The sequence below is a fragment of the Miscanthus floridulus genome, chromosome 6 (assembly GCF_019320115.1).
Source record: "Miscanthus floridulus cultivar M001 chromosome 6, ASM1932011v1, whole genome shotgun sequence".
NCBI classification, from domain to species: Eukaryota; Viridiplantae; Streptophyta; class Magnoliopsida; order Poales; family Poaceae; genus Miscanthus; species Miscanthus floridulus.
Genome location: NC_089585.1, coordinates 145,018,636 through 145,076,212, shown reverse-complemented (window position 1 = coordinate 145,076,212; position 57,577 = coordinate 145,018,636). Strand labels below are relative to the sequence as shown.

The 57,577-nt window shown below is 45.6% G+C and overlaps 2 protein-coding genes across 4 annotated transcripts; one reads left to right on the top strand and one right to left on the bottom strand.

The window, feature by feature from the left end:
• The first annotated feature begins 40,312 nt into the window (after positions 1 to 40,312).
• Positions 40,313 to 49,805, top strand: LOC136457250 (probable LRR receptor-like serine/threonine-protein kinase At1g06840). Of its 3 annotated transcripts, XM_066457312.1 has the most exons (21): positions 40,313 to 40,807; positions 41,486 to 41,638; positions 42,194 to 42,341; positions 42,499 to 42,570; positions 42,899 to 42,970; positions 43,052 to 43,195; positions 43,287 to 43,358; positions 43,451 to 43,522; positions 43,802 to 43,876; positions 44,546 to 44,614; positions 44,852 to 44,920; positions 44,986 to 45,057; positions 45,237 to 45,323; positions 45,404 to 45,472; positions 45,821 to 46,314; positions 46,512 to 46,664; positions 47,060 to 47,346; positions 47,523 to 47,574; positions 47,930 to 48,180; positions 48,330 to 48,464; positions 49,107 to 49,805. In XM_066457312.1, exons 2-21 carry the CDS (start codon positions 41,539 to 41,541, stop codon positions 49,455 to 49,457), a joined length of 2,844 nt encoding a protein of 947 aa, XP_066313409.1. In that variant the 5' UTR covers positions 40,313 to 40,807; positions 41,486 to 41,538; the 3' UTR covers positions 49,458 to 49,805. The 3 variants fall into 3 exon arrangements, with proteins under 3 accessions (XP_066313409.1, XP_066313411.1, XP_066313410.1); XM_066457314.1 differs by lacking the exon at positions 43,802 to 43,876; XM_066457313.1 differs by lacking the exon at positions 44,546 to 44,614.
• A 593-nt stretch (positions 49,806 to 50,398) lies between these two features.
• On the bottom strand, positions 50,399 to 55,645 carry LOC136457251 (WUSCHEL-related homeobox 8-like). Its single transcript, XM_066457315.1, has 3 exons — positions 54,882 to 55,645; positions 50,895 to 51,404; positions 50,399 to 50,797 (listed from the first exon to the last, which is right to left on the bottom strand). Exons 1-3 carry the CDS (start codon positions 55,093 to 55,095, stop codon positions 50,712 to 50,714), a joined length of 810 nt encoding a protein of 269 aa, XP_066313412.1. The 5' UTR covers positions 55,096 to 55,645; the 3' UTR covers positions 50,399 to 50,711.
• Between the last annotated feature and the right edge of the window lie 1,932 nt (positions 55,646 to 57,577).

Genomic DNA, 57,577 nt, shown 5'->3' with positions numbered 1-57,577 from the left:
AAATTTTCAGCCAACAACAACAGGTTCAACCAACAATTTACAGTCCATTTGTTCCATCCATACAACACACATACAACATTTGTTCCATCCATTCACAAGAACTTGTACAACATTTACTAGCCATATGCAAGGTAGAACTCTACAATAACGAACAATTACCTTTTACTGTAGTGGAGATACAACAGTTTCTAACCTGAGCAGCCACAACTGAGAGGCCTACACATTCACATATCTCAAAATTTGATCTCACAAAGTCCTTGAAATCCCTAGGCCACACCATTCTCCACCACAGTGTTTTGTTCCCCTATGGCCTCAGGTTTCTGCATGCTCTCCTTCCCATCAGTAGCTTGATTTTCAGTAGAGTAGCTGCCAACTTTCTATTCATGACCTGGAGGGTGAAAATGGTAGTTGAAATAGTTTCTCAACATCCAAATAAGGGTAAACACTACTGTTGGATACCATAAAACTGGCTAAATAGTGCCAAATTGCCAATCCACATGAGCTTATAATAGGAAAAATGCTCAAACCAATTCTACAGAACCTCCATTGTTGCATATAACCCGCAGCAACAAGGCTATGAACTTGTTCATGTTCAAAGGAAATATTAGGGAACATAAGCTAGATTTTCATAGTTCTCAGGTTAACAAGGGAAACTACAAGTGCTAGCATTCATACAACTGCAGTAGAAGAGGGCTCATTACATGAAGTAGATTGGTACTCACTCACACACCTCAACTGGATGCTGACGCTTTGATTTCTTCTCCTGCATTATCTTTTCACGGTCATCATAAAAGCTAAAGTCATCCAAGATGGATGTCTTGCAGACATGATCCTTGAAAATCTTTAAAACCTGAAGGCCTTGGTCAAGCTTAACCTACAGACACCATGAAAAAGTATGGGAAAACTTAGCTACCGCAACATTAAAAGAGTATTGGCTTCCTGATTCATGCATATCAAGAATTTCTGCTACAATGTGTTACCATCAACAATTGTCGACGAAATATGGTCGGCAGTCTATCTAGGGGTATGTCTAAGGTAGTAGATTATCGGCAGACAGATGCGCAAGCTACAAACAAGATGGCAACGCAAGACAGACACGAGGTTTTATCCAGGTTCGGCCGCCGTGAAGGCGTAATACCTATGTCCTGCGTCTGATTGTATTGCTGTATGTCAATGAGAGATGTTTTTGAGAGGGGTCCCCTGCCCGTCTTATATAGTCTGGGGGGCAGGGTTACAGATCTGGAAACTAATCCTAACCAGTTACAATTGCCATAGGTGGTCGGATAAGGATCCCTATTCTAACCGACCAGGATCTTGCTTGATCTCTAAATCTGCCTTGATTCCTTGTGCGGGACTCCGAGCAGATTGGCCGAGCCGCACTTCGTCTTCTAATGGGCCAGACCCCCTGGTCCGGGTCGGCCCAAGCCTAGCCATCAGGGTATAGGGGTTAATACCCCCATAGCTAGTCCCCGAGCACCATGTATTATGTTGCGACACGCCGTTCGATCTTCTTCAACTAATGCGATCTGTCTTCATGTCATCTCCAACTAGCTGAAACATTGACCAAGAAAATGTGCCAGTATTCTGGTCAGCATAGAGAGCAGTAGACCACGATTATAGCCAAAGATTCCGGTTGTCCGAAGAATGCATGGCACTCTAAAGAAAAAAGAAAAAAAATTCTTTCCTGATTAAGTGTGCCCGCTTGTATTTCTAAAAAGAAATGTAAGTGACCCTTGTACAATAGTAGTTATGGCCAACAGTCAGAGCGTAGGGGTCGATAAAATAAGCACATTCACCGCAAGGTGAAGTGTGCCCACTTAGTTCCCGAGCCTGGTAGTAGGTGACGGAGGCACGTGGTGCCAGGGTCTAAAAAGAATTCCCAATTAAGTTGAGAATCCAATCATCGTACAAGCAATACGAGATACACCGGCAGGTGCATCGTACCGATGTAGTCCCCGAGCTTGCTGAAAGGCGAGGTATCAGCCTTGTAGCAAGGTCTAAGTGAGAAAAAATAAATGCCTCTCAACTGTATGTGAGTACAAATCACATGTAGCCGAGGAGAGCGGTCTCCGAGCAATGGTCGAAGAGTGGTTGGGGCAGTCCTCGAGCACGAGAGTCCCCGAGTACGATGGTGGTCTAGATAGTTCCCGAGCACGAGGATAGTCGCAATAGTCCCCGAGCATGAGGGTGGTCTGGTATATCCCCAAGCACGAAAAGTGTAGCAAAAAATCATATGCCACTTGTACTATTATTTTATGTATTTATTTGCTTGTTCCGCCAAGTCCAATCTGACACGTCTGGTCAAAAAAGTAGACGGGTATAGCACGTCATTCTGCCTTTTTGTCTTGTCAAGCAAACAGTTGCATGGCACCTGTCAGTAGGTGCGTCAGCGTGTGCCCTCCCACACTAGCAACGAAGAGGCGCATATATTGGCATAGATCTCAAGGCTATGAAAACAACCGTCTGCGGCGTGTGCGCACGTCTCCCAAGAATTTCGGGCGAACAAAATGGCATAACTCTTGGGTTAAATACGGTATAGGATAGGTAAGTTACTATTTACTAAACCCCATTGCCATTCGCAACCACAGCTTTCTTCTTCCTCTCGCCAACCCTAATACATCCGAAATCGCCACCAACCAATCCACCGCCATTTCCTCGTTCACCAGCAAGGCCAGAGTCATGGCGAAAAGTGATGCGCAGAAGAAAGCAGGGGTCATGGCGAAGGAATGGTGGAAATCGAGAAGCAACGAGCAGACCATTGAAGACCTCATCGTCATGGGGTGCTCCACAATAAGGAGCTCGTAGGATGGCGTGCGCCGGAGGGCGAGGGGTACCCCAATCCACAACTAGGTGAGATCATGGTGTTCGAGGATTTCTTTAAACGGGGATTTGGGGTTCCGGTACATCCTTTTCTTTAGGGGCTCTGTCTTTACTACAAGATTGGGATTTGCAATTTGTATCCCAACTCGATCCTCCTTGTCGCCACTTTCATACATCTCTACGAAGCATATGGTGGCTTCTAGCCCTATTTTGATTTTTTCCACCATCTTTTCTGTCTACGGAAGAAAGGAAGCGGCGGTTCAAAGATAGACTGGGGTGTGTACCTCAACCTCTGTGACGGCATGAAAGCCTAGTACCTGCACTGCCCATGGAACACGTCACTAGACGACTAGTACAAGAAATGGTTCTACATCCGTGAAGAGCCGAACATGATCACGCTGTGTGACGTGAGCTACATTCTAGAGAAGAGGACAAGCTAGTTGGAGAAGCCCGAGCACCTAGAACAGATTCCAGAAATATTTGGAGTGATCCCGTGGAAAAAACTGGATGGTCCGAGCGTGGTCGGGAGCTTCATCAGCCGACGGATCTAGCCCTACTAGAGGAGGGTACATCCTGGCTATGAGTATCAAGGGAGCGTGGACCTGACGAGGACGAGGCAGGGTGCGCTTGACAAAATCGAAGTCAAAGCCAGAATTGGCGAGCTATTTAACTTAGCTGATCCAAATTATAGTAGATTGAGCGACATCGAGCACGCTTTCAAGCTTGCCCAACCTCCCCCAAAGGTAACTCATCTTGCCTTGTACCCATAGTCTTATATTGTGGTAGGATAAGTGGAAACTTACTGTGCTCACTCCCTTTTGTTACCTAGGTTAATGGACGGGATAGAGCGATAGTGTTTGTGTCGCCACCCCCTGGAGTAGAGTGGCCACAAGGAGCTAATCCCACCACCCAGACTAGCGTCGAGGTCAAGGACGAGGACGTTGACTGGGTGATGCTCAGAGCGGGAGAGGAGGCAGCGGCCAAAGCCGCTGGTAAACGGCCGGCTGCCCCCAAACAGCCGAAGAAGAGATCAGTAACCACTCTGCTCACCGAGGGGGCGCTAACTATCAATGAACCCGAGGGGGACCTGAAGGAGAACCCGGCCGGCAAGCATCGGCAGGCGATTTTTGCCTAGCCGAACGATGGCGCAGAGGAGGGAGAGGATGCAGACGCCTTTCAACTTGTCCCTCGGAAAAGGAGGAAACAACTGGAGTCGATGGAGCAAGGCCCAGCAATAGTGCTAGATGTAGAGGGAGACCAGGAGTCACCCGCACAGCACATGGAGCAAGTACAGCCGAAGAGATATGCCTTCTCCATATCATTCCGCACTTCCAACATGTAAGTATTTGTAATCTTAATACAAATTAGCAATTTGCATTTAATATGATTGCCTTATGAACTTATCTCGGATGTACTAGCTCGGCATCCACCGAAAGTCTGGACCAGCTAGCCAGAAGTGGCGTGGCGCCGCCAATAAGTGTAGAGCAGACTGCCCAACAACCGACCACTGAGGAACCCATAGTAGAAGATCTGTCGGGACCTCAGCAAGCAAGCAGTCAGACAACAATCCCCGAGCAGGTGGTCGAGGGAACAACCGACCACTGAGGAACCCATAGCGCTAAACCTGCTAAGGGCAACACCTCAGCATCGAGGGTAACCGAGTAGACCGAGGAACAGCGGCCGAAGGTGAGAGCACAGACCACGTTTATCGACACTGCAGCCCGTGGGAAGGCTGTGGTGATCACAGATGCTGCTGACGCCGGACCAGCACCAGGACCCGAAGAAGAACCCGAAGAGGACGAGGTGGAGGAGGCCCTAGGCCATCCGCAAGACAAGCGACAATATGTTTATGTGTCGCGTTGGCGAAACGACCAATGGGTTGTCCATGAGGAAATCCCGAAGGTCAAAGAAACCAAGAAAGTTGAACGGGCGGCAAAGCGGCTTGTTACGGAAGTGCAGGTAAGCTTCGCTTCACCCATTGGTCTTGCGGTTTAGTCATAGTTGTCTTACTTAGCTATCTGCGCTCAGGACTTAATGAAGACCGCAAGGTACCGCAAGAGATACTTCGACCAGATCGAGGGGATCGCTGCAAACAATAAGGAGCTAACAGCGGAGGTGGAACGCTTGCGCCAGCGACTTGAAGCCACCAATCATGAAAAGACGGTGCAAGAGTCCCAGAACCAGAACCTGGTCATCCAGCTCAGTAATAAAGAGCGGGAAAGAACAAGTAAGTAGCCATTTTATCATATCGACTACTGACAAGTGCTGCTGCGTTGTTGGTAGTAACAGCTGTAGTGCAGGCTTAGAAGCCGAAGTGATCCATCTTCGAGAGGAGAACAGTCGCGTGGTCGGGGAGTGTGATCGCTTAAACGAGGACAATAGAAAACTGGCACAAGACCAGTCGCAGCTTCAGGACCACACGACCAAGATGATAGAGGAGCTGAAAGGTAAGTTGTCCAACCACCTTTGTTCATGTTTGTTGCCTACCGTAATTTGGTGTAGTATAGCGTCTGAACAGCATGTGCGATTTGTAGTTATAAAAATCAATGCAAAGAAGCATCTAAAGGCCGTGATGAAAGAACATAATGGCTAGAAGGGGCAATGCCAAGAGATCATCAAGGACCGTGACACCTGGAGAAGCCGGTGCCAGGAGGTGGCAAAGGGCATTTTGCCGGTCCTTAACCTCATTGATCCGGCGCTAGCAGAAGATGTGCCAAGGACGCCGCAGCTGGGATTGATCGAGAGATGCCAAAGGGCATGGGGATTGTTCCAGGAGTTCGTGAAGGAGGCAGGAGAGTACGCAGGCACACATGTGCTAAGCATGGTACGTGCTCACTACCCCTTGATTGAACTCAAATGCCTAGAGGCTAGATACCCGAAGGAGGTAGATTCAGACAAGGCTGAGGAGCTACGGATGACCCAGCTCGACTTGTCAGCGAAAATAATTGGTGATATTAACCTATGTGGAGGTGTGACACCACCCGTACAGGGAACACCATCAACAAGTCAGCTGGGAGCACCATCATTTTCAAGCCAACCGGCGAAGCCTGCGGTCTCGACCAGCCAGGCATCGGCGGGGCCATCTTCTTCAGCTCGATCAATGCCAGAGTCCCTAAGACCCTTGCACAATGTCAGGCCCAGTGAGCAGCAGGTGCCGCGTGCCCTGACTAGCCAATAGTATATGCTATAGCTGTAGAAGAAGATATAGTTGTGTTATTGTAAACTTGGACCTTTTCAGGCAAGCTTGTAATAACGTAACTATATATCAACATAAGCTTGTTTCTTTTGTAGAAAACGTGTTTAAGCTTGGATATCATGTTGGTGCAACTAAGTTAGAACGTGTTAGCATTCTATTTAGTTGTACCAGTTTAGTCAACACGTCATCCTGAAAGGTTTGTATGACCCTGGTTTGTCTTGTGGTCGGAGTGTGAGGTGCGTAGCTTGTGCACACATAGAAACACACAAGTCAAACCAGAGAGGACCTGCCGATCACCCATAGCGTAGAGAGCGGATCCCATGCATGCTTTGGGAGAAGCCAGAGATAGGGCCTGCTCCGAAAACCTGAGAAGGAATGGTGGTCGGTTTTAACCCGTAGAGTTAGAATAACAATAGACTTCAAAATGACACATTAGAGTGGTTGGAGAAATCATAATAGCTTTATTGAAATAAATCAACAGTACAAGAGGGGTACATATCTTAGTAGCTAAGCATAGAAACGCCTAAGCTTGTCGATGTGCTAGGAATTAGGTACGTCTATGCCGTCTAGGCGAGCTAACCTGTAAGATGTAGGGCGTGTAACCTCCTTGATCATGAAGGGTCCTTCCCATAGGGTTGTGAGTTTGTGGACACCTGCCTGATTCATCTTCCACTTTAGGACTAGGTCCTCGACCACGAAGAACCGCTCCTTGACGTTCTTGTTGTAGTACCTGCACAAAACAGCAAGGTATTTGGCTGTACGTACGCAAGAGTCGAGCCGCTTCTCTTCTACACTATTCACTTCTAACTCCCGCACTTCATTGGCCTTGTCTTCGTCGAAGTTCTCTACCCATGCTGATCTAAAGGCTATATCTGCTGGAAGTACTGCCTCAGCGCCATAAACCATAAAGTATGGTGATATGCCGGTATTACGACTGGGCTGGGTTCTGAGACCCTAGACCACGGCTGGTAACTCTTTGAGCTATCTTCTAGGAGCTTTGTCATTCTCTCTGTACATCCTCTTCTTAAGTGCGTCCATGATCATACCATTTGCCCGCTCGACCTGTCCATTAGCTCTAGGGTGTGCCACCGAGACGTATTTTACTACTATGCTCCTTTCATCGCAGAAGTCCCAAAAAGCATTCCCGGTGAACTAAGTACCCAGATCGGTGATGATACTGTTGGGTATGCCGAAGCGGTGGATGACCTGGTCGAGGAACACAACAGCCTTTTCTGAAGATGCCGTGACCAGGGGCATGTACTCTATCCACTTGGAGAATTTGTCGATCAGCACAAAGACGCATGTAAATTTCCCAGGAGCCGGTTTGAAAGAGCCGATCATATCCAGTCCCCAGCATGCGAAGGGCTAAGAGGCTGGTATAGTCTGAATCTTGTGTGCTAGTATGTGGATTCTCTTGGCGAAGAACTGACAGCCTTCACAATAGCGGACTAGCTTCTCTGCATCGGCTATGGCTGACGGCCAATAAAACCCTCCTCAGAAAGCCTTGCCAACCAGCGTTCTCGAGGCCACATGGTTGCCATAGGAGCCAGAGTGGATTTTGTCTAGGAGATGTTCACAATCCTCCTGGGTTATACACTTCATCAAGATTTCCTTCGTCGCATTCTTGCGCCACAATTTACCATCGACGAGCAGATACTACTTACTGCGACGCATCAGGCGTTCATTTTCTGTCCGATCGGTGTAACCGCTACCATCTATCAGGTACTTGATGAAAGGTACTCTCTAGTTAGGCTCCTTAGTGGTCGGAGGTGGTTTGGTGGTGTTTGACTCCGGAACCATAGCCACCAATAGCTGGTCTAGAGGCTTGTCGACCGTAGGATCTTCTTCTTTGATGGAGGGCGTGAGCAGATCTTGAACAAATACGCCATATGGGACTTTGGCTCGGGATGATCCTAACTTTGACAGCACATCTGCTGCTTGATTTTTGTCCTAGACCACATGTGTGTACTCGATGCCATAGAACTTACCTTCTAGCTTTCTGATCGATTTGCAGTATGCATCCATCTTTTCGCTGGTTGTGTCCCAATCCTTGTTGAGTTGGTTGATGACCAGAGTCGAGTCTCTGTAGACATAGAGACGTTTAACACCGAGCTCAGCCGCAATGCGCAAACCATGTAGGCATGCTTTGTACTCGGTGGCATTATTAGATGCTGGGAAATAAATCCTAAGGACGTACCGGAGCTGCTCCTTGGATGGTGACACGAAAAGGACTCCTGCTCCTGCGCCGTCGATGTTGAGAGAGCCGTCGAAGTATATCTTCCAATACTCGTCGGACCCCTGAGAGGCAGGCATGCTTAAGTCTGTCCACTCGACGATGAAATCGACGAGTGCCTGAGACTTGATTGTAGTACGGCTTGCAAATTCCAAGGAAAAGGGGCATAGCTCCATTGCCCATTTGACGATGCGCCCGTTCGCATCCTTGTTGCTAATGATGTCTCGTAGAGGGTACTCAGTCATGACCACCACACGATATCTGTCGAAGTAATGTTTCAACTTTCGGGATGTTATCAGTATGGCGTAGATCAACTTCTAAATCTATGGGTACCTAGTCTTGGACTCATTGAGTACCTCACTAATGAAATAGATTGGTCGCTGTACCTTGTAGATATGGCCAGGCTCGTCGCACTCGACCACCATGGTCGTGGAGACCACTCGACTAGTAGCCGTAATGTAAAGCAGGAGTGTTTCGTCTTCTCTAGGAGCAGTGAGGACCGAAGGTGACGTAAGGTATTGTTTCAGCTGTGTGAAGGCAGCGTCTACTTCCTCCGACCACTGAAACTTTTCGGATGCTTTGAGCAGTTTGAAAAACGGTAATCCTTTTTCGCCTAATCTTGATATGAAACGGCTGAGGGTGGCCATACATCTGGTAAGCTTCTGAACATCCTTCACCTTTTTGGGCGGCTTCATGTCCAAGACAGCTTTGACTTTCTCTGGGTTAGGGCGTATGCCATCGTGACTGACGACGTTGCCAAGTAGTATGCCAGAAGGAACACCAAAGATGCACTTTTTGGGGTTTAATTTCCACTAGAATGTGTTAAGGGCTGCAAAGGTGCATTCCAGGTTGTCAACAAGGGTATGTGCTTCCTTGGTTTTGACAACTATATCATCAACATAAGCCTCGACGAGGTCGTATTTTATCTCGTCTTTGAGGCAGGCCTATATAGCGCGTTGGTAGGTAGCCCCGGTGTTCTTGAGCCCAAACGACATGGTCGTGTAGCAGTAGGCGTCGAAAGGCATGATAAAAGATGTCTTGATCTGGTCATCCTTTTTTAGAGCGATCTGGTGATAACTAGAGTAGCAATCGAGAAAGGAAAGTAGCTCGCAACCGACGGTTGAATCTACGACCTCGTCTATGCGAGGTAAGCCGAAGGGGTCCTTAGGGCAGTGTTTGTTAAGATCAATGTAATCAACGCACATTCTCCATTCATTATTCTTTTTGCGTACAAGAACCAGATTGGCTAACCACTCCGGATGATACACTTCTTTGATAAATCCGGCTGCCAAAAGCCGTGTAACTTCTACCCTAATCGCCTCCTTTTTGTCGTGAGCGAACCATCGTAGCTTCTGCTTGATAGGTTTGGCCTTGCCGTTGACATTCAAGGAGTGCTCGATCAAGTTCCGAGGTACACTGGGCATGTCAGCAGGTTTCCATGCGAACACATCTACATTGCTCCTCAAGAACCTGATGAGCGTGTTTTCCTATTTGGGATCCAAGTTGGCCCCGATAAGGGACGTTTTGCTGGGATCATCGTCGACTAGCTGAATCACCTTGTGTTCCTTGGACTTGATATTCTTGCGTGGAGCCTCAAGCTCTGGGATCTCAAGGTGGTCGGCCAAGGTCTTCTTGGCGTCGAGCATGGTCTCAGCCATGCGAACAGAGAGGTTGTGAGCTTCTGCTATTTTGATGTTGTTGTCCTCATAGGTATAAGCTACGTATACGTTGCCCCTGAGGGTTAGAACTCCTTTCTCGGTAGGCATCTTGAGCACCAGATACCTGTAATGAGGTATGGCCATGAACCTGGTGAGCGACGGTCGACCAAGAATAACATGGTAGGTGCCGTCGAAGTTAGTGACCACGAAGTTGACATAGTCGGTGCGGAAGTGGTCTGGGGTCCCAAATTGCACAGGTAGCATGATTTGCCCGAGAGGTGTAGAGCTCTATTCGGGGAGAACACCCCAGAACTGTGCCTCGTATGGCTTGAGATCCGCCTAGGTTATCTTCAGGGCGGGCAGACTGTTCTTGAACAGTATATCGATGGAGCTGCCGTTGTCGATCAGCACTCTATCGAACTGAACCTTGTTGATACAAGGATCAAGGACCAGGGGAAAACGTCCTAGCTCAGGTATTGTGGCCCATTGGTCCTTTTTGCTAAAGGAGATCTCACGGTGAGACCACAGAGGGAGCCGTAGATCGGTGAGGAGGTTGTCGGTGTTGGCCACGTTCAAGCAAGCGCGGGCGAGCAGCTTGCGTTCTTGTTTGGTCTCGATGGGCACTTTGCCTCTGATGATGGTGTGCACGTGATCGGTTGGCTTGACGTACTTGTGGCGGGGATCTGCGTCTTCATCGTTGTTGTCCTCGTTGCGCTGTTCCCTTACGTCGTTAGGCTTATCGGATGTATCCGGAGCCTGTTGACGCGTGTAGATAGACTTGAGAACGCGGCAATTCTCCATGGTATGGTTTGACTTGGGATGGAGATGGCAGGGCCCTTTCAATGCTTTGGCGTAGTCATCTTTGTAGTTACGATGTCCGCCACCTTTTTTAATGGTGTTGACCTCGCCGTCGTCTTCCCAAGCATGCTTGCCCCTGTAATCGTCACGGCGGTTACGTCGCTAATTACGTTGGTCACGGTGGTCGCGGGAGTCGTTGCGCTGGTTGCGGTGGTCAAAATTGTCATTCCAACCATGGCTGCCGTGGTAGTCGTCGTGGTGTGGGCGGTGGTCGGAGCGTGGAACCCTTGCTGCTTCTTCGATAATTATCTTTTTAGCGTCGTCAGCGTCCGCATATTTCTTAGCGGTGGCCAGGAGCGCTGTGACCGATTCAGGTCTCTTGCATAGGAGCTTGTCCCTTAGGGCGTCGTGGAAGTGGAGGCCAGTGATGAAAGCCTCAATTGCCTCGTTGTCAGAGATTGATGGGACCTTGATGCGCATCTCCGAGAAACGCCAGACGTACTCGCGCAGTGGCTCATCTTTTCGATCTCGAATCCGTTGTAGATCATATTTGTTGCCGGGTTGCTCACAAGTAGCAATGAAGTTGTCGATGAAGGCTTGCTTGAGCTCTTACCAAGAATCAAAGTAGTTTGCCGGCAAGCTGACCAGCCATTAGTGACCTGCATGGCCAACAGCGACTGGGAAGTAGTTAGACATGACGTGCTCATCAGCCATGGCTGATCTGCAGGCAGTTTCGTAGAGCATGACCCATAATTCGGGGTTCTCCTTGCCGTCGTACTTCTGAAGTTTCTCGAGCTTGAAGTTCTTGGGCCATATGACTTGGCGAAGGTGCGGAGTAAACTGCTTCAAACCCGGCGGGCCGTGGGCAGTGTCATATTCCATATGGCGATAGCTCTCGTGGGATGCGCGATCGTTGGCTCTTTGGTTGATGCGATCACGTAGATCGCGTTCCCCGAGGTAATGGTGGAGATCGTTATTGCCATCACGGTGATCCCGGTTGCCATCCTGATTAACCCTGTGACCATGGTTACCGCGGTAATTTTCACGGTTATCTCAGCGGTTGTCATCCCGAACGTCACGGCGGTTGTCCTCCCAACAGTGGTTGTCGTCCCGACCACCATCATGACCACCGTTTCCGCCTTGACGGTTGTTTGATGGGTCGTTGTTGCGTGAGCCACGTTGGTTGGGTGGCTGTGAGCGACTTGAGTATTGGCGGCTGTGGCTTGATTCGACTGAAACGGATGGAGCCCGGGCTTGATTTACCATCTCTGTGGTCTGAGCCATAGTAGCCGTTGGATAAGCTTGTATATCATCACGAACTGCCTAGGTTTCTGGGGTGTTGGGTAGCCGTTGCATTATCGCCATGGTGACGGCTACGTTGGTGCTTGGAGTCTTGAAGACCTATTTGTCCCCCACCCTATCGAAAGCATTGTTGAGGTCGCGTGGCTAGACCCTTATGCGTCATGCCTCCTCCTCTGCTTTGGCTTCGATTTGTCGACGATTAAACCGGTCAATATTGCGTGCTTCGCGTGCAATCCTTTCTTGCTCTATTTCGCCAACTGTTGGTGGTTTGTCATTGCTGACAACATTGATCAAATCCCCTCGCCTTGGTGGGAAAGACAGGAATTGTGGGAACCCCGGGGCGTGGTCTGGGATATCCAGATCATATTCGACGCCTTCATCGTCGTGATGCTGGAGCTCGGTGTGGACGGAGGCATTAGATGCGATGCCAGACGAGGAGCTGGAGTCACCCTCTTGGACCATGTGGACAGATCCTTCTTGATAATCCTCAATCCAGATCATGTTGATGAAGTTGCATGGCTTCGGCCAAGGTCGATGTACAAAACACGGATCCGAGCAGTGTTGTATATTATACATGTAGTTGGAGACAGCGTTTCGCAGGCCGTAGGGCTGGGCCTGGTAGTTCTCCGTCGAGGCTTCATACTCGAAGAACCGAAGACCCGTCGTGGAGGCTGGCCGGCGACGAGCGGAGCGCCCTTTAGGAGTAGATATGACCATGAGATCTGTACCAAGTCATGCAGGACTACTGGCCCGAGCTAGTCGGGTAGATCTGTTGTGGGGAGCGGTTACCTACTCATTAGGTTGACTTTGAATTGTACTTACCAGAGCTATGGTTTCAGCGAGTTTGGTGCCGACCCGATCGATAGAGTCGAGCAGGTTGGTGTTGTCGATCTGCTTCCCTTTGTAGCGGGGAAGCAGATGACAGGTTGTCGGCGTGGCTGAAGATGATGCAGGCGTGGTCAGAGCCAGACGTACCATGGTCGGAGCCAGATCCATTATGGTTGGAGCCGTATCCACCATGGTCGGAGCCGTATCCACCGTGGTCAGAGCCGTAGCCGATGTAGGTGAAGTAGTGGTTGACGCAGATTGAATCCACACCTCCTCCGTGGTCATGGCGATGAAGTCATCAGAGCCGATGGTCCAAGTGATCTGGTCGACGGTGAATGTGAGGCCGTTCGGCATAGCCACGGAGCCGGAGATGATGACCATCTTGTTTGCTTAGAGAGCAGTACGCACACCCCCTACCTGGTGCGCCACTATCGATGAAATATGGTTGGCAGTCTACCTAGGGGTATGCCCAAGGTAGTAGATTGTCAGCAGACAGATGCGCAAGCCACAAACAAGACGGTGACGCAAGACAGACACGAGGTTTTATCCAGGTTCGGCCGCCGAGAAGGCATAATACCTACGTCCTACGTCTGATTGTATTGTTGTATGTCAATGAGAGATGTTTTTTAGAGGGTCCCCTGCCTGCCTTATATAGCCCGGGGGGTAGGGTTACAGATCTGGAAACAAATCCTAGCCAATTACAATTGTCATAGGTGGCCGGATAAGGATTCCTATTCTAACCAACCAGGATCTTGCTTGATTGCCAAATCTACCTTGACTCCTTGCGCGGGACTCCGAATAGGTTGGCTGAGCCACACATCGTCTTTTGGTGGACCGGACACTCTGATCTGGGCCAGCCCAAGCCTAGCCGTAAGGGTATAGGGGTTAATACCCCCACACATCTTCTCTGGGAGTAGTGAGGACCGGAGGTGATGTAAGGAATTATTTCAACTGTGTAAAGGCAGCGTCTGCTTCCTCCGACCACTCAAACTTCTCGGATGCTTTGAGTAGCTTGAAAAACGGTAGTCCTTTTTTGCCTAATCTTGATATAAAACGACTGAGGGCAGCCATGCATCCGATAAGCTTCTGAACATCCTTCACTTTTTTGGGTGGCTTCATGTCCAAGACAGCTTTTACCTTCTTAGGGTTAGGGCGTATGCCGTCGTGACTGACGATGTTGTCGAGCAGTATACCAGATGGAACACCAAAGATGCACTTCTTTGGGTTTAATTTCCATTGGAATGTATTGAGAGCTACAAAGGTACGTTCGAGGTTGTCAACAAGGGTGTATGCTTCCTTGGTTTTAACAACTACATCATCAACATAAGCCTCGACAAGGTCATCTTTTATCTCGTCTTTGAGGCAGGCCTGTATGGCATGTTGGTAGGTAGCCTTGGTGTTCTTGAGCCCAAACGACATGGTCGTATAGCAGTAGGCGCCGAAGGGCGTGATGAAGGATGTCTTAATCTGGTCATCCTTTTTGAGAGCGATCTGGTGATAACCAGAGTAGCAATTGAGAAAGGAAAGCAACTCGTAACCAGCAGTTGAATCTACGACCTCGTCTATGCGAGGTAAGCCAAAGGGGTCTTTAGGGCAGTGTTTGTTGAGATCAGGGTAATCAACGCACATTCTCCATTCATTATTCTTTTTGCGTACAAGAACCGGGTTGGCTAACCACTCCGTATGATACACTTCTTTAATAAATCTGGCTACCAAAAGTCATGTAACTTCTACCCTAATAGCATCCTTTTTGTCATGAGCGAACCGTCGTAGCTTCTACTTGATAGGTTTGGCCTTGCCATCGACATTTAAGGAGTGCTCGATCAAGTTCTGAGGTACACCGGGCATGTCAGCGGGTTTCCATGCGAACACACTCACGTTGCTCCTCAAGAACCTAACGAGCGCGTCTTCCTATTTAGGATCCAGATTGGCCCCGATAAGGGCCGTTTTGCTGGGATCACCGTTGACCAGTTGGATCATTTTGTGCTCTTTGGACTTGATGTTCTTGTGTGGGGCCTCAAGCTCTAGGATCTCCAGGTGGTCGGCTAGGGTCTTCTTAGCATCGAGCGTGGTCTTGGCCATGTGAATAGAGAGGTCATGAGCCTCTGCTATTTTGAAGCTGTCATCCTCGTAGGTGTAAGCTGCGTATACGTTGCCCCTGAGAGTTAGAACCCCCTTCTCAGTAGGCATCTTGAGCACCAAATACCTGTAGTGAGGTATGGCCATGAACTTGGTGAGCGCTGGTCGGCCAAGGATAGCATGGTAGGTGCTCTCAAAGTCGGCGACCACGAAGTTGATGTAGTCGGTGCGGAAGTGGTATGGGGTACCAAATTGCACAGGTAGCGTGATCTGTCCGAGAGGTATGGAGCTCTATCCAGGGAGAACACCCTAGAACTGGGCCTTGTATGGCTTGAGATCATCCTGGGTTATCTTCAAGGCTGGTAAACTATTCTTGAATAGTATATCGATGGAACTATCGCCATCAATTAGCACTCTATCAAACTAAACCTTGTTGATACAAGGATCGAGAACTAGAGGAAAACACCCTGGCTCAGGTATTGCAGCCCATTGGTCCTTTCTACTGAAGGAGATCTCACGGTGAGACCAAGGAGGGAGCCATAGATCGGCAATGAGGTTGTAAGCGTTGGCCACGTTCAAGCAAGCGCGGGCGAGCAGCTTGCATTCTTATTTGGTCTCGATGGACACTTTGCCCCCAATGATGGTGTGGACGCGATCGGTTGGCTTGACGTACTTATGATGGGGATCTGCTTCTTCATCATCGTTGTCCTCGTTACGCTGCTCCCCTGCGTCGTTAGGCTTGTCGGATGTATCTAGAGCCTGTTGGCGCGTGTAGATAGATTTGAGAACACGGCAATTCTCCATGGTATGGTTTGACTTGGGATGGAGCTAGCAGGGTCCTTTCAATGCTTTGGCGTAGTCTTCTTTATAGTTGCGATGTCCACCACCTTTTTTAATGGTGTTGACTTCGCCGTCGTCTTCCCGAGCACGCTTGCCCCTGTAATCGTCACGGTGATTACGTCGCTGATTACGCTGGTCGCGGTTGTCGCAGGAATCGTTGCGCTGGTTACGGCAATCAAAATTGTCGTTCTAGCCACGGTTGCCGCGGTAGTCATCGTGGTGTGGGGGGGTGGTCGAAGTATGGAACCCTTGCTGCTTCTTCAATGATTATCTTTTTAGCATCATCGGCATCCGCATATTTTTTTAGCAATGGCTAGGAGCGCTGTGACTGATTCAGGTCTTTTGCGGAGGAGCTTGTCCCTTAGGGCATCATGGAAGCGGAGACCAGTGATGAAAGCCTTGATTGCCTCATTGTCGGAGATTGACGGGACCTTGATGCGCATCTTCGAGAAGCGTCGGACGTACTCGCGCAGTGGCTCATCTTTGCGATCTCGAATCTGCTGCAGATCATATTTGTTGCCGGGTTGTTCGCAAGTAGCAATGAAGTTGTCAATGAATGCTTGCTTGAGCTCTTGCCAAGAATCAAAGTAGTTCGTTGGCAAGCTGACCAGCCATTGGTGGCTAGCATGGCCGACGGCGACTGGGAAGTAATTAGACATGACGTGCTCATCAGCCATGGCAGATCTGCACGTAGTTTCGTAGAGCATGACCCATAATTCGGGGTTCTCCTTGCCGTCATACTTCTGAAGTTTTTCAAGCTTGAAGTTCTTGGGCCATATGACTTGGCGAAGGTGTGGAGTAAACTGCTTCAAACCCGGAGGGCCATGGGTAGTATCATATTCCATACGGCGATAGCTTTCGTGGGATGCACGATCGTTGGCCCTTTGGTTAATGCGATCGCGCAGATCGTGTTCTCCGAGGGAATGGCGGAGATCGTTATTGCCATCACGGTGATCTCGATTGCCACCCTGGTTAACCCTACAACTGTGGTTATCATGGCGATTGTCGCGGTTGTCTCAGCAGTTGTCGTCCCAGTAGTCTCGGCGATTGTCGTCCCGACCACCATCATGACCACCGTTTCCGCCTTGACAGTTGTCTGATGGGTCATTGTTGCGCGAGCCACGTTGGTTGGGTGGCTGTGAGCGACTTGAGTACTGGCGGCTGTGGCTTGATTCGACTGAGATGGATGGAGCCCAGGCTTGATTTGCAATCTCTGTGGTCTGGGCCATAGCAGCCGTCAAGTAAGCTTGTATATCATCACGAACTGCCTAGATTTCTAGGGTATTGGGTAGTTGTTGCATTGTCGCCATAGCAACAACTACGTTGGCGCTTGGAGTCCTAAATACCTGCTTGTCCCCTACCCTATCAAAGGCATTGTTAAGGGCATGTGGCTGGATCCTTATGTGTCGTGCCTCCTCTTCTGCCTCGGCTTTGGCTTGTCGGTGATTAAACCGGTCAATATTGCGTGCTTCGCGTGCTAGCCTTTCTTGTTCTATTTTGCCAACTACCGGTGGTTCGTCATTACTAACAACATTGATCAAGTCTCCTCGCCTTGGAAGGAAGGATGGGAATCGTGGGAACCCTGGGGCGTGGTCTGGGATATTCAGATCGTATTCAACGCCTTCATTGTCATGATGCTGGAGCTCGGTGTGGACAGAGCCATTAGATGCGATGCTGGACGGGGAGCTTGAGCCGCCCTCTTAAACTGTGTGGACTGATCCTTCTTGATACTCCTCAATCCGGACCATGTTGACAAAGTTGCACAGGCTGTAGGGCTGAGCCTGGTAGTTCTCCATCGAGGCTTCGCACTCGGAGAGCCGGAGACCCATCGCAGGGGCTGGTCGGCGATGAACGGAGCACCCTTCAGGAGTAGACGTGACCACGAGATCCATACCGAGTCGTGCAGGATGACTGGCCTGAGCTAGTTGAGTAGATCTGTTGTAGGTAGTGGTTACCTGCTCATTAGGTTGATTTTGAATCGAACTTACCAGAGCTAGGGTTTCAGCGAGCTTGGTGCCGACCCGATCAATGGAGTCGAGCAGGTCGGTGTTGTCGATCTGCCTCCCTTTGTAGCGAGGAAGCAGACAACGGGTTGTCGGCATGGCTGAAGACGATGCTGGTGTGGCTGAAGCCAGATCCACCATGGTCGAAGCCATAGCCGATGCAGGTGAAGCAGTGGTCGACGCAGATTGAATCCGCGCCTCCTCCGTGGTCATGGCGATGAAGTCATCGGAGCTAGTGGTCCAGGTGATCTGGCTGATGGTGAACATGAGGCCGTTCGGTGTAGCCATGGAACCGGGGATGATGACCATCTTGTTTGTCTGGAGAGCAGTATGCACACCCCCTACCTGGTGCGCCACTGTCAACGAAATATGGTCGGCAGTCTACCTAGGGGTATGCCCAAGGTAGTAGATTATTGGCAGACAGATGCGCAAGCTATAAATAAGATGGTGACGCAAGACAGACACGAGGTTTTATCCAGGTTCGGCCGCCATAAAGGCGTAATACCTACGTCCTGCGTCTGATTGTATTGTTGTATGTCAATGAGAGATGTTTTTTGAGAGGGGTCCCCTGCCCACCTTATATAGTCTGGGGGGCAAGGTACAGATTTAGAAACTAATCCTAACCAGTTATAATTGCCATAGGTGGCTGGATAAGGATTCCTATTCTAACCGACCAGGATCTTGCTTGATCTCCAAATCTACCTTGATTCCTTGCGCGGGACTCCGAGCAGATTGGCCGGGCCACACTTCATCTTCTAATGGGCCAGATCCCCTGATCTAGGCTGGCCCAAGCCTAGCCGTTAGGGTATAGGGGTTAATACCCCCACAATAATCAGTTGAGAAAACTAACAAAACAAGAGAAAAACTAAAAGGAACATAACTCAGCTCCTACGTATCTCTGTTGTTTTATAACTGGTTTGTTTTCGTTATACTCAAGAAAGATGTGCTTCAACGAGATATTAGGAATGTCCTTCACAATGTGCCACTTGACAGGGAAGCAACCAGTCCACTTGTCCTGCTGCCAATATTCAACTATCTTGTTAAAATCAACCCGACCCACCATCTCAGCCAAACCAAGAACTGTCCGCTGGAGTTAACCTGGAAAATCGAGGAAGACAAGTAACATCAACATCCAACCTTACACACAGGTTTACAGAAGGGAAAAGGCACTTTAATAGAGGATACATATCAAACTTATAGAAAACAACAGGAACATAGGACAACTGCTTGATTTTTCCTTAGCCTCTTGATAAGCAGCATCCAGATTCAATAGCAATATGCCTAGAGCAAGTCAGCAGGCACAGAAAGATCCCTAGGACATGAAATGTGTAGATGAACCTGCATGACCGGTAATTTTTCAGCATGGTGCTACCCATTCACATATCTCAAAAACACATACCACTCCTAATCCTACCATTGCAATTCTACCAGCAATGATAGGTTCACATGATTGAGGTGTAATCAACTATGCAAAGAAAAAATTAGTATACTAACAATTATCTAATTTTAATTTTGAGATGCTAATGTTTGAGGAGTAATTAACTACCATAATTCAGTATTGTAAACAATAGGCAAATATATAAGAAGTAGCTGCATTACCTTAACTTTCATAAATCAGATACCACTCCACACAACCATAGATATTAACTCCCTAACTCCAGAGGTTGGGGTTCCCCGATTTAGCTCAACCCACTCCGGCAGCTCATACGAAGGTGGATCAGCTTCGTACTTAAGCATCCACAAATAATTTTCTAAAGCAAAGCATGAAATGATTATCATAGCTTGCTTCATCCTCTTACAGAACGGCACCCCATTCAGATATGCCAACGTTCTTTCAAGCCCCCAAACCTCCTTTCAATGACATTTCGCAACTTCGCATGAATGTAGTTGAATTTTTCCTCCCTCTGCAACTGATGCAACTCTACACCCCTAAAATCATTGATAGGATACTTTGTGTTTCCGAAGGGGGTCATGTAACCTGGCATGTCCGTGTAACCCGCATCCACCAGGTAGTATCAGCCTACAAGAAATGACAACAGATCACTGATTAGTCCTATCAACATATCACCAATAAGGACAAACAACACGCAATCAAGGCATCACAAACCTGCTGGGGGATGTGGGAATGAACCGTTGTCCCAACAGTCTTTCAACACCGCCATGTCATGACATGCCCCTGCCTTCCCGGCCCTCACGTATGTGAAACAGCCATACATATCCATAATGGCACAAACATTAATTGTTGTTTCACCTTTCCTATTGAAGAAATCAGTCTTTGCTTCACGGTTAACCTCAACCTTTATATGTGTGCCATCTATAACACCTATGCATTCATCAAACCATGGTGCATACACAGCAAGTTTGTGGCTAACGCGTGCGTAGTTCCTATCTATGGGCACTAGGATAGTATTTGCCCACCTATACATGACCTCTGAACTGTTGTTATCTTTCTGCTAACTATATCTACAGACCTTTCAAACCTATCTCTGCACTCTCTACTTGTAGATTGGTGGGCACAGGTCTAGATGTACATGCCTAAAGCTTCTATCGAGGTACACCTATCTGTTGATGGCTGTGGCAGAACCTCCTAAGTTATAGGGCCCACATGCACCTATCACTGTCCGACAACCTTTGACATCTATGCATGTGTTTCCATGAACTTAAAAAGACTGTCGGGTGTCCTCGGGGAACCCCGAATCATCCACGATTTCTGAGCAGGATCACGTTACAGAGTTATTGCAGTATTACAACATTTATTCAAATATCAAAACCAGAGTAAAAACAGCGGAAGTCTTACGATAACATAGTTTACAAACCAGATGATTCAAACCTTACAAACTAAGTTCGGTAATTATTACAAACCATAATAGTAGTGGAGTGGCATAATTAATATATACATAGCACACAAAATAAACATCCTGCCCAAGGATCACACATTTACTTCTCATCGTCAGAATGAACGATAGTCATGCAGCACGATCCAAAACAGATCTACTCATGAGGCTCACCTGCAACAAGGGTCAACGAACCCTAAGTACAAAAGTACTTAACAAGACTTAATCAAAATAAAACTGATGGAACTCAGGAATGCCGGTTCATGGGATTCAAGGTATGGCTTTAACAATAATCAAAGTTCTTTTGCGTAAAAGCTCTTTAACAAAATTCTTTATATATAAAACTTCATAAGATCATATACAAAGTTGACACGATCTATGATGAGATCATGAAACTTCATATCCAACACCTTCACAAGCCTTATTTGAGTTCCAGTTATTAGTTCTACGATGATGAACAGTGAGTTGAGTCTCCATAACCGAGGAGCAACGACGATTCGAACCAATTAAATAACCCAGCTAGGGATTCCAGACCACACGACATATGCAGGTCCCTGACCTACATATACCAACCTACCCTTGGATCCTCTAAAACAAGAATGGGTCCGCGCCACCCGAGAATACAGTACTCCACCAATCCAGCCCATTGCCACGTGGGTACACGCTATTCCCGCCATCTCTCCACTCCCAGTGCGCGAGTAGCCATTTTCGTAATAGAATTGCCAAGTTCAGGCTTACTGGAGTATGTGGTTAGTACTACAAATTCTCACCTCATGCAATTCAACAACGGACATGCCTTAATCGACATAGGCGGAAAGATCCTGCTCACAAGACCTCCATGTCTTGTGGCTCACACTCACCGAGTCCGCCCGGTCTAGATTTATTACTCCACATTCCCATATCACATGCTAACATAGTTAACCAATGTTCCGTTTCAAACTTGCAGGTGGCAGGTAGTCACCCGACTTTCATCGTTCTACGCATAGCTAAGCAAAACTAGGCATATACGAGTTTAAAACTGGTAATATGGTAAATATGGAATAACAAGGGTGGTAATGCACCAATTAGGCTCTTACTTAACTCCTAATCACTTAATGCAGTAACGGAAAGCAAAAGCGAAATTAATTTGTAAAACCAAGGTAGGGTTGTATGCATCCGGGGCTTGCCTTCGTTGACGGAAAAGTCCGGTTCCTGCGACGTTTCACAAGTATTTGATCCGATCTCAACAGACGGATTAACTTCCTTAACGACTTGATTAATTACCACGTGTTCACCTTCGTTCACTACACGTAGTAACAATGCCATGTTTAACATGATGCGGAATACGAAACATGATGCTCGATGATGGATGCAAAAATTAATAATTTGAATACAACTTTCCTTCGCGGTACACTTGCAAGTCAAACAAACTAAATCTTTTTCATAACCCATACATCAATTACCAAGGATCATTATCAACTAATGACCCAAGGTCATCACTCAATCTAAAATTACAAACAAAACCTAAATCACTAAAGGTTACTATTTGCTTTTATGAATTAATTATTTAATTCAAAATTATGAAATAAATCAACTTATTCTAATTAAGCTCAAAATTTTAGTAAATGTTCATTACATGATAACTAAGTGGAAAAACAATTTTCATAATTTTTGGACAATTAAATAAGCCTAGAAAAATCATGGAAATCCATTTATTAATAAATTGAGTAATTTTTATCACATTCAAAAAGTACTGAAAAACATTATTTCATATTTTTCTTAAATACTTTACATCATAGAGAAGTCACACAAAAATTTTTATAATTTTTGGAGCTTTAAATAAATCTACACAAAAATATCAAAAATAGACACTATTCATTCAAATCTAAAAATAGAAAAATCCATTTGAACGCTGAGTCACTGACAACCCGACCCCACCTGTCAACCCTAACCTCGCATGCTGACCATGACGGCGATGGCGCTGACCAGCGATTTCTCACCGACGGTGAGTCCAACGGTGACGGCAAGAGTACTAACATAATCACTACGTTACAGCGCATCGATCTATGGCACTAACGCGACCAATTACGGACCGAACCGAGCACTACGCCGACCATGGCGGACGCGGTGGCACGGCAGCGCTACGTCGGTGGCTGTAGGCTGGTAGCGGTTAAACTAAAGGTCGAGGAAGCACCAGCAGCTTACCCTGAACACAACTGAGTAGAGCACAAGGCCGGAGGAGCAACGGAGAGGTGGGTCGACGTTCCGAGCAAGCACGGCGGAGCTGATCGTCGTCGATGATGGTGTACCGGCAACTGCAGTGGTCAAAATGAGCAACCAGCTATGGATTAATTACTATAGCATCGAGACAAAATAGAATCAGCCAAAACCAGGGACGGAGATGCACCGTGGAGCTCTGGCCGCGGCGAATCGTGCTCGGCGGAGGAGTTGCCGGCCGCGAGGAAGAAGACGATGCAACTCGAGTTCCCGACCAAGACTAGCTGAATTGGTGGGTCGGCTGGATGCACAAGGATACGGTAGAGGTAGAACTAGGCTTAGCAGCGACGGTGGAGCACAGCAACGACTGCGCGGGCTCGCCAGAGATGAGCAAGGCGACGGAAAAAACAGAGCAAGAAGAAAAGGCAAAGACGACGACGGCTCAGGCTATAAAGGAGGCCAAGAAGCTCGAGGAAGCTGCGCTGTGGCCTTCACTGCGCCAGCGCGACGCCAAAATGGCCACGACCGTGCCTGGAACGCCGAAGAAGGAAACACCGGCAATGTAGCTTCGGTGGTGGACACTGTTCACAGAAATTACAGATTTGTCATTCGCCAAATTTCACAAATTACTCTCAAATTTTCATAACAACTCAAAAATCTACAAAAACAAAAGTTGTTCAAAATCAAAAGTTCTACAACTTTGCTTTTATAACCATCTCCTAATTCGGTCTAGATTTTGAAATGAACTTTTAAATTCAAATAGGGGATATTTAACGAATTACGCCTTTTTGAATTACTCCAAATTTTTCTAAACAACTTGAAAAACTCCAAGAATAAACTTTGTATGACTTATCAAGCTCTACACTTTTGCTTTTGGGCCCAACCCCAAAATATGCTTAGATTTTGAAATGGATTTTCAGGGTAGGATTTAAATGTTGAAAAGCGGGGTTTTCTCGAAAAATTTCAAAACCCAAACAAACTTTGGACTTGAGTCAAACAATACAAGTCAACACTCATTACACAAATGTAAACTTGTTTTAGTGTATGCATCTCAAAGTTTTCACCAAATGCCAAATGCTTTGCAATGTATATGACGACATGTCAGATTTTAATATTTAAACACCCGAGGTGTTATAATCCTTCCCCCTAAAAGAAATCTCGTCCCGAGATTCAAAGCCATAGGGTAAGTAATGGAAAAGGAAATGTGTCACGAGAACACATACAAAATCTGTCCATAAAATAGCTGAGGTTCCTTTTACAAAACACAACCTAACTCAACTAACATTACTCTATTTTATATTGATGCTAGAAACTCTGGAAACTTTTCTAACAAGTAATCTTCTGATTCCCAAGTAGCTTCCTCTTCTGAATATTGATTCCATTGTATTTTATAGAACTTGATTGTCTGTCTTCGAGTAACACGATCTTTCTAATCTAACACTCGGATAGGATATTCGGAATAAGTTAAATCCGGTTCTAGTTCCACTCCTTCAACTTCAACATTCTGTTCAGGCACTCGGAGACACTTCTTCAATTGGGAAACATGGAACACATCATGCACAGCTACGAGATGTTTAGGTAATTTCAAGCGATATGCTACTTTTCCATACCTCTCCAAAATTTGATACAGTCCAATGTATCGGGGTGCCAACTTTCCTTTAACACCAAAACGGGTAACTCCCTTCATTGGTGATACTTTCAGATATACAAAATCTCTTTTGTTAAATACCAATGGTCTCCGTCTTCTATCCGCATAACTCTTTTGTCGGGATTGAGCTATCTTCAAATTACTCTGTATTTACCTAACCTTGTCTTCTGTTTCTTTCACAAGGTCAACTCCAAAGAATCTTCTCTCTCCAGGCTCAGACCAACTCAATGAAGTTCTGCATCTACGACCATAGAGTGCTTCAAATGGAGCCATTCTAATGCTTTCCTGATAACTATTGTTGTATGAGAACTCGGCCAAAGGTAAGCATTCATCCCACTTATTAGAATAGTTAAGGACACAACACCTTAACATATCTTCAAGTACTTGATTAACTCTCTCAGTTTGTCCATCAGTCTATGGATAATAAGTTGTACTATACAGAAGTTTGGTACCCAATGAAGAATGTAATTGTTTCCAAAAGTTGGAGACAAACTGTGTACCCCTATCTGACACAATGGTCTTGGGTACTCCATGGAGACTCATGATTCTTGCTAAGTATATTTTGGCATATTAGATCGTAGGATATATTGTCTTGACTGGAAGAAAATGTGCTGACTTAGTGAGTCGATCTACAATAACCCATACCGAGTCAAATCCTTTTGATGTCTTGGGTAGACCAACAATAAAGTCCATACTTATGTCCTCCCACTTCCAAGATGGAATACGTAATGGTTGTAACTCACCAGCAGACCTCAAATGTATAGCTTTCACCTTTTGACAAGTATCACACTTTGCTATGTATCTAGCAATCTCTATTTTCATTTTAGTCCACCAAAATCTTTGCTTCAAGTCATGGTACATCTTGTTACTTCCCGGATGGATTGATAACCTAGTAGCATGTGCCTCATCTAGAATTGACTGCCGCAACTCAGGAACTTTTGGTACCACCAGGCGATCCTTGAACCATAACACATCTTCATCATCTATGCTAAAGCATTCCGCCTTTCCATTCTTGACTCTTTCCTTGATATGGGCTATACCCTTGTTTTCCTTCTGAGCAGCAATAACTTGATCTTGAATAGTGGCTTCAACAATTATGTTGGTCAAACTTCCTTGTTGAATTACTTCTACATTCAACTTTTCCATTTCTTGACATAAATTCAAACCCATTGTTCTCACTGTCAGACAATTGCAATAACTTTTGCGACTGAGGGCATCTGCAACTACATTTGCTTTACCAGGGTGATAATGTACTTCCAAATCATAATCCTTAATCAGTTCTAACCATCTTCTTTGTCGCATGTTCAACTCTGACTGAGTGAAGATATACTTTAAACTTTTGTGGTCTGTGTACATATGACACGTATTACCAAGCAGGTAATGCCGCCAAATCTTCAGAGCACGAACCACAGCTGCTAACTCCAAGTCATGAGTTAGATAGTGTTCTTCATATTGCTTAAGTTGCCTAGATGCATAAGCAATGACTCGGCCTTCTTGCATCAACACACATCCAATACCAATACCTAAAGCATCACAATAAACATCAAACGGCTTCTCGATGTCAGGTTGGGCTAACACTGGTGCGGTAGTCAATAGTCTCTTCAAAGTCTGGAAAGCCTCCTCACAATCTGATGACCAGACAAACTTAACTTGAGCTACTATTATACAACTCTACTCTTTTCCTCAATTTCTTCAAACTTCAGGCTCAGTATCGATTCCAAAATTATTACCGCCTTCATCATCACTTTCATCGATCATTACTAATTCTTTAGGATCTTCTTCCTCTTCCTCTCCCAATTCATTATCATCGGCAAGGATGACACCGGGGTCCATGGCATCAGCTTGAGGCTCATGATTCGGATTTAGTAGATTGCTAAGCCTATGAACTTCCTCATGTAGATAAGTATTATGTTCTTCTAAATCTTCTACATAGAATTCTAGCTCATGAGTTCTAGCTCTAGCTACATTTTCCCTCTGCCAAGCTTCATTTCGTCCCTCCGCCGTACGAACTAACATGCTTTCGCAGTTCCTGTGTGCGGTGGTGAGACGCCTCAATTGATCCTGTAATTCTCCTACCTGTATAGCATCCAAAGCCCTATCTCTAGTAGCTTATGCTAACTCTGCAGAAATCCTCTGTATCTCTATTTGGGGATCAGGCCTAGAACTACTACTGCTAGCACCATCATTTCTAGGGGCAAGTTGATGACGATGAACTCCTTTGGGTCCGGTGGACTTACGGGGCGTCATCTTGGCACGAGCCATACTGTAGGAAGCCAATTAATCCAAGTAAGACCATTTGATCAAAGTCTAACAAGTAGTTAAGGTGGATTACATTCCTCAAACTAGACTCACTACTCAACTCCAGACTAAGAGGTGAAGGAAGTAACGAGTGAATTAATCATGATGCATGAATCGTTCTTACGAACAAAAACATCAAAGTTTATAATGCACATAAACAACATTTATTTTTATATAGGGCATAGTAATATTACTACTCCACCACACAAAACCTTTTTAATCAAATACAGAATGGTGAGAAAGAAATAAGATAAGTCAGAAGCAATTTGGACCAAATTATCAAGTTAAATTAGTCATCCCAAATTATTTTGAAATTTTTGTAAAACAATACAACAAAAACCTTGTAACGAATGCTCTGATACCATTCTGTGGCAGAACCTCCTAAGTTATAGGGCCCACATGCACCTGTCACTGTCCGACGACCTTTGACATCTATGCATGTGTTTCCATGAACTTAAAAAGACTGTCGGGTGTCCTCGGGGAACTCCAAATCATCCACGATTTCCGAGCAGGATCACGTTACAGAGTTATTGCAGTATTACAACATTTATTCAAATATCAAAACCAGAGTAAAAACAGCAGAAGTCTTACGATAACATAGTTTACAAACCAGTTGATTCAAACCTTACAAACTAAGTTCGGTAATTATTACAAACCATAGTAGTAGTGGAGTGGCATAATTAATATATACATAGCACACAAAATAAACATCCAGCCCAAGGATCACACATTTACTTCTCATCGTCAGAACGAACGATAGTCATGCAGCATGATCCAAAACAGATCTACTCATGAGGCTCACCTGCAACAAGGGTCAACGAACCCTGAGTACAAAAGTACTTAACAAGACTTAATCAAAATAAAACTGATGGAACTCAGGAATGCCGGTTCATGGGATTCAAGGTATGGCTTTAACAATAATCAAAGTTCTTTTGCGTAAAAGCTCTTTAACAAAATTCTTTATATAGAAAACTTCATAAGATCATATACAAAGTTGACATGATCTATGATGAGATCATGAAACTTCATATCCAACACCTTCACAAGCCTTATTTGAGTTCCAGTTATTAGTTCTACGATGATGAATAGTGAGTTGAGTCTCCATAACCGAGGAGCAACGACGATTCGAATCGATTAAACAACCTAGCTGGGGATTCTAGACCACACGACATATGCAGGTCCCCGACCTACATATACCAACCTACCCTCGGATCCTCTAAAACAAGAACGGGTCCGCGCCACCCGAGAATATAGTACTCCACCAATCCAGCCCATTGCCACGTGGGTACACACTATTCTCGCCATCTCTCCACTCCTAGTGTGCGAGTAGCCATTCTCGTAATAGAATTGCCAAGTTCAGGCTTACCGGAGTATGTGGTTAGTACTACAAATTCTCACCTCATGCAATTCAACAACGGACGTGCCTTAATCGACACAGGCGGAAAGATCCCGCTCACAAGACCTCCATGTCTTGTGGCTCACACTCACCGAGTCCGCCCGGTCTAGATTTATTACTCCACATTCTCATATCACATGCTAACATAGTTAACCAATGTTCCGTTTAAAACTTGCAGGTGGCAGGTAGTCACCCGACTTTCATCGTTCTACGCATAGCTAAGCAAAACTAGGCATATACGAGTTTAAAACTGGTAATATGGTAAATATGGAATAACAAGGGTGGTAATGCACCAATTAGGCTCTTACTTAACTCCTAATCACTTAATGCAGTAACGGAAAGCAAAAGCGAAATTAATTTGTAAAGCCAAGGTAGGGTTGTATGCATCTGGGGCTTGCCTTCGTTGACGGAAAAGTCCGGTTCCTGCGACGTTTTACAAGTATTCGATCCGATCTCAACAGACGGATTAACTTCCTCAACGACTTGATTAATTACCACGTGTTCACCTTCGTTCACTACACGTAGTAACAATGCCATGTTTAACATGATGCGGAATACGAAACATGATGCTCGATGATGGATGCAAAAATTAAGAATTTGAATACAACTTTCCTTTGCGGTACAGTTGCAAGTCAAACAAACTAAATCATTTTCATAACCCATACATCAATTACCAAGGATCATTATCAACTAATGACCCAAGGTCATCACTCAATCTAAAATTACAAACAAAACCTAAATCACTAAAGGTTACTATTTGCTTTTATGAATTAATTATTTAATTCAAAATTATGAAATAAATCAACTTATTCTAATTGAGCTCAAAATTTTAGTAAATGTTCATTACATGATAACTAAGTGGCAAAACAATTTTCTTAATTTTTGGACAATTAAATAAGCCTAGAAAAATCATGGAAATCCATTTATTAATAAATTGAGCAATTTTTATCACATTCAAAAAGTACTGAGAAACATTATTTCATATTTTTCTTAAATACTTTACATCACAGAGAAGTCACACAAAAATTTTCATAAATTTTGGAGCTTTAAATAAATCTACACAAAAATAACAAAAATAGACGCTATTCATTCAAATCTAAAAATAGAAAAATCCATTTGAACGCTGAGTCACTGACAACCCGACCCCACCTGTCAACCCTAACCTCGCGCGCTGACCACGACGGCGATGGCGCTGAGCAGCGATTTCTCACCGACGGTGAGTCCAACGGTGACGGCAAGAGTACTAACATGATCACTACGTTACATCACATCGATCTATGGCACTAACGCGACCAATTACGGACCGAACCGAGCACTACGCCGACCATGGCGGATGCGGTGGCACGGCAGCGCTACGCCGGTGGCTACAGGCTGGTAGCGGTTAAACTAAAGGTCGAGGAAGCACCAGCAGCTTACCCTGAACACAACTGAGTAGAGCACAAGGCCGGAGGAGCAACGGAGAGGTGGGTCGACGTTCCGAGCAAGCATGGCGGAGCTGATCGTCGTCGGTGATGGTGTACCGGCGACTGCAGTGGTCAAAATGAGCAACCAGCTATGGATTAATTACTACAGCATCGAGACAAAACAGAATCAGCCAAAACCAGGGACAGAGATGCACCGTGGAGCTCTGGCCGCGGCGAATTGTGCTCGGCGGAGGAGTTACCAGCCGCGAGGAAGAAGACGATGCAACTCGAGTTCCCGACCAAGACTAGCTGAATTGGTGGGTCGGCTGGATGCGCAAGGATATGGCGGAGCTAGAACTAGGCTTAGCAGCGACGGTGGAGCACAGCAACGACTGCGCGGGCTCGCCAGAGATGAGCAAGGCGATGAGAAAAACAGAGCAAGAAGAAAAGGCAAAGACGACGGCGGCTCAGGCTATAAAGGAGGCTAAGAAGCTCGAGGAAGCTGCGCTGTGGCCTTCACCGCGCCAGCGCGAGGCCAAAATGGCCACGACCGCGCCTGGAACGCCGAAGTAGGAAACGCCGGCAATGTAGCTTCGGCGGTGGACACTGTTCACAGAAATTACAGATTTTCCATTCGCCAAATTTCATAAATTACTCTCAAATTTTCATAACAACTCAAAAATCTCCAAAAACAAAAGTTGTTCAAAATCAAAAGTTCTACAACTTTGCTTTTATAACCATCTCCTAATTCGGTCTAGATTTTGAAATGAACTTTTAAATTCAAATAGGGGATATTTAACGAATTACGCCTTTTTGAATTACTCCAAATTTTTCTAAACAACTTGAAAAACTCCAAAAATAAACTTTGTATGACTTATCAAGCTCTACACTTTTGCTTTTGGGCCCAACCCCAAAATATGCTTAGATTTTGAAATGGATTTTCAGGGTAGAATTTAAATGTTGAAAAGCGGGGTTTTCTCGAAAAATTTCAAAACCCAAACAAACTTTGGACTTGAGTCAAACAATACAAGTCAACACTCATTACACAAATGTAAACTTGTTTTAGTGTATGCATCTCAAAGTTTTCACCAAATGCTAAATGCTTTGCAATGCATATGACGACATGTCAGATTTTAATATTTAAACACCCGAGGTGTTACAATGGCAGGCCAAAAGGTAGCAGGGTGTCATGCAAATGCATGAAGGCATCACGCGTCATACGTAAATTGTCTATACATTTGGTTTGGTCGACAAGGGTAAGTTGCATCCATTGGGCTCTAGATAGTTTAGGAATAGGACAAGGAGGATTTACCTAAGGCATTTGTTGCGACATAATACCTTTCAACCTCAGAAGGACGACTGCTGCCTTTGCCAGGTCACAGTGCTCGGTTCATCACTGTAAGTGTCGCTGTACGATGACTCATCAGTGCTGCTCATTATGCTACCTGCAAATGGGCACAAATAAGTAAGATGCTGATGCATATATTGGGAACAAAACATTTGCTAATAAGTAAACATGTCAAGTTACCTGAACTAGGTAGGTGGCACGACCACCTTAGACAAATGTATGTAAGGAATGAACAAGAGAAAAGTGATCCATGCATAAGGTCTTACAACGCTCACAGCACGACACAAATATTTTATACAAAACATGAGACAACGACATGCACTTAGTTCTCCGCAACGGTATTTGTTAAAACAAACAAAATGAACATAATGAAACAATGAACAGAATCAACTCAACATGCACATGGTGGAAAATAGAAAACAGTAGAAAAAACCACAGTACCAACAATAGTGCTGATCACTGGGACTTTGTGGAGCACACGAAGCCCCACGTCACATTGATCCAGTTCTGCCGACCCTCTTTAGTTTTCATATTAAGAAAAGCACGACGACGGAGCCTGTTGTTGCAAAGGTTAAGGGCTTGCGCGAATACTACATCAGTCTCACTGCAACCATCTTACAACAGAATCTCATGGACTTGGGCCAACTCCTCAGCATATGTGCCTTGACGGGCCTTCTAGAACCTAGCCTCCCTGATAATGTGCCCTAGGTCTTCAAGGCAGTCTTCTATGGATGGAGTCTTGCTACTCTTCTTACTGCGAGGACTGTTAACAGAATATTCCCTATGGACTCTCTTCGAGGGCTGAGCACCACTATGTGGTAGGACCACCTCGTTCGACAAGGCCGGAGGAGTGCGAGGGCTTCCACTACTGGGTGTCTTGTCAGGTTGATGGCCCCTCGCCAATACCAACTCGCCCCTGTCATGTGGGGTGCGTCCCAAAATCATGATCAGTTGCTCACAGCATTGGGGGCGTCTAAACTTGTCACGAGCAAGTTGGCTACTTTCCTGCACATGTTCCAATGATGACGAAATTAGTGGGAACCTAACTGCTAAAAAGGAAATGCGTGTAGTTAGTACCTCGGGGCTGGCGCCGTACCACTCGGGGTCAGCTGTAACCTCTCTAGTAAGTGGGTCACATCCTAGCCCAGTATGGGTCTGTCCATCGTGCCAATTAAAATACAAATGTTTCAACTCATTGTACTTGTTCTAGCACTTTTTCTTGGTGTACCCGAGCCTCATGACTTCGTTGAAGCCACGAACGGCATTGGTCCACCCTAGTGAGGTTGGCGAAGTGGCGTTCCAATGACAGAGGTCTTTCTGCTTGATGATTAGGTCAAGAAGCAGAGAGCAGGTTCTATCATCCCAGGTAGCATGTTTCTGTCTCATCTGATGCAAGGATCGACATTCGAAGGGATTATGTACATGGATGGTCATACGGAGGGTAGTTCCAGTACACAAAGATGAGAGTGGGCGATGGAAAAGAGAACTTGCCTTTTGAACCGTTTGTGGCGTTTTGAGTGGAGGTTATAATGCCTGCTAGCAGGTGGAGAGAAAGACAAAGTCGACGACGCTGCCAGTTTGGGCAGCGTTGATCAGCAGCGGATGAAACGTCCTTGAAATGTCTGCAGTACAAACATAGAGCATACCTGTAAGATGTTCAATTATGCAGTGTTGACAAAACTATAATGCATGCATATGACAGAGAAACCAATAGCCCCCGGCTATTAGTGCAAGAAGGGTCCAAATGAATAACTGCGATAACACATAACGTCTCATATTGCATACTGTGAACACGCATTAGCAGGCATACAAACATGTGATATTACCAGGAGTGCATGCATGTATTCATGTGAAACCCCTGGATCCAACAAATCGACAGGTAATGGACAAATCTTGTGAGATTAAATATTACCAGGATTTGCAAATCCTGATTAAAAACATAAGGAAGTGACAACATGTATGCATCTCTTACAGGCAAGCACAAATGGATTTTTATGCACCACTCTGCATAAAGATTCAGCTGAAATGGATGTGGTAGCCTACCAACACTATTTCTCAATTAATCATCCACCCTGATGGTAGCCACAATTCAAAAAGGGTTCAGTAGTTTACTGCATGATTTCCTATAGCCATTTAGTAGTTGGTTCAGTAATTTAAGAATACAACAAACATGGTAGAGCGGATCTGTAGGTAGAGCAGATCTGTAAAATAGAAAGAAAAAAAATAACAGTGCAAATTCATTACACAGCCGGAATTCCTTTCAGTTATTTGCAAATCTGTAAAAATTTTCAACTTGATACAAGTTGATCTAACACATATCAGAAACTTCCTCAAATACACGTACATTCAATCTCACAAGATTTAGGGATTTCTATCCTACTCATACAAGAAAAGACATGAATACATGTTGTATGTCAGATCTGGTCGGGTGAGACTGCAACGGCGTCGGGTTCCGGGGGCTTACCGTGCTGGAGAGAGTCGCCGTCGATGGAGGCGGGGTCGGGGAGGGAGGCGGAGAGCACTGTCACCGAGGCCCGGTGAGAGTGCGGGAAAACCCTAGCCGTGCGGGCGGGTCAACCTATAAGACGACGAGCTAGGGCTCAGAGACGGCCGGGTGAGAGGATGGCGGCGTGGGATTCGGGGGTTATCTTGCTGGGCGAAGGCGTCGTCGATGGAGGCGGGGTCGGGGAAGGAGGCGGACGTCACTGTCACCGCAGGCCCGACGAGGAGGATGACGTAGAGAGGCGGGCGCGGACGGATCCGGTGGCCACCGACGGGACCCGGCGACGCGGCGTAGACCACCGCCGGGAAACGCGCGGAGAGACGGCGACGAGCGGCGCTTGTGCATGGAACCCTAGCCACCGACGGGAAAGGGGAGAAAATGAGGGACGACGCGATTCGGAGGACGACCGGGTGGCTTATAACCAGCCGAACGTGTCGACTGATAAGCTGTCCGTCTGACGGCGAGTCCGTACTTGAGGTGCCGTCGGCGAGAAGCTCTCGACGTTCTGCACTCAGTCAACACGCGTGCTCCTTGGGCGAATCTGAAGCCACGCAAAGCAGCATAGCTTATGGTCTTCTGCTTTCGTCACCCTTAACCGACGGTGGGAACTACGGAGTATACAGAGATCGCATCGCTGACTTTGCTCACCCGATGAGGCGCTGACCTGACACTGACAGGCTGATTATTTGCTGGGGCGGCCCTATGAGCTGCTTTGCCATCAAATCCTCTAAAGATTATATGTGACCATTTGTGTAGTTGTACTGTGTGTTGCGCCTTGCACGTCATGCAATGTGTGCATGTACTACTCCGTACTTCACAATCACTTGCATTGGCAGTTCAGATTGCAGTTTGCGCTTTAGCGTCGAGGACGTAACACTCGATTAATGGACAAGATAATGACTTGTATTGTGGGTTAATTAGTGGTACAATAGAAAGGGAGAAGGGAGAAAAGGACCATTGCTTTCAGACCGAGCAATGCCTTTATCCTATTAGTAGTGTACTTGTCGGGTATCAGTATCAGGGATACTCGAAGAAGGGGTCTGAGGACCACAGACGACAACTCGTCTAGATAATCAAGGACGTATTTCAGTCTCGACCGACCCCGAAGGGACGGTGTCTGCCTCACCAGACCCCTCGGGCACGGGCCCTGTGTCGCTCGACCCTGAGGGTGCGGGAGCCGTCTCGCCCGACCCTAAGGGCACGAGCTCCGTCTCGCCCAACCCCTCGGGCGCAGGCTTCGCCTCGCCCGACGGGGTCCGTACCACCCCTAAACCACTACAGGTCTAAGTGTATGAGCCTGGGTCAAGCCTCTGACACCAGAAGGGGCGCGGGCACGCCTTGACGTGACCCATGGCCACGACAGGCCACGCCCAAGGGTTTGCACTGCCAACCGTGACGGGGGTGTGGACGCTGTGCTGCCTAATCCCCGTACGGCCGCTGACAAGCACGTCGGTTCACCACGCCTTCCGCCGGGACGGGATGGAACGCCACGACCAGCTGATGACGTTGAGGCATAACACCAGTGGTGAACATGAGCCTGACGTGAAGCCGCCCCCGTCACCATCTACAGCGTCGGCGGGACCTGCATGAAGGAGAAGAAGGACGCAGCGGTTCCAGAGGGCTTTTTCTTCTCGATTTTCTCCCTCTTTCTCTCGCTCTCTCTTCTCTTTTTCTGATGTAATCTGCATCTTCCCCTTCTTCTATAAAAGGAAGAACACAACGCAACACAACGGAAGAGATAGGCACGAGCACACGGCTGAACAGCTAAAAAACTCTCAGCACTTTTCAATCCTTCCACCAGAGACCTAGGATCCGCTCTCTCTCTCTCTCACCCATCTGTAACCCCTACTACAGACAGTGACGGTAACACGAGCAGCAACAGACTAGACGTAGGGACGTTTCTGTCCGAACCAGTATAATCCTTGTGTCATCCGAGCACACCATCCGGACCAGACGCAAAAAATAGAAATTTACTAGCCGGTGAGCCGAAACGCTGACAGTACTGCATCCACGTTACCCTACCCGTATGAACAGTAGAAACAAGGCAGATAAATAACATAAGGTAGTTTGGCGTAGAAAAAATGTTAAAGAAAAACAAAAGGAACTTCTAATTGAAACTCGATCGTATTCTATTTGGCTACTCTTCAGATGAAAATTCAACACTGAAAGGTATTGGCACAATGACATATTAAGAGTAAATGTACAAAGCTAGAAATGTCCCAAGACTTTGTCCATCTCCTACCAACCAAACGCTTCCATAGTATCCTCCTCCTAGTGGGTTCCATTCGTGGACAATCAGGCGGCCAGGTCCTGGGATAGTTTTACACTCTCTCACCAGGCTATCCATAGAAAAAGAAAACAGCGAAAATAACAACTAAACTCTACCACCAGGCAATCTCATACATGTACAACACGCACCGTGCACGGCATCTACCGGCAGTTCCGCACCATTACGTGTTGCGTAATACGTCCGTGTACTCCAGGCGTCGTCAGGTAGAAGCTCTAGACTGCAGTCAACGCGCGCGCTCGTTGACGAGTCTGGAGCAAGAAGAGTTACGAAACAACCAAAAAGCTCGGGGCTACGGTTATCCATTAATCCTTCCTTTTTTCCACGGTGAATTAGTCAGTGCTTAGCCTGTTGGTTGTACGCACCGCACCGATCTTACAATCAGAGACGCTGCAGTGCCCTGGATATGGGCAGCTCACTTCATCAGCGTCATGCTGGAACAGCGCCAGCGCGTGCGTTCAGATTTGAAGAGGTCGAGGCAAGTTAACCAAACCTAGACCATCAAAAGCAAGCGGCTCAAGGGCACACACGTACGCATTTTAATTTCTCTGCGCACCGTGTGCTAAACCATGGATTACTACCGGCCGTGACAGACTTGTTGAGTGAGTTGTTGTTTTCCTCTCCCGCGTCATTTGCTGTCAAATCGACGATTTAATGGCTCCAAGAAATTAAGAAACAACAGGCTACGATTTTGGAGCGCGTCTAGCATTTCAGTTTTAGCCGTCACAGAAGCTACGAGTCTACGACGAGATCGACGTACGGTGGAGTATTTCGAAAGATCATTTATGGAGCATGGCCTCTTCCAGGAATTCGGCTGCAGCTGTGTCTGAAAGTTTCAACAAAATCCCCCATGTTCTAGGAGTGTCGCAGGACAGACAGGACGCCCGACAGCCTCAGTCCTCAGCTGTGCGTCACTGTGCTGTCACACTGTTCCTGAATATATCCTCTAGCCTCACGGTCAGGGGGCTCAAGGCTTGTTGAGTGAAAGACTTGTTGAGTGAGTTGTTGTTTTTCTCTCCCGCGTCATTTGCTGTCAAATCGACGATTTAATGGCTCCAAGAAATTAAGAAACAACAAGGCTACGATTTTGGAGCGCGTCTAGCATTTCAGTTTTAGCCGTCACAGAAGCTACGAGTCTACGACGAGATCGACGTACGGTGGAGTATTTCGAAAGATCATTTATGGAGCATGGCCTCTTCGAGGAATTCCGCTGCAGCTGTGTCTGAAAGTTTCAACAAAGGACGTGTTTAGATGCAAAAAATTTTGGGTTTTTGGCTACTGTAGCACTTTCGTTTATATTTAGCAATTAGTGTCTAATTATGGACTAATTAGGTTTGAAAGTTTCGTCTCGCGATTTCTTACCAAACTGTGTAATTAGTTTTTTTTTTTGTCTATATTTAGTACTCCATGCATATGCCGCAAGATTCGATATGATGGGTACTGCGCAAAAAATTTTGGGAACTAAACAGGCCAAAAATCCCCCATGTTCTAGGGTCACGTTTAGTTCGGCAAAGTTTGCACCTGCAAAGTTTGCATAGTGCACGATTCTCCACTGTAGCATTTCGTTTGTATTTGTGAATTATTGTCCAAACATTAACTAATTAGGCTCAAAAGATTCATCTCGCAAAGTTAAAGCAAACTATATAATTAGTTTTCAATTTCGTCTACATTTAGTACTCCATACATATACCGTAAATTTGATGTGGCGGAAATTTTTTTTTTACATAGTTCACTTTCGAAGAACTAAAGGCTAGGAGTGTCACAGGACAGACAGGACGCCCGACAGCCTCAGTCCTCAGCTGTGCGTCACTGTGCTGTCACACTGTTCCTGAATATATCCTCTAGCCTCACGGTCAGGGGGCTCAAGGCTCTTTTAGAACTTTCTCCGTGGAAGTGTCGCTATCTTGGACCGATCAATAGCGCCGTGCCAACAGTCAACTTGCCGATACGGGGTTCAGACCTGAAAGCAGACGAACAGTGTCGCCGACTTCCTGATGCTTTTGTGTCACGCTCAACCTAGGCGAAAACTGCAGCGAGCCTCGCCGACTTTGCTCGCCCCGTCACCCATTTTATAGTCTTTTGGGTCCGGTAACCAACTCCGCTTCCATTAAAAGTTTAAAACCATCTAGATTATGAAGCCACTTGTGTACCGCAAGGTTGCACTTGACTGTCAAAATCGCATGTGTACGTGAACCCGTTTCTGGATTAGGGTTGCTTGGGTACCGCTTCACTTTGTAGTTAAGAAATATCAAGGAGGTGAGTGACGCTGGATGATGACGGTAGTTGCTTTCTTGATGGTACATCAAAAAGTGTAAGGGCGCGTTTAGATGCAAATTTTTTTGGGTTTTGGCTACTGTAGCACTTTCGTTTGTATTTGGTAATTAGTGTCTAATTATGGACTAATTAGGTTTGAAAGTTTCGTCTCGCGATTTCTCACTTTTTTCGTCTACATTTAATACTCCATGCATGTACCGCAAGATTCGATGTGATGGGTACTGCGCAAAAATTTTTGGGCAAGAACCTGATTCCGAACTCAGCGATGCCAATGCATATAGTATTGCCACAAATTGACAAGCACAGTGCGATTGGAATGCCTATAGTATTGCCACAACTAGACAAGCACAGTGCGATTGGGTTGCCATAACTCAGCAGTGCCAATGCCTGTAGTATTGACACAACTTGCCAAGCTAAAACGGTCAGGCAGTTTGCAGGTAAAACAGGAAGTCCGGTAAGATATGATTGGGTTGAGACTACTTACTACGTGCCCCCTCCATTTCAAATTATATAAAGTTTTGATTTTTCTAGATAAATAGTTTTTGCATTTTGCTATATACTTAAATATTTCCTATGTCCAAATGTATAATAAAAATAATGTATCTATAAAAACCAAAATGTCTTATCATCTAAAACCGAGGTAGTATTTTGGTATTTGACTCCTCTCAGAAGTAAATTCAACAGTGAACGCTGTTGTATACAATGGTAGTACTATTCAAAGCAGAGATTTCCTTTCATTCTTTGCTATAGGCTTACCGTCTTACTGTTGCTAAGGCCCAGTTTAGTTCCCCAAAAATTTTGCAAAATTTTTCACATTCCCCGTCACATCGAATCTTTAGACGCATGCATGAAGCATTAAATATAAATAAAAAATAAAACTAATTACACAGTTTAGACGAAATCCACGAGACGAATCTTTTAAGCCTAATTAGACTATAATCGGACACTAATTGCCAAATAACAACGAAAATGCTACGGTGCTCATTTTGCAAAATTTTTTGCATCTAAACAAGGCCTAACTAGAGTAAGGATAATGGACTAGTTGAAGGATAATGCGCATTTGCTTGGTGTATGATACGGTATATCCTCTTGTCGTATAGGAGTAGAATAGAATTAATTTATGCAGGGCATGATTGTCCTACATATACTGTTGCTGGTCTTCGACGACAAAACTGGTATCCTGTTTTTCCTCTAAGAAAAGGCGACCCTTGCATCCATTGGAGCACGCACGGAGCGACTCGGACGCAATGCCAGAGAAAATCTAGAATATTGAACACTAGAGTAAGTACTCCATTCCATCAAGATACCCATCAGATAAGGCTGTGTTTAGTTCCGGGAAGTTGGAATTTGGGACTATTGTAGCACGTTCGTTTTTATTTGGTAAATAGTGTTCAAACATGGATTAATTAGACTCAAAACGTTCGTTTCGTAATTTTCCACCAAACTATGCAATTAGTTTTTTTTCGTCTATATTTAATGTTCCATGTACGGGCCGCAAACATTCGATGTGACAGGTACCGTAGCACTTTTTGGGATATTGGGGTGGAACTAAACTAGGGCTAATTATAGAAACACATTGAAAACGACACTCGTGATGGGTGCTGTACCACATATAGTACTTTTTGTGACTTGATTCCTCGAGAAACTGTACAAAAACTGGTAGCAGGGAGCATCACAAGTCCTCTCCGCGTACCACTTGAGTCACTTGGGCAGCAGCAGCTACATCAGATGAGATGAACACTGTTGCATTGGCCACGCACCCGTACTATCTATTCCGGACTGCCAAGTGCCAACTGCCAACTGCCATTAGCCAACCCCCGTGTCGATGGAGATGGAGGTCGAGCCATCGAACCCAGGAACAGGACAGGACAGCAGAAAATAATCCAAATCGCCACAAGATGCTCTGTTCGTTTGATTTATAAGCCGTACTTTTTCAGCCAACGAACAATTTTCTTCTCTCACGATAAATCAGCCAACGGTACTTGCCATGGCTTATCAGCCACCCCTCCGCTTTTTTTTACGGGATCATTAACGTCGACTCGGACGCTTTCGGGCCGGATCCTCCGAACGCGAACAAAGGAGCAGGAGCTATCGGCCGGGGCGTCACTGCAAGCGTGGCAAGATAAAAAATACGCGACCAGCTTGTACAGTTGTACGGCATTTCTACCGTACCGGGACGCGGTCGCCCGCGGTTGACTGACCTGAAACTACGGCCAGCGCACGCGTTTCTCTTTCTACCTCCTGTGTAGAGCGGAGCTGGACAGAGGCAGGTAGGCCCGGCTCTGGGGACAGGACGATTTGTGGGCGCACGGCACGGGGACGTGCGCGATATAAAAAGCAAGCGCGCCGCCATGAACAAAGGAGCACCCCTGTTCCGAGCTGCCACTGCCAACCCAACCACCCACTCGCCTCGGCTCACCAGTCACCGCCACGGGCGCCGCGCGGAAGGAAAGGAACCAGCGCGGAAGAGGAGGAGCCGCTTGCACAGTTGAAAGCGGGACGGGGATCGCAGCAGCGGCCTTCTGTTGGGGCTTTGCAGAATTTTTTTTTTCAGTACAGGACTACCCGGTGCTATTTGTTGGTTCCGGACTTCCGGCGGAAGGGAAGGGAGGAAGCGAGGGCGTCCGCCGTTTGCTATCGGGCGCTTCTCTCCTGCCAGACAAGCCGCTTGTCCTACTCCGCTGATTGATTGCTGCGCGCCTGCGCCTCCTGCTGGAGCTCGATCGGGAGGTGCCTGCTGCTGGAGCTCGATCGAGAGGTGCTGGTGGATTCGTCCAGGGAGAAGGGAGCTCGGCCGTAGCTCCACTCCAAGGCCGCCCGGTTCCTTGGATTTTGTTGTTGCCCTTGGCCGCCCCTTCTGGTGGTGAGTCCACTTACCTTGGTTTTTCTTACGATTTCGCTTCGGCCTGTTTACGTTTTACTTGGTTACATGATCATTTTCGCTTCTGTTCCTTTCCGATATGTACCATCTAATTAGCATAGCTCTGTTTTTTTTGGGAGAGAGAGGGGAAAAAATGGGAGATATGTTACAGTTCAAACTACCCACTGTTCGCTTGGCTGGTTCATTTCTGTTGGCTGGTTTGTACGAGAGAAGAATACTGTTTCTACTGAAAATTTACGATCGTTTACGACAAGCCACAGCCAAACGAACAGGGGATGATCTAGATGGGTTACCGTCAGCATTAATGTCCTTTTTACCACCTGCTGTGGAGTTTACGCAACATGCAATCTTGTTTTACTTTTCTCTAGTCAACAAAAGTTAGTAGTTGATCTTATTCGCTCCGGGCAATATTTTCTCAAGGGGCTGTTGGTATGAACAGCAGCCCGGTGTTAGGTCAGAAAGGCTGTTGAGATTTGAGAATCTGGAGCAGCTGGATGCTTTCACACCTTATTAGGCATAATAAGACAGCCCTGTCAGCCTGTGAGGAATGAACAGATGCCCCATTTTGGGTTCGCCAGTCATTTGAAATTGCTACTAGACATTTTTTTTTGTTTCGATGGTTAGGATGATCTCAGATTGTTAGCAACTATGCTCTTGCAGGGATGACAACTTGACAGGTTCCTGCCAATAGATCTCCAGTTCAGAGTTCAGACATGACCAACCTCGGAGGCATGCTGTATGCAGTGATCCTGCTTGTTTTGTGCACTGGCTATGTGGATGTCGCGAGGGGACAGAAAACTGACCCTACTGAAGGTAATCTCCTGTTGTCTTTGCCTTCTTCAGTCAGAGCTTTGAGCTAGACAATTGGAAATTGCTCCTGCCAGGAAGAAATGATAGGTGCTTTACCATCTAACTGGAAATTGCCATGAAGCTTTGATTCAAGGAGGCCTTGTTTTGTGTGGATTCAGTCATTGTTTCTGATTGCATAATTTGAGCGCACAGGAAGTTTGAACAGCCCATTTTTGCTTCTGATCCTTTTGGTTAGCTCTTCACAGACCACAGTCCAGTTCCATGATGTGTATGTAATCAAGTGTTGTATACCATTATTGTTGAACCTGTAATCAGCAATACTTGTGACTAATCAAAGCACTTAACAGACAGTACGTGATGAGAAATGTGGCCTCTAATACATATCATGTTCAAGTAGGCATAGGTATCTCGCAAAAAAGAAGAAGTAGGCAGTATAACTAGAGAGACTGGTTCTTGTTGACATCTATTGAAATCTGTATGCATTTCCATTCTGCACGACTCAGATACTCCGTTGATCTTTTAAATTGCTGCTGAATATTGTCTCTCTTATATTTGCAGTGAACGCTCTCAAGGCAATCAAAGGCAGTCTGGTTGATCCTTCTAATAAGCTTAAGAATTGGGGCAGTGGGGATCCATGCACATCCAATTGGACAGGAATCATCTGTAACAAGATACCAAGCGATTCATATCTTCATGTAACAGAGATGTATGATGACCTCTTCCACATTATTTATTACATTCACAATTGTTTTCTTGCTAGACTGCTGTTCTTACATCCTATTATCTGTTTATTATTTATTTCTGCCATTTTCCATACAAGTGTAACATTTAATAGTAACAGTGTATGCCTTTGATCCCTGTAGACAGTTGTTTAAGATGAATCTTTCTGGAGCTTTGGCACCAGAGATTGGTCTCCTATCCCAGTTGAAACAATTGTAAGTACTAATTTGACAGGCCATTGATAATACTTGTGCAAAATGAATTGAGAATTCTCGAGCATTTCATAAACAGTATACCTCACGGCTTTACTTTATGCTTTACATGGTTAATTAACTATAGAGCAAATCCCTAAGATTAATAAGGAACTTGAAAAGATACCACAAAAAAGAAGTTTTGATTTCATCTATTTTAACTGTTTCTTTTCCTGTTTAGAACTCGTGTCCACGTTGTTCTTGCAGCTGTTTCTTTCTCTCTTTTTTTTTCTAGGAATAGCTGTTGCATTTAGCATATTTTACTAACTTGTATAAATTGTTATTTTTCAAGGGACTTCATGTGGAACAATTTAACTGGTAACATCCCAAAAGAAGTTGGAAATATCACAACACTGAAGCTCATGTAAATACCTCCTCTCTAACCAAAATTTCATGTACCATTTCTTTACAAACAATGCTAACTGTCACTTCCACAATCTTGCAGAACTTTGAATGGTAACCAGTTATCTGGTTCTTTGCCTGAGGAGATCGGTTATCTGAAGAACTTAAACAGATTACAAATAGACGAGAACAACATATCAGGCCCCATACCTAAATCATTTGCTAACTTAACAAGCATTAAACATCTGTAAGTGTCAAGTATCTTTATTTTTCTGCCCATCCCTGATGCTTCTCATTTGTAAGCTTAGTAATGATTCTGGTTCCATTTTTACCTTTAGTCACATGAATAATAACTCATTAAGTGGGCAAATCCCATCTGAGTTGTCCAGCTTGCCTGCACTCCTTCATCTGTAAGTAGACCTCAACTTTTGTTTGATATTTTCCGTTTTGCAAGTTGCAGATGAGTTGTACAGTTAACATGTCTTGTGCTGTGAACTTGCAGCCTTGTTGATAACAATAATTTATCTGGGCCTCTTCCACCAGAATTAGCAGATACACGTAGTTTGGAAATACTGTAAGTACATTTTTCTGCAGCACAGTGTTAAGAGAATTTGTACTGGTTCATGGTATCTTGAGGTTTCTTGGCGAATAACTCTCCTTCAGTTCTAGATGTTTAAGAAGTTTAAGTAACCCTATCAATTTCATGAGTATGCTTCACTTTCTTTTGTAATTTTAATGGCATGATAAGGATATAATGGCGCAGGCCTTTGCCTTTGAATTTTTTGTTTATTCTGTATAGATTAGACATCTTTGTTATCTATGACAAACATTTCTCATATCTGTGTACTTCTAGTCAGGCTGATAATAACAACTTCAGTGGAAACTCCATCCCTGCTGAATACAGCAACATACGAACACTTGTAAAGCTGTGAGTGTAACAACCTTTTCCATCATGTTTTCTCTTTTTTAGAATTTGAGGTAGATGAGGGAGAAAGAAAATTTAAAGAGCTATTACAACTTCTGTTATTGAGAACAGCCATTAGAAATGTAGGCATCGATGAGTAAAAACCTAAGGTTAAATTACTGGTTTGGGCCCCTAGAGGGCGTGAACTTGCTGCTTGTATAAAAACACCTCTTTTCCTATCTTAATTGAAAGGCAGAGCTCCTGCCATTTCTTAAAAAAAAAACTAAGGTGAAAAGAAGAATATTTTGAGTAAAAACTTTTGTATTTGCCAAAGGGCTTATGCTTTTAGAGTTCTAGTTGAGATGGTTAGTATATCAAAGTTCAGGGCATCACATAGGTAAGAAAGAATTTGCTCTGTGTGCAACTAAAGGCTCGTTTTCACATTGACTCCTCTCCTATTACAACCTATAGCAGCCAAATAGTTGGATGCAACTAGTCCATTTATCTGGAAATCTTTACATTTCAAGTTTCTATAGGTAGTCTTCTTTCATTCTTTGGAGATCATTCTCACTGATAACTAAAACAGCAATTTACTTCATTATACTCATTTAAGGACAAGCACCACTCAATCAACATTATGTTTAAAGTCAAATAAAGATCTGTTGAGTAAATCATCCTTTAACATGTTACCAGGAGTCTAAGGAACTGCAGTTTGCAAGGAGCTGTTCCAGATTTGAGTGCCATACCTAAATTTGGCTACTTGTAAGTCCAGACTAAAATGCAGTGTTTCCTTTATCAGTTTTTGGACATCTTATAATCATATATTATCCTTTTACATCAGCACGTCATAGCCTTTCTGGAACAGATATTTTGTCAATATTATTTCTTAAATGCCTTTAGTGTGTTATCTTCATATTAGAGTGAGAAATCTGCCACTCAGTTCGCATCAGGATATTAGTTCTCAAATATTTTAGTACTAATTCCAGTATATACTTTCAGGGATCTTAGCTGGAACCAGTTGAACGGATCTATACCGACTAATAGGCTTGCTTCAAATATCACTACAATGTATGTAGCTTTTGACATCTTGCTAGAGTTTTGTTAGAACACAGCTAATTTCTATGTTTTGGCAGTGATTTATCACATAACTTTCTTCAAGGAACTATTCCATCAACCTTCTCAGGGCTACCTGATCTTCAGTTCTTGTAAGTACTATTTAATTTATCGAAAATTTTATGTACCACTAACATCCTGCTATTGAAAAAAAAAATCTTTCCATGTCAAACTAATAATAATGAACATACCTTTCAAGTTCAAGTAACAATGTGCTAGCCAAAACTTTTCTTCTACTTATGTTGTGTTATCTCAAAATGCCATTTTACAGGTCAGTCAATGGGAACCTCATAAACGGTTCTGTTCCACCGACAATTTGGAGTAACATTACTTTTACGGGAAATAGAACCCTTGTTCTGTACGACAACATTCACATATGTTCTCTCATAATTCGTTTTGATATGTACTTTTATGTAATGTAGTATTCAAATAACGCAGAGACTTCCAAAATAACTCCTTCGACGCTATTCCATCTGCATTTGAGCCTCCAGAAGCTGTCACGGTTCTGTAAGTTTCTTTACCATGGAGATATTTCCTCTTTAGCCTACACTTATGCTTTTTTTTTTTTGAATGAGCAAGCATGAGGCAGTGCTCATTTCATTGATAGAGAAGGAACACTCATGTAATATGCTCATCTATATAGTTTGTTGGGGATATGAAATTTCAATGGCAAAGTTGTGATGAATTTGCTAATCAGTAGCTTTACCTGTCATTCAGTCACTAATGATTTAGATCTGTATGACAGATATTGCGGTTGTGCAGATCATAGAATAATACTGATAAAAGAAAGCTCAACTTTCCAACCGAATCTTCTGAGTTTCTGACACAGTGAATAAATATTATCATTTTCTGCAGACTTTATGGAAACCCTGTATGTACGACATCTAATGCAGCACGAGCAGCTAATCTTTGCCAACCTACTTCTGTAACTGATGAAGCACCATCTGGAGAGGGAAGGCAAGTTAGTACGACGTGTACTCCTTGCCCAACAGATCATGAATACAATCCAGCATCCCCTATACCTTGCTTATGTGCTGTGCCTCTGGGAGTTGGATTTCGACTAAAGAGTCCAGCAATATCAGACTTCCTACCCTATAAAGAAGCCTTTGAGAACGACTTAACCTCTCTGCTGGAATTGCGTGTTTATCAGCTGTACATTGAACGGTACATAAGGGAGCCCGGACCAAGGCTGAATACGCATTTAAAGTTATTTCCAAATAATACGAATTTATTCAATATGGCTGAGGTGCTGCGGCTCAGGGAAGTACTTGCTGGATGGCAGATCACTCTACAAGATGAGTTTGGTCCATATGAGCTTCTCAATTTCACACTTGGTCCCTATGCAGATGGTATGTGAAACTTACTTTGCAGCAAGGCATTTTATACGTAGTTCTATCATACCGAACTATTAGTAGAAACCGTCAGAGTGTATCTCTATTTCTTTTGCCTAGACAAAAGTAGTACATGTTCCATACTGTTGTGCTTGCACAGAATGAAACGACCAATTTGATATACCTCTGGTTTACTGGCTATTACCTTTTTGCAGAACTTCCTACTACGGTGTCATCAGGTTTAAAAGGTGGTGCACTTGCTGGGATTTTGGTAGGGACAATTGTTGCTGCCATTGCAGTATCTGTGTTTTCTACAATTTTTATAATGAAAAGGCGCAGAAAACAACGGACAATTTCAAGACGGTCATGTAAGTCATTTTCCCTTTTTGTCCTTACAAAAATGTATATAGCTTCCCGCGTGCTGCATAGATTGAATGTTGCTATCTAACAACTTAAAATGCCTTGCTGTTTTAAGATGAAAAGGAAATCTATTTAGGGATTTTTATACGAACATAATTTAGTAAAAAGATACTTTTTTGCATATCTAAATCTGGAAATTTGGAACTAAGTTGTAACTCTCGCTTTCGTGACCACATTTAAAAGCATTGTATTAGGATTTATTAACAGTAAAATTATTTATTTTCTTAATCGCTGTATTACGTAAAATTTAGCCTTATATGGTGTAGACGTTTGGTTCGCTCAAACAGCAAGATCTATTCTTCCAAAATGATCACATGTTCTAAAGATGCATATTATTTGGCAGTACTTTCAAGGTTTTCTGTCAAGGTTGATGGCGTGAAATGCTTCACATTTGACGAAATGGCTGCAGCAACAAGGGATTTTGATATTTCAGCTCAAGTTGGTCAAGGAGGTTATGGAAAAGTTTACAGAGGAAATTTAGCTGATGGAACAGCTGTGGCAATCAAACGTGCGCATGAAGATTCTCTGCAAGGTTCAAAGGAGTTCTGCACAGAAATAGAATTGTTGTCAAGATTACATCATCGAAATTTGGTTTCTCTTGTTGGCTATTGTGATGAAGAAGACGAGCAGGTGTGTCTTACAATCTTTTAATTATTAATGGACAAGTATATTGTTGAAAACTTTCCCACAACTCTCTACACATTGTGAAAGAATTAAAGTATTGGTAAATGTGCTTAGAACTAGTGATTCTACATTCTTTTTATTGAGTGTGCAGTACTCCTCTCATAGAGAATAGTGTTCTGCAGATGCTGGTGTATGAGTTCATGCCCAATGGTACCCTACGTGATCATCTTTCTGGTAAGCGGGAAGTGACATGTTCAAATATTTGCTTTTGTTTTCCATATTACCATCATAATAATAATATAAAACTGGACCAACTTAGGAGGAATGTAAACCTGGGTTGCCAGGAATACATCCACAGCCTAGCTCAGCTTCTGCATCCATATGACCATCATGTGCTTTCACATTAAAGACAACACTATGATCACATCTATCCAATGAAATTTATATCTGGCGTGCATTATCGCTATTGCATGTTTGCATATGAAGCTTTTGGTTTAGCTTTAGCTTATCATTGACTTATTTAATGTGCATTTTTTTTTACCTTGAATCTGATGAAGCACATATATAATCAAACTTGACATTTTCACAGCTAAGACTGAAAGACCTCTGAGCTTTGGTCAGAGGGTCCATATTGCGCTTGGTGCTGCAAAAGGAATTCTATATCTACATACCGAGGCAAATCCTCCTATATTTCACCGTGACGTTAAGGCCAGCAATATTCTTCTAGATTCCAAGTTTGTAGCAAAGGTGGCTGACTTTGGTCTTTCGAGGCTTGCTCCAGTGCCTGATATTGAAGGGATTTTGCCAGCTCATATCTCCACCGTTGTTAAGGGCACCCCAGTAAGTGACGTCACACCTAGCAAAGCAGCAACACCACACTCACCATGATTTCATTTACTGCTTCTTGTCATATAACAGGGAATATTTGAGCCCACTGATATGGTGTGGAAATTTAGGTGATCATAATATTTTCCTTTTTCCTTCGACAGGGCTATCTCGATCCAGAATATTTCCTGACTCGTAAACTGACGGAAAGAAGTGACGTGTATAGCCTAGGTGTTGTTTTTCTTGAACTATTGACTGGAATGAAGCCAATCCAGCATGGTAAAAACATTGTTAGAGAGGTAAAAAGTTCGCACTCCAGCTCTTATTTATTTGGTTACTCGTTTATAGATAAAATATATTGGGAAGCATTGAGAGTATGCATGGCAGCAGCATTGACACTCAGGAAACCAACTGATCCCTCTTATCTCATCCAAAATCCGTGAATACATCCTTTATGTTCACTAGCATAAACTACATAGGTTTGGAACATCTATCTCATACTCCTTAAAGAAACAAGGTGGTGGTGGTGGCTTCACTACTCCACACTACATTAGCATGTTACCCCTATAGTTCGACATGCTAACCTACAATATACCACTTTCTATTAACTTTTTATCATAAAAGTGTCAGCAAGAAATTGTTGGTGGCTTAATGACCTATTGGATCTTGTTCATAATAAAAAACAAATACTTGTGAATATAATTAATAGGAATTTAATATTGTTTATAAGGGTTTATTAGAGGTCCGTTGCGACGCATTGTACAATGTCTAGTTATTTAAAAGTGGTCGCCAAAATAGCAAATAGAGATACGTCAATATGGATTTGCTTATGTCGAAGAAACTAACTGCATCTCTTTGCATTAGTTATATGGAGCACCTTTATTGAATGAATTGGATTCAGACAGATGAATTAAAACTCGAACGATTTTCTATTGCTGCAGGTAAACATAGCTTACCAGTCAGGTGACGTTTCTGGGATCATTGACAGCCGGATGTCCTCATACCCTCCGGAATGCGTGAAGAGGTTCCTCTCCCTCGCAATAAGGTGCTGCCGGGACGAGACCGAAGCGAGGCCCTACATGGCCGACATTGTCAGAGAGCTCGAGACCATCCGGAGCATGCTGCCCGAGGGAGAGGACGTGCTGTCCTCGACCTCAGGATCGGGCTTGCTGACGAAGTCCATGTCATCGTCCTCGAATACCACCACCGGGGCCCTCTATGTGTCGTCGCATATTTCCGGCAGTGGTCAGGCGGACAGTGGCATCCCCTCCGGGATGGTGGCTCCTCGGTAGCGTTGCTGGCCGTTGCTGGCGCCGGAGCCTGTTCGCTTGCTCGTATCTGGCTTATAAGCCATGACTTATCAACCAACGAACATTATTTTTCTCACACACCAAACCAGCCAACGGTACTTTCAGCCACGGCTTATAAGCCAAACCAGCCCAAACGAACAGTGCGTTAGCATTGTAAGTAGTGATAGGAGTAATGGTGGGGTGGTGCGGTGGACCTGCAGGTGAGGAGTTGTTCTGTACATGAGTTTGTTGTGAACTGTGCTGGAGCCTGCTGGGATCAGGGTATGATGTAATAGACTAATAGTGGCATTGGTAAAGAATACAGATGAGGGGTACATACTGAATTACTGACGCAATTCATCAGAAACACTGACGCGGATGGCAACTCCCGTGTTTTTTTTTTTTTTTTGGATCTGCAACTCCCGTGTTGATCTCGTTGCGGTGTTTGGTCGAACGCCTTCCGCGCAAGCCCCGCCGGCGGCAGTCTGAGGTGCCATCCGCTCATCCCATTATCAAGCGTCGGAAGGACTGGCCAGTTTGGGCGGGCCAGTGGGCCACGGTTGGAGCCCAGGTTGGGGGGTGGCGACTGCCGACTGGCGAACTAACCAGAAGGGGGCACATGGGAGAGGCAGCGGGGTCATGTGATTATGTGAATCGGGACGCCGGCGCGCCGTTTTGGCTGTTTGGTGTGTGGAGGAGCTCGATAGGCTCGATGAGTCAAGCGGTAGTCACCGAGGCAGGCAGGGGCAACTTTCCGCGCCTGCGTTGGAAAAACGACAGAAAGAACGGCGTGTTGTCGATGATCTCCAGGACGCAGCGGATACGGACGACAGATCGCCGATGATGTGAATGCGCGGAAAACTGAGCAAACAAGCGGTTGGGCAGACTGGGCAGTTGGATGTCAACACTTGCTAGGAGGCATCGCTGTCCATATGTAGAAATGGTTTCACACACACGATGGTTTAAGCAAGTTGCTGCTGCTGCATAGGACTGGTCTCGTGCTAAATTTGCAAACGTGGAGAATTACATGCTGATAATTTAGCGTATATAGACTAAGGACAAATACTACTATATATCAACCTCTTACAGCTATTCCAAAGAGTAGGTTCGTTCAAGCTAGCTACCATCCGCGTAGGTGGTTAACCAGACCGTGAGAAGCAACACGGTGGCATCCAAGAGAAACTTTCATGTCAGCAAATTGAACGCACGCTGTGTCAACCTTCACTTTTTACACGGTAACTCAGCGGCAGCAGCATGTCATCCAAACATGTCAAAGCCTTCCCCGTGTTGGAGATGGGAGAAACTCCGGGAGCTCTCCACCTTCCCTGGGAAGTGATCGATTCCTGCACAAACCAACCGATGCCAAACTTTTAGTAACACTCTTTTTCATAATTTTAGGTTGCCTAATGAAATGAAGTAACAACGTTGTAGAGAAGATACTTGGATTCGACATGATGTTCTCGTAGAAGGACATCTGGCCCGAACTGCCAGACGATCTCAAGCCGTTGTCATTGCATCCATACATCATGCCACCGATTTGGTCATGATCTGTGTCGAAGTGATGCATCCCAGAGATCCTGTCAGCACTCATAGCCTTGTTATCCTGGAGCGACCTATCTGACTTCGGCTTCTTGTCGGTGAGAGACTCCTCATCCACCTCAGCTTCAGATTCCGCATTATTTGGTAAAGAAGCAGCCTGCTTCCGCTTTGACCGTGCCCGTCTGTTCTGAAACCAGTTGTACACATTTGTCTCCGAGATTTGGCCATGGTGCGAGAGTTCTGCTGTTATCTCCTTTATCTTCTGCTTGCTTGGTGTTCCATTGCCTTGGTCAAAGATGTTCTCCAAGATCTGCAGCTGCATTGGTGTTGGTTGCCATCGTTGCCTTGCTGTGATCTTGTGACCTCCAGGGATAATTAGAGGATCACTATACAGATTGCTAAATCTCATTCCTGAGGAAGAAACCAAAATTCAGTTGATCAGAAAACAAGAAGGGGCTATATTCCATTGACAATGTATACATTACAAAGGAACATTAAAATATTCATAGAGGGGGAAGGGTAAATTCAGTAAAAATTTGTTTTCAAGATTATCTAACAGAGAGGGGGGAATATTCCTGCAGTGGTAGAAATCAGGGCTCCAAAAACAGTTACCCGGCTACAGGTGGAACTCTTGTATGGCCATCATGTAAGTAATTAGGTTGAATCATCGGAATATTAAAAAAATGACTTAACCAAAACTTTTAAAAGTTTAGGCATAAGTAGAGAAGAACAAATCTAGCTAACTGAAGTATATAAATTGATTACAGCATGGACAAGTTTGGAAATTTCAAATACTAAGTGATATGTAATGGCTATAAGGGCCTGTTTATTTCCCCTCTTTTGCCAAAACTTTTGGTGTTTTAGTCCATCTTTTGGCAAAATGGATCTAAACATCATAGGCAAAAAAGAGCAAAACTTGGGCTGCTAAACTTTTGACATTTGGGACCCAAGAGGCCCAAAACTGGGCAAAAACGCGTTGGGGCACAAGCCGGACACCCACTACCCCCCGCACCCACCCACCCCGCACCGCGCCTTCACATTCGCGACTCGCTCGCGCTCGGTGGCGCCGCCACCGGCCACACTCGGCCCCGCCTCCACCGGCCGCGCCCCTTCTCTTCCCCTCCGTGCTCGCGTGGGCTGGGCCGTGTCCCTCCTCTTTCCCTCCACCGGCGAGCGGCACCCCGACCGTGCTCGGCTCCTCCGCCACCGGCGAGCGGCACCCCGGCCGCGCTCGGCACCGCTGCCACCAGCGAGCGGAACCCCGGCCGCGCTCGGCACCTAAGCCATCGGTGAGCGGCACCCCGGCCGCGCTCGGCCCCTCCGCCACCGGCCACGCTCGGCCCCGTCGTGACTCGCCTGCACGCTTCTGCCCCACCGTCGAGCGGCAGCCCGGCTGCGCTCGGCCCTCTGCCACCGGCCGCGCTGGCCCCCGGCCACGCTCGGCCCCGTCGCGACTCGCCTCCAGATCTGCAACCCGGTGCTTCAAGAGGACCAAGGATAGCCACCCTGTGAGGGCAAATCAGTCTTCTTTGGATACAAAGCAAAAGTTTTGCCATGGATCTAAATAGCTCCGGCTAAAGTTTGAATGCCTAAAGTTTGACAGCAAAAGATGAGGCAAAAGTTTTGCCATTCCAAATGCATCTAAACAAGCACTAAGTAATCAAAAAATGCCAACCACGTAGTAAAAAGGCAAGTGGCAAGTGTGTTGGCCCAATGAAAGACACATGCAAAGCTTATAGCTCCCTGAAAGTGAAGCTTAGATTCTGCAGGACAGCAGAAGAATATGGAATAATCAGGGTGGCAGGGTGCACGTGGCACAAAATAGCAATTGATTGGCCCTACATGACAGTCATGTCTTAATAGCTATTCATTATTATCTCTTTAATTAGAGGACCATTTCTCGATTTGTGTGTGACATTCTTAGGGCAGTCCCAATGGTGTATTGACGATGGTTTCTATCCTCATTAAATGACTTGCCACGTAGGCAAAACGCTGACATGGCAACGTAATTAATGAAGAAAGAGAGCAAAAATCCTAGAAATGGTTTCCTCATGAAGAAATCAGGTCTTCTCTTGACCCAATGCACCAAGAAACCATGAAATCGCCATTGGAGAGAAACCACCAGTTTTTAGGGGGCTCGTGCCGCACTCCCATTGGAGAAAGAAGATAGAGTTAGGAGAGAGAAAGAGAAAATAATTATTACTCATAGAAACCATGGGTTGGAAAGCAGTACTTTTTTTGTGCGGTATCCTATGTTATAGAAACTACTAGTTTCTTTCATTGGGACTGCCCTTAGGGTCCATGCTAATCTTCCAATTAAAGGACAACTAATTGCTTGGGCATAGAAAAATTATCATAGAGAAAAATTGAATACAACAACAACAACAACAAAGCCTTTAAGTCCCAAACAAGTTGAGGTAGGCTAGAGTTGAAACCCAACAGAAGCAATCTAGCCTACCCCAACTTGTTTGTGACTTAAAGGCTTTGTTGTTGTTGTTGTTGTTGTTGTATTCAATTTTTCTCTATATGATAATTTTTCTATGCCCAAGCAATTAGTTCTCCTTTAATTGGAAGATTAGCATGGCCCCTAAGGATGTCACACACAAATAGAGAAAAATTGAATCTTAGAACAAATAACAATCATGCTGCAACCATGAAGACCTTGAGAAATTAATCAAATGCATGTACATTAGGTCACTAACTCAAAAAAAAAAAGGGCAGACCCAGTGCCAGAGGCTCCCACATGAGTGGGGTTTGGGGAAGAGAAAACCTTCCCCCGCAAATCTGCGGAGAGGCTGCTTCGAACCCACGACCTGGTAACTCAGTGACACAGCTCTCACCACTGCACTAGGCCTGCCCTTCTTGGTTACTAACTCAAAAAAGAGAAACAAATAAGAACAAGGATTCCCACTCTTTGGTACTGACTGAACCTATTCCCACTTTGATGTGTTGGCACTTACAACCTATTGTCAAGTATCTACAGAGTGCAAAATAAATGAATGCTAGTTCTGTTCAACCAGACAATTAGGTCCACTAAATGGAACTCTGCTTGCAAGTTCTAGATTCTGCAATCAACGCACTAAGGCAGTGTGCCTTAACTGCGCCGCAAAGAAACAATGCAGCCCAACACACACTGCTAAATTGGTTCACTAGACCAATCAAAAGGATGGTCATTACAATTCCATTACCAAGATATGTAACGAGTAGCATCTCGTGCAAATAACAAATCCAACAGAAATCACTATAGTTAATTAATGACAGAAAAATAACATATTATGAATTACATTCTCTACCCCATTACCCATTATTACCATTGTAAGACAGCAACAGAGTAAAACAGACTAGACAAAAGCCGCAGCACAAAGATGGCAAGCAGAGTAAAGCAGACTAGACAGCCGCAACTATGCATCTAGCAACATGAACAGAGTGAAAAGATACTCCTTGACACTTCACCAATTGGAGAAGGCAGACTAAAGTACTGGGCATAAATTGAACAGAAGGCAAACAGCGATGAATGGAACCTGCTCATGAAGTGAGAAACTATAATAGTAAATCTTGGATGGCTAGTAAAAATGAAAAGAGAGTTTGACCGCTAATAATTTCGTGTGATTAGCAAACGCAGCTTCCTGTAACACTAGAATTAGTTCTATTCATAAATAAACAAAGGATGCGGACTTTAGAGAAGCCATCGGGAAAAAGAGGACACTACTTTTATTTGTGGACAAAGAGGCAAAGATGGAACTGACAAGCCACAATGCAAGTCCCAAGGCAAAGCAAAGGAATCACCCCAATTTTCCGTTTGCAAACCCCAAAAGGCCAGAACAGACAAAGACAAGCAGAGAGGCTAGAGAGTAGCAATTGGTTTTGCCCGCAACCGCGCTGACCGACCTGCAATGGTGTCCTGGTGCTCGGTGAGGGTGCGGTGCATATCGACGAGCTGCTCGCAGATGGTGGCGTAGATGGAGATCTGCTTGCGGAGCACCTCCATCTGTTCGTCGGTCATGACCTTGACGTATCCCCCGAGCACTTCTTCACCTCCGCCGGCTCTCTCGTCGGCCGCCACAGCGGCGGCGGAGGCCTTGGCCCTGTCCCCCCACTCCATCACCGATCACCTCCGCCCTGCTGGACGCCACAGGACGAACAGAGTGGCCAGGATCGGAAGGGGGCCACGCGACGGGAATTGGGAAAGTGGCGCGCTATTTGTGCAGTGGAATGGAGCTACGCAAGGAAGGAAATCGGCCGGTTAGGCAGGCACCCGGTTGGAGGCGGCTGGCGACAGCACGAGTCCATGCGACGCGGAACGGAAGGCTCGGACACGCGTGCTCCTCCCTCCGCGGGATGGCAGCGCCGCACGGGGTGACGACTGGTGGTGTGGTGGTGAGCGAGCGAGTGAGCGACGCACAGCAGCGGGCAGCAGGTGGAATGGCAGGAGAGAGCAGAGGGCAGAGCACAGCAGAGGGCCGGGAGGGATGGCCAGACAGGAATGGGGAAAGAAAGTGGCAGCAGCCGGCAGGAGTATTTGGAAGTGGGAAGGCGGTGGCGGCGGTTGCGGACGCGCGCACCGGCCACGAGCGGGCGCCGCGACTCGCGGCGGAAAGATATTATGGGCGGCGTGCGGCGCGGGCGCATGCGGACAGGACACGGAGGGGACGGAGACGGGCTGCGCCGCGCGTTACGCCGTGACGTGCGGTGGGGGTGGGTGGGCTGGCCGGGCCCCAGCAGGCGACGGGCGTTCGGCGGCACAACAGACAGGTGGGGCCGTCCTATGCGAGGGCCCCAGAGGCGGTCAATGGCTCAGTGCGGCAGGCAGCGGGGAGGACACCCGCGCGGACGGCGACGTCGACAGGCCGGCCCCTGGCGGCGGGGCCCCAACGCAGACAGCAATTATCGCGGCAGCACAAACGTTACGCTTTCCTTTGAAAATGGGAGCAAACGATACAGAAAAAAGCGCAAAAGCACTAGTCCTCCGTTCCAAGTGATCTCAACTTCTCATTGGGCTAGTTGTTACTGCTACGGTGCTACCACACTGAACCAACTTGCGCTTAGATAAACTGCATACCGTCAACGAAATTTTGAGTAATGGGCATTCAACAAAATTTTGGATAGATCGCTGATTGCATGAGTTTCTTATTGCAGAACTGGCTCCTTTTTTTGTTCAGAGCCATACTGAAGCGTACGGCCAAGCGGCTGACGGTGGCTCGGGCCCTCCGCAACAAAACTTGGATTGATGATATTAAGAGGGGCGCTTGTTGAATACCTCCGCATTTGGGAGCTCAATTTGCAGCCGGAGGTCTCCAATTCAGGCTCCTACACCAGCAAGTCAACTTACAATGCCTACTTCGTTGGCACCATAAGATTTGCTCCTTGGAAACGCGGTCAACAACCAGCTCTTTGAGTTGCAAATTCTTTATTTGGCTAGCAGTCAGCAACCGGTGTTGGGCCTCAGATCGTCTCGCCAAGCAGGCAAGCAGGCTACTCAATCCATCGGGCAGCCCCTTATGCGATCAGTGGCAGAAGATCAGCAATCTTGACCTAGTCACCTCTTGTGCGCGTGTGTGTGTGTGGGTGTGGGTGTGGGTGTGCTCATTTTGTTTGCCAGGTACTCCACTGTCCCTAAATATTTATCGTCATGATTTACGTGTCGATAACTTTAACTCGATTTATAGAAAATACACGCAACATTTCTACTTTCAAATAAATTTATTAAAAAACTAGATTTAAATCTCTATCCAATGATACTAGTTATGTATCATAAATATTAATATTTTTAATATATATTTAATCAAACTTGTTTCTTGGAAAAAAAACGACAGATATTTAGGGACGGAGGGAGTACGGCGTTATTGTAAACCCCTCCTTTTTTGTTTTCTTTTTTGCGTTGTAGGGAGGAGATTTTTTCTTCTACATTTTTCTTTTTAATGAAATGACATGTAGCTTTCCTAAATTGTTTGAGAAAAAAGTTTCCAATTTTTTCTTATCTGAACTCCATAAACATCCACGTTTGGCAAATCTGACATACGACTCCTCATATATGCGTGTCGTTCCACGCACCCTATCGCTGGTTTCTCCGTGGTTTTCACCACGGCGTGTGGTTTCTTCTTGGGTTTGATTTTTTTTTTCCCTACCAATTATTGGCAACGGCTGGAGAAAGACAAAAAAAACTCTATACTCACTCAGTCACTCATTTCAGCGGCTTAGATAGAATAATCAATGCGATAACGATCGTCCCGTTCGTTTGTGCTTGTTTCGCTAATAAGCCATGGCTGAAAGTATTGTTGACTGGTTTGGTGTGAGAGAAAAATACTGTTCATTGGCTGATAAGCCATGGCTTATAAGCCAAATACGACCAAGCGAACAGGCCGAAGTTCTGAGGGTGTCCGTCCCATCGGGGCGCCGCGAACCTGGGCCTACGGCCCTATTAGACCGACGTAGATGCCATCGAAGAAAAGAAGGCTGCATTGATTCCTCCGATGCCTCGCCATTTCCATCCCCACCGCGTGCCCTGGCCGTTCGCTGTTGCGCCCGCCCACGCGCGCTCTCTGGGACGGACGCCGTGCTCACTGCCGCCCCGCTTGCTCGCGCTC

What these genes read in the sequence shown, in the direction of transcription:
- LOC136457250 (XM_066457312.1), top strand. Translation starts at nt 41,539, where the DNA reads ATGACCAACCTCGGAGGCATGCTGTATGCAGTGATCCTGCTTGTTTTG. An exon ending in GCTTCAAATATCACTACAAT is followed by an intron (nt 44,921 to 44,985) that starts GTATGTAGCTTT and finishes ATGTTTTGGCAG; the next exon opens with TGATTTATCACATAACTTTC. An exon ending in ACTTGGTCCCTATGCAGATG is followed by an intron (nt 46,315 to 46,511) that starts GTATGTGAAACT and finishes ACCTTTTTGCAG; the next exon opens with AACTTCCTACTACGGTGTCA.
- LOC136457251 (XM_066457315.1), bottom strand. Translation starts at nt 55,095, where the DNA reads ATGGAGTGGGGGGACAGGGCCAAGGCCTCCGCCGCCGCTGTGGCGGCC. An exon ending in GCACCAGGACACCATTGCAG is followed by an intron (nt 51,405 to 54,881) that starts GTCGGTCAGCGC and finishes TTTCTTCCTCAG; the next exon opens with GAATGAGATTTAGCAATCTG. An exon ending in GAACATCATGTCGAATCCAA is followed by an intron (nt 50,798 to 50,894) that starts GTATCTTCTCTA and finishes TGGTTTGTGCAG; the next exon opens with GAATCGATCACTTCCCAGGG.